Below are 72,089 nucleotides of genomic sequence, written 5' to 3' on the forward strand. Positions count from 1 at the left end.
CTAAACGCATGAGACTTGTAGTTTTCAAAAATATTTTCATATTTGATGAGACGCTGAATAAAAGAAGTTTAATCGCCGGCAAACGAAAACCCGCGATTTCCCGTAAATCCCGGGCTTGGCCCGTATAGTCAAAAGTATACAAAGAAAGTACCCAGGGAGTAAACTCATTTCCCGAACGAAATTTTAAATTACTTTTTCACCACTAAAACGCATGAGACTTGTAGTTTTTAAAAATGTTTTCATTTTTAATGAGACGCTGAATAAAAGCAGTTTAATCGCCGGCAAACGAAAACCCGCGATTTCCCGTAAATCCCGGCTTGGCCCGTATAGTCAAAAGTATACAAAGAAAGTACTCAGGGAGTAAACTCATTTCCCAAACGATTTTTTAAATTATTATTTCACCACTAAAACGCATGAGACTTGTAGTTTTCAAAAATGTTTTCATTTTTGATGAAACGCTGAATAAAAGAAGTTTAATCGCCGGCAGACGAAAACCCGCAATTTCCCGTAAATCCCGTGCTTGTCCCGTATAGTCAAAAGTATACAAAGAAAGTACCCAGGGAGTAAACTAATTTCCCGAACGATTTTTTAAATTACTTTTTCACCACTAAAAGGCATAAGACTTGTAGTTTTTAAAAATGTTTTCATTTTTGATGAGACGCTGAATAAATGAAGTTTAATCGCCGGCAAACGAAAACCTGCCATTTCACCTAAATCCTGGACTAGGCCCGTATAGTCAAAAGTATACAAAGAAAGTACCCAGGGAGTAAACTCATTTCTTAAACGATTTTTTAAATTATTATTTCACCACTAAAACGCATGAGACTTGTAGTTTTCAAGAATGTTTTCATTTTTAATGAGACGCTGAATAAAAGCAGTTTAATCACCGGCAAACGAAAATCCGCGATTTCCCGTAAATCCCGGGCTTGGCACGTATAGTCGAATGTATACAAAGAAAGTACCCTGTGAGTAAACTCATTTCCAGAACGATTTTATAAATTATTTTTTCACCACTAAAACGCATAAGACTTGTAGTTTTTAAAAATGTTTTCATTTTTGATGAGACGCTGAATAAAAGAAGTTTAATCGCCGGCAAACGAAAACCCGCGATTTCGCGTAAATCCCGGCTTGGCCCGTATAGTCAAAAGTATACAAAGAAAGTACCCAGGGAGTAAACGCATTTCCCGAACGATTTTTTAAATTATTTTTTCACCACTAAAATTCATGAGACTTGTAGTTTTTAAAAATGTTTTCATTTTTGATGAGACGCTGTATAAAAGAAGTTTAATCGCCAGGAAAACGAAAACCCGCGATTTCCCGTAAATCCCGGGCTTGGCCCGTATAGTCGAATGTATACAAAGAAAGTACCCTGTGAGTAAACTCATTTCCAGAACGATTTTTTAAATTATTTTTTCACCGCTAAACGCATGAGACTTGTAGTTTTCAAAAATATTTTCATATTTGATGAGACGCTGAATAAAAGAAGTTTAATCGCCGGCAAACGAAAACCCGCGATTTCCCGTAAATCCCGGGCTTGGCCCGTATAGTCAAAAGTATACAAAGAAAGTACCCAGGGAGTAAACTCATTTCCCGAACGAAATTTTAAATTACTTTTTCACCACTAAAACGCATGAGACTTGTAGTTTTTAAAAATGTTTTCATTTTTAATGAGACGCTGAATAAAAGCAGTTTAATCGCCGGCAAACGAAAACCCGCGATTTCCCGTAAATCCCGGCTTGGCCCGTATAGTCAAAAGTATACAAAGAAAGTACCCAGGGAGTAAACTCATTTCCCAAACGATTTTTTAAATTATTATTTCACCACTAAAACGCATGAGACTTGTAGTTTTCAAAAATGTTTTCATTTTTGATGAAACGCTGAATAAAAGAAGTTTAATCGCCGGCAAACGAAAACCCGCAATTTCCCGTAAATCCCGTGCTTGGCCCGTATAGTCAAAAGTATACAAAGAAAGTACCCAGGGAGTAAACTAATTTCCCGAACGATTTTTTAAATTACTTTTTCACCACTAAAAGGCATGAGACTTGTAGTTTTTAAAAATGTTTTCATTTTTGATGAGACGCTGAATAAATGAAGTTTAATCGCCGGCAAACGAAAACCTGCCATTTCACCTAAATCCTGGACTCGGCCCGTATAGTCAAAAGTATACAAAGAAAGTACCCAGGGAGTAAACTCATTTCTTAAACGATTTTTTAAATTATTATTTCACCACTAAAACGCATGAGACTTGTAGTTTTCAAGAATGTTTTCATTTTTAATGAGACGCTGAATAAAAGCAGTTTAATCACTGGCAAACGAAAATCCGCGATTTCCCGTAAATCCCGGGCTTGGCACGTATAGTCGAATGTATACAAAGAAAGTACCCTGTGAGTAAACTCATTTCCAGAACGATTTTTTAAATTATTTTTTCACCACTAAAACGCATAAGACTTGTAGTTTTTAAAAATGTTTTCATTTTTGATGAGACGCTGAATAAAAGAAGTTTAATCGCCGGCAAACGAAAACCCGCGATTTCGCGTAAATCCCGGCTTGGCCCGTATAGTCAAAAGTATACAAAGAAAGTACCCAGGGAGTAAACTCATTTCCCGAACGATTTTTTAAATTATTTTTTCACCACTAAAACGCATGAGACTTGTAGTTTTTAAAAATGTTTTCATTTTTGATGAGACGCTGAATAAAAGAAGTTTAATCGCCGGCAAAAGAAAACCCGCGATTTCCCGTAAATCCCGGGCTTGGCGCGTATAGTCGAATGTATACAAAGAAAGTACCCTGTGAGTAAACTCATTTCCAGAACGATTTTTTAAATTATTTTTTCACCACTAAAACGCATGAGACTTGTAGTTTTCAAGAATGTTTTCATTTTTAATGACACGCTGAATAAAAGCAGTTTAATCGCCGGCAAACGAAAACCCGCGATTTCCCGTAAATCCCGGGCTTGGCACGTATAGTCGAATGTATACAAAGAAAGTACCCTGTGAGTAAACTCATTTCCAGAACGATTTTTTAAATTATTTTTTCACCACTAAAACGCATAAGACTTGTAGTTTTTAAAAATGTTTTCATTTTTGATGAGACGCTGAATAAAAGAAGTTTAATCGCCGGCAAACGAAAACCCGCGATTTCCCGTAAATCCCGGCTTGGCCCGTATAGTCAAAAGTATACAAAGAAAGTACCCAGGGAGTAAACTCATTTCCCGAACGATTTTTTAAATTACTTTTTCACCACTAAAACGCATGAGACTTGTAGTTTTTAAAAATGTTTTCATTTTTGATGGGACGCTGAATAAATGAAGTTTAATCGCCGGCAAACGAAAACCTGCGATTTCCCGTAAATCCTGGACTCGGCCCGTATAGTCAAAAGTATACAAAGAAAGTACCCTGTGAGTAAACTCATTTCCAGAACGATTTTTTAAATTATTTTTTCACCACTAAAACGCATAAGACTTGTAGTTTTTAAAAATGTTTTCATTTTTGATGAGACGCTGAATAAAAGAAGTTTAATCGCCGGCAAACGAAAACCCGCGATTTCCCGTAAATCCCGGCTTGGCCCGTATAGTCAAAAGTATACAAAGAAAGTACCCAGGGAGTAAACTCATTTCCAGAACAATTTTTTAAATTATTTGTTCACCGCTGAAACGCATAAGACTTATAGTTTTCAAAAATGTTTTTATTTTTGATGAGACGCTTAATGAAAGAGGTTTAATCGCCGGAAAACGAAAACCGCGATTTCCCGTAAATCCCGGGCTTGGCCCGTATAGTCGAATGTATACAAAGAAAGTACCCTGTGAGTAAACTCATTTCCAGAACGATTTTTTAAATTATTTTTTCACCACTAAAACGCATGAGACTTGTAGATTTCAAAAATGTTTTTATTTTTGATGAGACGCTGAATAAAAGAAGTTTAATCGCCGGCAGACGAAAACCCGCAATTTCCCGTAAATCCCGTGCTTGTCCCGTATAGTCAAAAGTATACAAAGAAAGTACCCAGGGAGTAAACTAATTTCCCGAACGATTTTTTAAATTACTTTTTCACCACTAAAAGGCATAAGACTTGTAGTTTTTAAAAATGTTTTCATTTTTGATGAGACGCTGAATAAATGAAGTTTAATCGCCGGCAAACGAAAACCTGCCATTTCACCTAAATCCTGGACTCGGCCCGTATAGTCAAAAGTATACAAAGAAAGTACCCAGGGAGTAAACTCATTTCTTAAACGATTTTTTAAATTATTATTTCACCACTAAAACGCATGAGACTTGTAGTTTTCAAGAATGTTTTCATTTTTAATGAGACGCTGAATAAAAGCAGTTTAATCACCGGCAAACGAAAATCCGCGATTTCCTGTAAATCCCGGGCTTGGCACGTATAGTCGAATGTATACAAAGAAAGTACCCTGTGAGTAAACTCATTTCCAGAACGATTTTATAAATTATTTTTTCACCACTAAAACGCATAAGACTTGTAGTTTTTAAAAATGTTTTCATTTTTGATGAGACGCTGAATAAAAGAAGTTTAATCGCCGGCAAACGAAAACCCGCGATTTCGCGTAAATCCCGGCTTGGCCCGTATAGTCAAAAGTATACAAAGAAAGTACCCAGGGAGTAAACGCATTTCCCGAACGATTTTTTAAATTATTTTTTCACCACTAAAATTCATGAGACTTGTAGTTTTTAAAAATGTTTTCATTTTTGATGAGACGCTGAATAAAAGAAGTTTAATCGCCAGGAAAACGAAAACCCGCGATTTCCCGTAAATCCCGGGCTTGGCCCGTATAGTCGAATGTATACAAAGAAAGTACCCTGTGAGTAAACTCATTTCCAGAACGATTTTTTAAATTATTTTTTCACCGCTAAACGCATGAGACTTGTAGTTTTCAAAAATATTTTCATATTTGATGAGACGCTGAATAAAAGAAGTTTAATCGCCGGCAAACGAAAACCCGCGATTTCCCGTAAATCCCGGGCTTGGCCCGTATAGTCAAAAGTATACAAAGAAAGTACCCAGGGAGTAAACTCATTTCCCGAACGAAATTTTAAATTACTTTTTCACCACTAAAACGCATGAGACTTGTAGTTTTTAAAAATGTTTTCATTTTTAATGAGACGCTGAATAAAAGCAGTTTAATCGCCGGCAAACGAAAACCCGCGATTTCCCGTAAATCCCGGCTTGGCCCGTATAGTCAAAAGTATACAAAGAAAGTACCCAGGGAGTAAACTCATTTCCCAAACGATTTTTTAAATTATTATTTCACCACTAAAACGCATGAGACTTGTAGTTTTCAAAAATGTTTTCATTTTTGATGAAACGCTGAATAAAAGAAGTTTAATCGCCGGCAAACGAAAACCCGCAATTTCCCGTAAATCCCGTGCTTGGCCCGTATAGTCAAAAGTATACAAAGAAAGTACCCAGGGAGTAAACTAATTTCCCGAACGATTTTTTAAATTACTTTTTCACCACTAAAAGGCATGAGACTTGTAGTTTTTAAAAATGTTTTCATTTTTGATGAGACGCTGAATAAATGAAGTTTAATCGCCGGCAAACGAAAACCTGCCATTTCACCTAAATCCTGGACTCGGCCCGTATAGTCAAAAGTATACAAAGAAAGTACCCAGGGAGTAAACTCATTTCTTAAACGATTTTTTAAATTATTATTTCACCACTAAAACGCATGAGACTTGTAGTTTTCAAGAATGTTTTCATTTTTAATGAGACGCTGAATAAAAGCAGTTTAATCACCGGCAAACGAAAATCCGCGATTTCCCGTAAATCCCGGGCTTGGCACGTATAGTCGAATGTATACAAAGAAAGTACCCTGTGAGTAAACTCATTTCCAGAACGATTTTTTAAATTATTTTTTCACCACTAAAACGCATAAGACTTGTAGTTTTTAAAAATGTTTTCATTTTTGATGAGACGCTGAATAAAAGAAGTTTAATCGCCGGCAAACGAAAACCCGCGATTTCCCGTAAATCCCGGCTTGGCCCGTATAGTCAAAAGTATACAAAGAAAGTACCCAGGGAGTAAACTCATTTCCCGAACGATTTTTTAAATTACTTTTTCACCACTAAAACGCATGAGACTTGTAGTTTTTAAAAATGTTTTCATTTTTGATGGGACGCTGAATAAATGAAGTTTAATCGCCGGCAAACGAAAACCTGCGATTTCCCGTAAATCCTGGACTCGGCCCGTATAGTCAAAAGTATACAAAGAAAGTACCCTGTGAGTAAACTCATTTCCAGAACGATTTTTTAAATTATTTTTTCACCACTAAAACGCATAAGACTTGTAGTTTTTAAAAATGTTTTCATTTTTGATGAGACGCTGAATAAAAGAAGTTTAATCGCCGGCAAACGAAAACCCGCGATTTCCCGTAAACCCCGGCTTGGCCCGTATAGTCGAATGTATACAAAGAAAGTACCCTGTGAGTAAACTCATTTCCAGAACGATTGTTTAAATTATTTTTTCACCACTAAACGCATGAGACTTGTAGTTTTCAAAAATATTTTCATATTTGATAAGACGCTGAATAAAAGAAGTTTAATCGCCGGCAAACGAAAACCCGCGATTTCCCGTAAATCCCGGGCTTGGCCCGTATAGTCAAAAGTATACAAAGAAAGTACCCAGGGAGTAAACTCATTTCCCGAACGATTTTTTAAATTACTTTTTCACCACTAAAACGCATGAGACTTGTAGTTTTTAAAAATGTTTTCATTTTTGATGGGACGCTGAATAAATGAAGTTTAATCGCCGGCAAACGAAAACCTGCGATTTCCCGTAAATCCTGGACTCGGCCCGTATAGTCAAAAGTATACAAAGAAAGTACCCAGGGAGTAAACTCATTTCCAGAACAATTTTTTAAATTATTTGTTCACCGCTGAAACGCATAAGACTTATAGTTTTCAAAAATGTTTTTATTTTTGATGAGACGCTTAATGAAAGAGGTTTAATCGCCGGAAAACGAAAACCGCGATTTCCCGTAAATCCCGGGCTTGGCCCGTATAGTCGAATGTATACAAAGAAAGTACCCTGTGAGTAAACTCATTTCCAGAACGATTTTTTAAATTATTTTTTCACCACTAAAACGCATGAGACTTGTAGATTTCAAAAATGTTTTTATTTTTGATGAGACGCTGAATAAAAGAAGTTTAATCGCCGGCAAACGAAAACCCGCGATTTCCCGTAAATCCCGGGCTTGGCACGTATAGTCGAATGTATACAAAGAAAGTACCCTGTGAGTAAACTCATTTCCAGAAAGATTTTTTAAATTATTTTTTCACCACTAAAACGCATAAGACTTGTAATTTTTAAAAATGTTTTCATTTTTGATGAGACGCTGAATAAAAGAAGTTTAATCGCCGGCAGACGAAAACCCGCAATTTCCCGTAAATCCCGTGCTTGTCCCGTATAGTCAAAAGTATACAAAGAAAGTACCCAGGGAGTAAACTAATTTCCCGAACGATTTTTTAAATTACTTTTTCACCACTAAAAGGCATAAGACTTGTAGTTTTTAAAAATGTTTTCATTTTTGATGAGACGCTGAATAAATGAAGTTTAATCGCCGGCAAACGAAAACCTGCCATTTCACCTAAATCCTGGACTCGGCCCGTATAGTCAAAAGTATACAAAGAAAGTACCCAGGGAGTAAACTCATTTCTTAAACGATTTTTTAAATTATTATTTCACCACTAAAACGCATGAGACTTGTAGTTTTCAAGAATGTTTTCATTTTTAATGAGACGCTGAATAAAAGCAGTTTAATCACCGGCAAACGAAAATCCGCGCTTTCCCGTAAATCCCGGGCTTGGCACGTATAGTCGAATGTATACAAAGAAAGTACCCTGTGAGTAAACTCATTTCCAGAACGATTTTATAAATTATTTTTTCACCACTAAAACGCATAAGACTTGTAGTTTTTAAAAATGTTTTCATTTTTGATGAGACGCTGAATAAAAGAAGTTTAATCGCCGGCAAACGAAAACCCGCGATTTCGCGTAAATCCCGGCTTGGCCCGTATAGTCAAAAGTATACAAAGAAAGTACCCAGGGAGTAAACGCATTTCCCGAACGATTTTTTAAATTATTTTTTCACCACTAAAATTCATGAGACTTGTAGTTTTTAAAAATGTTTTCATTTTTGATGAGACGCTGAATAAAAGAAGTTTAATCGCCAGGAAAACGAAAACCCGCGATTTCCCGTAAATCCCGGGCTTGGCCCGTATAGTCGAATGTATACAAAGAAAGTACCCTGTGAGTAAACTCATTTCCAGAACGATTTTTTAAATTATTTTTTCACCGCTAAACGCATGAGACTTGTAGTTTTCAAAAATATTTTCATATTTGATGAGACGCTGAATAAAAGAAGTTTAATCGCCGGCAAACGAAAACCCGCGATTTCCCGTAAATCCCGGGCTTGGCCCGTATAGTCAAAAGTATACAAAGAAAGTACCCAGGGAGTAAACTCATTTCCCGAACGAAATTTTAAATTACTTTTTCACCACTAAAACGCATGAGACTTGTAGTTTTTAAAAATGTTTTCATTTTTAATGAGACGCTGAATAAAAGCAGTTTAATCGCCGGCAAACGAAAACCCGCGATTTCCCGTAAATCCCGGCTTGGCCCGTATAGTCAAAAGTATACAAAGAAAGTACCCAGGGAGTAAACTCATTTCCCAAACGATTTTTTAAATTATTATTTCACCACTAAAACGCATGAGACTTGTAGTTTTCAAAAATGTTTTCATTTTTGATGAAACGCTGAATAAAAGAAGTTTAATCGCCGGCAAACGAAAACCCGCAATTTCCCGTAAATCCCGTGCTTGGCCCGTATAGTCTAAAGTATACAAAGAAAGCACCCAGGGAGTAAACTAATTTCCCGAACGATTTTTTAAATTACTTTTTCACCACTAAAAGGCATGAGACTTGTAGTTTTTAAAAATGTTTTCATTTTTGATGAGACGCTGAATAAATGAAGTTTAATCGCCGGCAAACGAAAACCTGCCATTTCACCTAAATCCTGGACTCGGCCCGTATAGTCAAAAGTATACAAAGAAAGTACCCAGGGAGTAAACTCATTTCTTAAACGATTTTTTAAATTATTATTTCACCACTAAAACGCATGAGACTTGTAGTTTTCAAGAATGTTTTCATTTTTAATGAGACGCTGAATAAAAGCAGTTTAATCACCGGCAAACGAAAATCCGCGATTTCCCGTAAATCCCGGGCTTGGCACGTATAGTCGAATGTATACAAAGAAAGTACCCTGTGAGTAAACTCATTTCCAGAACGATTTTTTAAATTATTTTTTCACCACTAAAACGCATAAGACTTGTAGTTTTTAAAAATGTTTTCATTTTTGATTAGACGCTGAATAAAAGAAGTTTAATCGCCGGCAAACGAAAACCCGCGATTTCGCGTAAATCCCGGCTTGGCCCGTATAGTTAAAAGTATACAAAGAAAGTACCCAGGGAGTAAACTCATTTCCCGAACGATTTTTTAAATTATTTTTTCACCACTAAAACGCATGAGACTTGTAGTTTTTAAAAATGTTTTCATTTTTGATGAGACGCTGAATAAAAGAAGTTTAATCGCCGGCAAACGAAAACCCGCGATTTCCCGTAAATCCCGGGCTTGGCGCGTATAGTCGAATGTATACAAAGAAAGTACCCTGTGAGTAAACTCATTTCCAGAACGATTTTTTAAATTATTTTTTCACCACTAAAACGCATGAGACTTGTAGTTTTCAAGAATGTTTTCATTTTTAATGACACGCTGAATAAAAGCAGTTTAATCGCCGGCAAACGAAAACCCGCGATTTCCCGTAAATCCCGGGCTTGGCACGTATAGTCGAATGTATACAAAGAAAGTACCCTGTGAGTAAACTCATTTCCAGAACGATTTTTTAAATTATTTTTTCACCACTAAAACGCATAAGACTTGTAGTTTTTAAAAATGTTTTCATTTTTGATGAGACGCTGACTAAAAGAAGTTTAATCGCCGGCAAACGAAAACCCGCGATTTCCCGTAAATCCCGGCTTGGCCCGTATAGTCAAAAGTATACAAAGAAAGTACCCAGGGAGTAAACTCATTTCCCGAACGATTTTTTAAATTACTTTTTCACCACTAAAACGCATGAGACTTGTAGTTTTTAAAAATGTTTTCATTTTTGATGGGACGCTGAATAAATGAAGTTTAATCGCCGGCAAACGAAAACCTGCGATTTTCCGTAAATCCTGGACTCGGCCCGTATAGTCAAAAGTATACAAAGAAAGTACCCTGTGAGTAAACTCATTTCCAGAACGATTTTTTAAATTATTTTTTCACCACTAAAACGCATAAGACTTGTAGTTTTTAAAAATGTTTTCATTTTTGATGAGACGCTGAATAAAAGAAGTTTAATCGCCGGCAAACGAAAACCCGCGATTTCCCGTAAATCCCGGCTTGGCCCGTATAGTCAAAAGTATACAAAGAAAGTACCCAGGGAGTAAACTCATTTCCCGAACGATTTTTTAAATTACTTTTTCACCACTAAAACGCATGAGACTTGTAGTTTTTAAAAATGTTTTCATTTTTGATGGGACGCTGAATAAATGAAGTTTAATCGCCGGCAAACGAAAACCTGCGATTTCCCGTAAATCCTGAACTCGGCTCGTATAGTCAAAAGTATACAAAGAAAGTACCCAGGGAGTAAACTCATTTCCAGAACAATTTTTTAAATTATTTGTTCACCGCTGAAACGCATAAGACTTATAGTTTTCAAAAATGTTTTTATTTTTGATGAGACGCTTAATGAAAGAGGTTTAATCGCCGGAAAACGAAAACCGCGATTTCCCGTAAATCCCGGGCTTGGCCCGTATAGTCGAATGTATACAAAGAAAGTACCCTGTGAGTAAACTCATTTCCAGAACGATTTTTTAAATTATTTTTTCACCACTAAAACGCATGAGACTTGTAGATTTCAAAAATGTTTTTATTTTTGATGAGACGCTGAATAAAAGAAGTTTAATCGCCGGCAAACGAAAACCCGCGATTTCCCGTAAATCCCGGGCTTGGCACGTATAGTCGAATGTATACAAAGAAAGTACCCTGTGAGTAAACTCATTTCCAGAAAGATTTTTTAAATTATTTTTTCACCACTAAAACGCATAAGACTTGTAATTTTTAAAAATGTTTTCATTTTTGATGAGACGCTGAATAAAAGAAGTTTAATCGCCGGCAAACGAAAACCCGCGATTTCCCGTAAATACCCGGCTTGGCCTGCATAGTCAAAAGTATACAAAGAAAGTACCCAGGGAGTAAACTCATTTCCCAAACGATTTTTTAAATTATTTTTTCACCACTAAAACGCATGAGACTTGTAGTTTTCAAAAATGTTTTCATTTTTGATGAGACGCTGAATAAAAGGAGTTTAATCGCCGGCAAACGAAATCCTGCGATTTCCCTAAATCCCGGACTCGGCCCGTATAGTCAAAAGTATACAAAGAAAGTACCCAGGGAGTAAACTCATTTCCAGAACGATTTTTTAAATTATTTTTTCACCACTAAAACGCATAAGACTTGTAGTTTTTAAAAATGTTTTCATTTTTGATGAGACGCTGAATAAAAAAAGTTTAATCGCCGGCAAAGGAAAATCCGCGATTTCCGGTAAATCCCGGGCTTGGCCCGTATAGTCAAAAGTATACAAAGAAAGTACCCAGGGAGTAAACTCATTTCCCGAACGATTTTTTATATTATTTTTTTACCACTAAACGCATGAGACTTGTAGTTTTCAAAAATATTTTCATATTTGATGTGACGCTGAATAAAAGAAGTTTAATCGCCGGAAAACGAAAACCGCGATTTCCCGTAAATCCCGGGCTTGGCCCGTATAGTCGAATGTATACAAAGAAAGTACCCTGTGAGTAAACTCATTTCCAGAACGATTTTTTAAATTATTTTTTCACCACTAAAACGCATGAGACTTGTAGATTTCAAAAATGTTTTTATTTTTGATGAGACGCTGAATAAAAGAAGTTTAATCGCCGGCAAACGAAAACCCGCGATTTCCCGTAAATCCCGGGCTTGGCACGTATAGTCGAATGTATACAAAGAAAGTACCCTGTGAGTAAACTCATTTCCAGAAAGATTTTTTAAATTATTTTTTCACCACTAAAACGCATAAGACTTGTAATTTTTAAAAATGTTTTCATTTTTGATGAGACGCTGAATAAAAGAAGTTTAATCGCCGGCAAACGAAAACCCGCGATTTCCCGTAAATACCCGGCTTGGCCTGCATAGTCAAAAGTATACAAAGAAAGTACCCAGGGAGTAAACTCATTTCCCAAACGATTTTTTAAATTATTTTTTCACCACTAAAACGCATGAGACTTGTAGTTTTCAAAAATGTTTTCATTTTTGATGAGACGCTGAATAAAAGGAGTTTAATCGCCGGCAAACGAAATCCTGCGATTTCCCTAAATCCCGGACTCGGCCCGTATAGTCAAAAGTATACAAAGAAAGTACCCAGGGAGTAAACTCATTTCCAGAACGATTTTTTAAATTATTTTTTCACCACTAAAACGCATAAGACTTGTAGTTTTTAAAAATGTTTTCATTTTTGATGAGACGCTGAATAAAAAAAGTTTAATCGCCGGCAAAGGAAAATCCGCGATTTCCGGTAAATCCCGGGCTTGGCCCGTATAGTCAAAAGTATACAAAGAAAGTACCCAGGGAGTAAACTCATTTCCCGAACGATTTTTTATATTATTTTTTTACCACTAAACGCATGAGACTTGTAGTTTTCAAAAATATTTTCATATTTGATGTGACGCTGAATAAAAGAAGTTTAATCGTCGGCAAACGAAAATCCGCGATTTCCCGTAAATCCCGGACTCGGCCCGTATATTCGAATGTATACAAAGAAAGTATCCAGGGAGTAAACTCATTTCCCAAACGATTTTTTAAATTTTTTTTTCACCACTAAAACACATGAGACTTGTTGTTTTCAAAAATGTTTTCATTTTTGATGAGACGCTTAATGAAAGAGGTTTAATTGCCGGAAAACGAAAACCCGCGATTTCCCGTAAATCCCGGACTCGGCCCGTATATTCGAATGTATACAAAGAAAGTATCCAGGGAGTAAACTCATTTCCCAAACGATTTTTTAAATTTTTTTTTCACCACTAAAACACATGAGACTTGTTGTTTTCAAAAATGTTTTCATTTTTGATGAGACGGTTAATGAAAGAGGTTTAATCGCCGGAAAACGAAAACCCGCGATTTCCCGTAAATCCCGGGCTTGGCCCGTATAGTCGAATGTATACAAAGAAAGTACCCTGTGAGTAAACTCATTTCCAGAACGATTGTTAAAATTATTTTTTCACCACTAAACGCATGAGACTTGTAGTTTTCAAAAATGTTTTCATTTTTGATGAGACGCTGAATAAAAGGAGTTTAATCGCCGGCAAACGAAATCCTGCGATTTCCCGTAAATCCCGGACTCGGCCCGTATAGTCAAAAGTATACAAAGAAAGTACCCAGGGAGTAAACTCATTTCCCGAACGAAATTTGAAATTACTTTTTCACCACTAAAACGCATGAGACTTGTAGTTTTTAAAAATGTTTTCATTTTTCATGAGACGCTGAATAAAAGCAGTTTAATCGCCGGCAAACGAAAACCCGCGATTTCCCGTAAATTCCGGGCTTGGCACGTATAGTCGAATGTATACAAAGAAAGTACCCTGTGAGTAAACTCATTTCCAGAACGATTTTTTAAATTATTTTTTCACCACTAAAACGCATAAGACTTGTAGTTTTTAAAAATGTTTTCATTTTTGATGAGACGCTGAATAAAAAAAGTTTAATCGCCGGCAAACGAAAATCCGCGATTTCCCGTAAATCCCGGGCTTGGCCCGTATAGTCAAAAGTATACAAAGAAAGTACCCAGGGAGTAAACTCATTTCCCGAACGATTTTTTATATTATTTTTTTACCACTAAACGCATGAGACTTGTAGTTTTCAAAAATATTTTCATATTTGATGTGACGCTGAATAAAAGAAGTTTAATCGTCGGCAAACGAAAATCCGCGATTTCCCGTAAATCCCGGACTCGGCCCGTATATTCGAATGTATACAAAGAAAGTATCCAGGGAGTAAACTCATTTCCCAAACGATTTTTTAAATTTTTTTTTCACCACTAAAACACATGAGACTTGTTGTTTTCAAAAATGTTTTCATTTTTGATGAGACGCTTAATGAAAGAGGTTTAATTGCCGGAAAACGAAAACCCGCGATTTCCCGTAAATCCCGGACTCGGCCCGTATATTCGAATGTATACAAAGAAAGTATCCAGGGAGTAAACTCATTTCCCAAACGATTTTTTAAATTTTTTTTTTCACCACTAAAACACATGAGACTTGTTGTTTTCAAAAATGTTTTCATTTTTGATGAGACGCTTAATGAAAGAGGTTTAATCGCCGGAAAACGAAAACCCGCGATTTCCCGTAAATCCCGGGCTTGGCCCGTATAGTCGAATGTATACAAAGAAAGTACCCTGTGAGTAAACTCATTTCCAGAAAGATTTTTTAAATTATTTTTTCAGCACTAAAACGCATCAGACTTGTAATTTTTAAAAATGTTTTCATTTTTGATGAGACGCTGAATAAAAGAAGTTTAATCGCCGGCAAACGAAAACCCGCGATTTCCCGTAAATACCGGGCTTGGCCTGCATAGTCAAAAGTATACAAAGAAAGTACCCAGGGAGTAAACTCATTTCCCAAACGATTTTTTAAATTATTTTTTCACCACTAAAACGCATGAGACTTGTAGTTTTCAAAAATGTTTTCATTTTTGATGAGACGCTGAATAAAAGGAGTTTAATCGCCGGCAAACGAAATCCTGCGATTTTCCTAAATCCCGGACTCGGCCCGTATAGTCAAAAGTATACAAAGAAAGTACCCAGGGAGTAAACTCATTTCCAGAACGATTTTTTAAATTATTTTTTCACCACTAAAACGCATAAGACTTGTAGTTTTTAAAAATGTTTTCATTTTTGATGAGACGCTGAATAAAAAAAGTTTAATCGCCGGCAAAGGAAAATCTGCGATTTCCCGTAAATCCCGGACTCGGCCCGTATAGTCAAAAGTATACAAAGAAAGTACCCAGGGAGTAAACTCATTTCCCGAACGATTTTTTATATTATTTTTTTACCACTAAACGCATGAGACTTGTAGTTTTCAAAAATATTTTCATATTTGATGTGACGCTGAATAAAAGAAGTTTAATCGTCGGCAAACGAAAATCCGCGATTTCCCGTAAATCCCGGACTCGGCCCGTATATTCGAATGTATACAAAGAAAGTATCCAGAGAGTAAACTCATTTCCCAAACGATTTTTTAAATTTTTTTTTCACCACTAAAACACATGAGACTTGTTGTTTTCAAAAATGTTTTCATTTTTGATGAGACGCTTAATGAAAGAGGTTTAATTGCCGGAAAACGAAAACCCGCGATTTCCCGTAAATCCCGGACTCGGCCCGTATATTCGAATGTATACAAAGAAAGTATCCAGGGAGTAAACTCATTTCCCAAACGATTTTTTAAATTTTTTTTTCACCACTAAAACACATGAGACTTGTTGTTTTCAAAAATGTTTTCATTTTTGATGAGACGGTTAATGAAAGAGGTTTAATCGCCGGAAAACGAAAACCCGCGATTTCCCGTAAATCCCGGGCTTGGCCCGTATAGTCGAATGTATACAAAGAAAGTACCCTGTGAGTAAACTCATTTCCAGAACGATTGTTAAAATTATTTTTTCACCACTAAACGCATGAGACTTGTATTTTTCAAAAATATTTTCATATTTGATGAGACGCTGAATAAAAGAAGTTTAATCGCCGGCAAACGAAAACCCGCGATTTCCCGTAAATCCCGGGCTTGGCCCGTATAGTCAAAAGTATACAAAGAAAGTACCCAGGGAGTAAACTCATTTCCCGAACGAAATTTTAAATTACTTTTTCACCACTAAAACGCATGAGACTTGTAGTTTTTAAAAATGTTTTCATTTTTCATGAGACGCTGAATAAAAGCAGTTTAATCGCCGGCAAACGAAAACCCGCGATTTCCCGTAAATCCCGGGCTTGGCACGTATAGTCGAATGTATACAAAGAAAGTACCCTGTGAGTAAACTCATTTCCAGAACGATTTTTTAAATTATTTTTTCACCACTAAAACGCATAAGACTTGTAGTTTTTAAAAATGTTTTCATTTTTGATGAGACGCTGAATAAAAGGAGTTTAATCGCCGGCAAACGAAATCCTGCGATTTCCCGTAAATCCCGGACTCGGCCCGTATAGTCAAAAGTATACAAAGAAAGTACCCAGGGAGTAAACTCATTTCCAGAACGATTTTTTAAATTATTTTTTCACCACTAAAACGTATAAGACTTGTAGTTTTTAAAAATGTTTTCATTTTTGATGAGACGCTGAATAAAAAAAGTTTAATCGCCGGCAAACGAAAATCCGCGATTTCCCGTAAATCCGGGCTTGGCCCGTATAGTCAAAAGTATACAAAGAAAGTACCCAGGGAGTAAACTCATTTCCCGAACGATTTTTTATATTATTTTTTACCACTAAACGCATGAGACTTGTAGTTTTCAAAAATATTTTCATATTTGATGTGACGCTGAATAAAAGAAGTTTAATCGTCGGCAAACGAAAATCCGCGATTTCCCGTAAATCCCGGACTCGGCCCGTATATTCGAATGTATACAAAGAAAGTATCCAGGGAGTAAACTCATTTCCCAAACGATTTTTTAAATTTTTTTTTCACCACTAAAACACATGAGACTTGTTGTTTTCAAAAATGTTTTCATTTTTGATGAGACGCTTAATGAAAGAGGTTTAATTGCCGGAAAACGAAAACCCGCGATTTCCCGTAAATCCCGGACTCGGCCCGTATATTCGAATGTATACAAAGAAAGTATCCAGGGAGTAAACTCATTTCCCAAACGATTTTTTAAATTTTTTTTTCACCACTAAAACACATGAGACTTGTTGTTTTCAAAAATGTTTTCATATTTGATGTGACGCTGAATAAAAGAAGTTTAATCGTCGGCAAACGAAAATCCGCGATTTCCCGTAAATCCCGGACTCGGCCCGTATATTCGAATGTATACAAAGAAAGTATCCAGGGAGTAAACTCATTTCCCAAACGATTTTTTAAATTTTTTTTTCACCACTAAAACACATGAGACTTGTTGTTTTCAAAAATGTTTTCATTTTTGATGAGACGCTTAATGAAAGAGGTTTAATTGCCGGAAAACGAAAACCCGCGATTTCCCGTAAATCCCGGACTCGGCCCGTATATTCGAATGTATACAAAGAAAGTATCCAGGGAGTAAACTCATTTCCCGAACGAAATTTTAAATTACTTTTTCACCACTAAAACGCATGAGACTTGTAGTTTTTAAAAATGTTTTCATTTTTGATGAGACGCTGAATAAAAGGAGTTTAATCGCCGGCAAACGAAATCCTGCGATTTCCCGTAAATCCCGGACTCGGCCCGTATAGTCAAAAGTATACAAAGAAAGTACCCAGGGAGTAAACTCATTTCCAGAACGATTTTTTAAATTATTTTTTCACCACTAAAACGTATAAGACTTGTAGTTTTTAAAAATGTTTTCATTTTTGATGAGACGCTGAATAAAAAAAGTTTAATCGCCGGCAAACGAAAATCCGCGATTTCCCGTAAATCCGGGCTTGGCCCGTATAGTCAAAAGTATACAAAGAAAGTACCCAGGGAGTAAACTCATTTCCCGAACGATTTTTTATATTATTTTTTACCACTAAACGCATGAGACTTGTAGTTTTCAAAAATATTTTCATATTTGATGTGACGCTGAATAAAAGAAGTTTAATCGTCGGCAAACGAAAATCCGCGATTTCCCGTAAATCCCGGACTCGGCCCGTATATTCGAATGTATACAAAGAAAGTATCCAGGGAGTAAACTCATTTCCCAAACGATTTTTTAAATTTTTTTTTCACCACTAAAACACATGAGACTTGTTGTTTTCAAAAATGTTTTCATTTTTGATGAGACGCTTAATGAAAGAGGTTTAATTGCCGGAAAACGAAAACCCGCGATTTCCCGTAAATCCCGGACTCGGCCCGTATATTCGAATGTATACAAAGAAAGTATCCAGGGAGTAAACTCATTTCCCAAACGATTTTTTAAATTTTTTTTTCCCCACTAAAACACATGAGACTTGTTGTTTTCAAAAATGTTTTTATTTTTGATGAGACGCTTAATGAAAGAGTTTTAATCGCCGGAAAACGAAAACCCGCGATTTCCCGTAAATCCCGGGCTTGGCCCGTATAGTCGAATGTATACAAAGAAAGTACCCTGTGAGTAAACTCATTTCCAGAACGATTGTTTAAATTATTTTTTCACCACTAAACGCATGAGACTTGTAGTTTTCAAAAATATTTTCATATTTGATGAGACGCTGAATAAAAGAAGTTTAATCGCCGGCAAAAGAAAACCCGCGATTTCCCGTAAATCCCGGGCCTGGCCCGTATAGTCAAAAGTATACAAAGAAAGTACCCAGGGAGTAAACTCATTTCCCGAACGAAATTTTAAATTACTTTTTCACCACTAAAACGCATGAGACTTGTAGTTTTTAAAAATGTTTTCATTTTTCATGAGACGCTGAATAAAAGCAGTTTAATCGCCGGCAAACGAAAACCCGCGATTTCCCGTAAATCCCGGGCTTGGCACGTATAGTCGAATGTATACAAAGAAAGTACCCTGTGAGTAAACTCATTTCCAGAACGATTTTTTAAATTATTTTTTCACCACTAAAACGCATAAGACTTGTAGTTTTTAAAAATGTTTTCATTTTTGATGAGACGCTGAATAAAAGGAGTTTAATCGCCGGCAAACGAAATCCTGCGATTTCCCTAAATCCCGGACTCGGCCCGTATAGTCAAAAGTATACAAAGAAAGTACCCAGGGAGTAAACTCATTTCCAGAACGATTTTTTAAATTATTTTTTCACCACTAAAACGCATAAGACTTGTAGTTTTTAAAAATGTTTTCATTTTTGATGAGACGCTGAATAAAAAAAGTTTAATCGCCGGCAAACGAAAATCCGCGATTTCCCGTAAATCCCGGGCTTGGCCCGTATAGTCAAAAGTATACAAAGAAAGTACCCAGGGAGTAAACTCATTTCCCGAACGATTTTTTATATTATTTTTTTACCACTAAACGCATGAGACTTGTAGTTTTTAAAAATATTTTCATATTTGATGTGACGCTGAACAAAAGAAGTTTAATCGTCGGCAAACGAAAATCCGCGATTTCCCGTAAATCCCGGACTCGGCCCGTATATTCGAATGTATACAAAGAAAGTATCCAGGGAGTAAACTCATTTCCCAAACGATTTTTTAAATTTTTTTTTCACCACTAAAACACATGAGACTTGTTGTTTTCAAAAATGTTTTCATTTTTGATGAGACGCTTAATGAAAGAGGTTTAATTGCCGGAAAACGAAAACCCGCGATTTCCCGTAAATCCCGGACTCGGCCCGTATATTCGAATGTATACAAAGAAAGTATCCAGGGAGTAAACTCATTTCCCAAACGATTTTTTAAATTTTTTTTTTCACCACTAAAACACATGAGACTTGTTGTTTTCAAAAATGTTTTCATTTTTGATGAGACGCTTAATGAAAGAGGTTTAATCGCCGGAAAACGAAAACCCGCGATTTCCCGTAAATCCCGGGCGTGGCCCGTATAGTCGAATGTATACAAAGAAAGTACCCTGTGAGTAAACTCATTTCCAGAAAGATTTTTTAAATTATTTTTTCAGCACTAAAACGCATAAGACTTGTAATTTTTAAAAATGTTTTCATTTTTGATGAGACGCTGAATAAAAGAAGTTTAATCGCCGGCAAACGAAAACCCGCGATTTCCCGTAAATACCGGGATTGGCCTGCATAGTCAAAAGTATACAAAGAAAGTACCCAGGGAGTAAACTCATTTCCCAAACGATTTTTTAAATTATTTTTTCACCACTAAAACGCATGAGACTTGTAGTTTTCAAAAATGTTTTCATTTTTGATGAGACGCTGAATAAAAGGAGTTTAATCGCCGGCAAACGAAATCCTGCGATTTCCCTAAATCCCGGACTCGGCCCGTATAGTCAAAAGTATACAAAGAAAGTACCCAGGGAGTAAACTCATTTCCCAAACGATTTTTTAAATTATTTTTTCACCACTAAAACGCATGAGACTTGTAGTTTTCAAAAATGTTTTCATTTTTGATGAGACGCTGAATAAAAGGAGTTTAATCGCCGGCAAACGAAATCCTGCGATTTCCCTAAATCCCGGACTCGGCCCGTATAGTCAAAAGTATACAAAGAAAGTACCCAGGGAGTAAACTCATTTCCAGAACGATTTTTTAAATTATTTTTTCACCACTAAAACGCATAAGACTTGTAGTTTTTAAAAATGTTTTCATTTTTGATGAGACGCTGAATAAAAAAAGTTTAATCGCCGGCAAAGGAAAATCCGCGATTTCCCGTAAATCCCGGGCTTGGCCCGTATAGTCAAAAGTATACAAAGAAAGTACCCAGGGAGTAAACTCATTTCCCGAACGATTTTTTATATTATTTTTTTACCACTAAACGCATGAGACTTGTAGTTTTCAAAAATATTTTCATATTTGATGTGACGCTGAATAAAAGAAGTTTAATCGTCGGCAAACGAAAATCCGCGATTTCCCGTAAATCCCGGACTCGGCCCGTATATTCGAATGTATACAAAGAAAGTATCCAGAGAGTAAACTCATTTCCCAAACGATTTTTTAAATTTTTTTTTCACCACTAAAACACATGAGACTTGTTGTTTTCAAAAATGTTTTCATTTTTGATGAGACGCTTAATGAAAGAGGTTTAATTGCCGGAAAAGGAAAACCCGCGATTTCCCGTAAATCCCGGACTCGGCCCGTATATTCGAATGTATACAAAGAAAGTATCCAGGGAGTAAACTCATTTCCCAAACGATTTTTTAAATTTCTTTTTCACCACTAAAACACATGAGACTTGTTGTTTTCAAAAATGTTTTCATTTTTGATGAGACGGTTAATGAAAGAGGTTTAATCGCCGGAAAACGAAAACCCGCGATTTCCCGTAAATCCCGGGCTTGGCCCGTATAGTCGAATGTATACAAAGAAAGTACCCTGTGAGTAAACTCATTTCCAGAACGATTGTTAAAATTATTTTTTCACCACTAAACGCATGAGACTTGTATTTTTCAAAAATATTTTCATATTTGATGAGACGCTGAATAAAAGAAGTTTAATCGCCGGCAAACGAAAACCCGCGATTTCCCGTAAATCCCGGGCTTGGCCCGTATAGTCAAAAGTATACAAAGAAAGTACCCAGGGAGTAAACTCATTTCCCGAACGAAATTTTAAATTACTTTTTCACCACTAAAACGCATGAGACTTGTAGTTTTTAAAAATGTTTTCATTTTTCATGAGACGCTGAATAAAAGCAGTTTAATCGCCGGCAAACGAAAACCCGCGATTTCCCGTAAATCCCGGGCTTGGCACGTATAGTCGAATGTATACAAAGAAAGTACCCTGTGAGTAAACTCATTTCCAGAACGATTTTTTAAATTATTTTTTCACCACTAAAACGCATAAGACTTGTAGTTTTTAAAAATGTTTTCATTTTTGATGAGACGCTGAATAAAAGGAGTTTAATCGCCGGCAAACGAAATCCTGCGATTTCCCGAAAATCCCGGACTCGGCCCGTATAGTCAAAAGTATACAAAGAAAGTACCCAGGGAGTAAACTCATTTCCAGAACGATTTTTTAAATTATTTTTTCACCACTAAAACGTATAAGACTTGTAGTTTTTAAAAATGTTTTCATTTTTGATGAGACGCTGAATAAAAAAAGTTTAATCGCCGGCAAACGAAAATCCGCGATTTCCCGTAAATCCGGGCTTGGCCCGTATAGTCAAAAGTATACAAAGAAAGTACCCAGGGAGTAAACTCATTTCCCGAACGATTTTTTATATTATTTTTTACCACTAAACGCATGAGACTTGTAGTTTTCAAAAATATTTTCATATTTGATGTGACGCTGAATAAAAGAAGTTTAATCGTCGGCAAACGAAAATCCGCGATTTCCCGTAAATCCCGGACTCGGCCCGTATATTCGAATGTATACAAAGAAAGTATCCAGGGAGTAAACTCATTTCCCAAACGATTTTTTAATTTTTTTTTTCACCACTAAAACACATGAGACTTGTTGTTTTCAAAAATGTTTTCATTTTTGATGAGACGCTTAATGAAAGAGGTTTAATTGCCGGAAAACGAAAACCCGCGATTTCCCGTAAATCCCGGACTCGGCCCGTATATTCGAATGTATACAAAGAAAGTATCCAGGGAGTAAACTCATTTCCCAAACGATTTTTTAAATTTTTTTTTCACCACTAAAACACATGAGACTTGTTGTTTTCAAAAATGTTTTCATATTTGATGTGACGCTGAATAAAAGAAGTTTAATCGTCGGCAAACGAAAATCCGCGATTTCCCGTAAATCCCGGACTCGGCCCGTATATTCGAATGTATACAAAGAAAGTATCCAGGGAGTAAACTCATTTCCCAAACGATTTTTTAAATTTTTTTTTCACCACTAAAACACATGAGACTTGTTGTTTTCAAAAATGTTTTCATTTTTGATGAGACGGTTAATGAAAGAGGTTTAATCGCCGGAAAACGAAAACCCGCGATTTCCCGTAAATCCCGGGCTTGGCCCGTATAGTCGAATGTATACAAAGAAAGTACCCTGTGAGTAAACTCATTTCCAGAACGATTGTTAAAATTATTTTTTCACCACTAAACGCATGAGACTTGTATTTTTCAAAAATATTTTCATATTTGATGAGACGCTGAATAAAAGAAGTTTAATCGCCGGCAAACGAAAACCCGCGATTTCCCGTAAATCCCGGGCTTGGCCCGTATAGTCAAAAGTATACAAAGAAAGTACCCAGGGAGTAAACTCATTTCCCGAACGAAATTTTAAATTACTTTTTCACCACTAAAACGCATGAGACTTGTAGTTTTTAAAAATGTTTTCATTTTTCATGAGACGCTGAATAAAAGCAGTTTAATCGCCGGCAAACGAAAACCCGCGATTTCCCGTAAATCCCGGGCTTGGCACGTATAGTCGAATGTATACAAAGAAAGTACCCTGTGAGTAAACTCATTTCCAGAACGATTTTTTAAATTATTTTTTCACCACTAAAACGCATAAGACTTGTAGTTTTTAAAAATGTTTTCATTTTTGATGAGACGCTGAATAAAAGGAGTTTAATCGCCGGCAAACGAAATCCTGCGATTTCCCGAAAATCCCGGACTCGGCCCGTATAGTCAAAAGTATACAAAGAAAGTACCCAGGGAGTAAACTCATTTCCAGAACGATTTTTTAAATTATTTTTTCACCACTAAAACGTATAAGACTTGTAGTTTTTAAAAATGTTTTCATTTTTGATGAGACGCTGAATAAAAAAAGTTTAATCGCCGGCAAACGAAAATCCGCGATTTCCCGTAAATCCGGGCTTGGCCCGTATAGTCAAAAGTATACAAAGAAAGTACCCAGGGAGTTAACTCATTTCCCGAACGATTTTTTATATTATTTTTTACCACTAAACGCATGAGACTTGTAGTTTTCAAAAATATTTTCATATTTGATGTGACGCTGAATAAAAGAAGTTTAATCGTCGGCAAACGAAAATCCGCGATTTCCCGTAAATCCCGGACTCGGCCCGTATATTCGAATGTATACAAAGAAAGTATCCAGGGAGTAAACTCATTTCCCAAACGATTTTTTAAATTTTTTTTTCACCACTAAAACACATGAGACTTGTTGTTTTCAAAAATGTTTTCATTTTTGATGAGACGCTTAATGAAAGAGGTTTAATTGCCGGAAAACGAAAACCCGCGATTTCCCGTAAATCCCGGACTCGGCCCGTATATTCGAATGTATACAAAGAAAGTATCCAGGGAGTAAACTCATTTCCCAAACGATTTTTTAAATTTTTTTTTCACCACTAAAACACATGAGACTTGTTGTTTTCAAAAATGTTTTCATATTTGATGTGACGCTGAATAAAAGAAGTTTAATCGTCGGCAAACGAAAATCCGCGATTTCCCGTAAATCCCGGACTCGGCCCGTATATTCGAATGTATACAAAGAAAGTATCCAGGGAGTAAACTCATTTCCCAAACGATTTTTTAAATTTTTTTTTCACCACTAAAACACATGAGACTTGTTGTTTTCAAAAATGTTTTCATTTTTGATGAGACGCTTAATGAAAGAGGTTTAATTGCCGGAAAACGAAAACCCGCGATTTCCCGTAAATCCCGGACTCGGCCCGTATATTCGAATGTATACAAAGAAAGTATCCAGGGAGTAAACTCATTTCCCAAACGATTTTTTAAATTTTTTTTTCACCACTAAAACACATGAGACTTGTTGTTTTCAAAAATGTTTTCATTTTTGATGAGACGCTTAATGAAAGAGGTTTAATCGCCGGAAAACGAAAACCCGCGATTTCCCGTAAATCCCGGGCTTGGCCCGTATAGTCGAATGTATACAAAGAAAGTACCCTGTGAGTAAACTCATTTCCAGAACGATTGTTTAAATTATTTTTTCACCACTAAACGCATGAGACTTGTAGTTTTCAAAAATATTTTCATATTTGATGAGACGCTGAATAAAAGAAGTTTAATCGCCGGCAAAAGAAAACCCGCGATTTCCCGTAAATCCCGGGCCTGGCCCGTATAGTCAAAAGTATACAAAGAAAGTACCTAGGGAGTAAACTCATTTCCCGAACGAAATTTTAAATTACTTTTTCACCACTAAAACGCATGAGACTTGTAGTTTTTAAAAATGTTTTCATTTTTCATGAGACGCTGAATAAAAGCAGTTTAATCGCCGGCAAACGAAAACCCGCGATTTCCCGTAAATCCCGGGCTTGGCACGTATAGTCGAATGTATACAAAGAAAGTACCCTGTGAGTAAACTCATTTCCAGAACGATTTTTTAAATTATTTTTTCACCACTAAAACGCATAAGACTTGTAGTTTTTAAAAATGTTTTCATTTTTGATGAGACGCTGAATAAAAGGAGTTTAATCGCCGGCAAACGAAATCCTGCGATTTCCCTAAATCCCGGACTCGGCCCGTATAGTCAAAAGTATACAAAGAAAGTACCCAGGGAGTAAACTCATTTCCAGAACGATTTTTTAAATTATTTTTTCACCACTAAAACGCATAAGACTTGTAGTTTTTAAAAATGTTTTCATTTTTGATGAGACGCTGAATAAAAAAAGTTTAATCGCCGGCAAACGAAAATCCGCGATTTCCCGTAAATCCCGGGCTTGGCCCGTATAGTCAAAAGTATACAAAGAAAGTACCCAGGGAGTAAACTCATTTCCCGAACGATTTTTTATATTATTTTTTTACCACTAAACGCATGAGACTTGTAGTTTTTAAAAATATTTTCATATTTGATGTGACGCTGAACAAAAGAAGTTTAATCGTCGGCAAACTAAAATCCGCGATTTCCCGTAAATCCCGGACTCGGCCCGTATATTCGAATGTATACAAAGAAAGTATCCAGGGAGTAAACTCATTTCCCAAACGATTTTTTAAATTTTTTTCTCACCACTAAAACACATGAGACTTGTTGTTTTCAAAAATGTTTTCATTTTTGATGAGACACTTAATGAAAGAGGTTTAATTGCCGGAAAACGAAAACCCGCGATTTCCCGTAAATCCCGGACTCGGCCCGTATATTCGAATGTATACAAAGAAAGTATCCAGGGAGTAAATTCATTTCCCAAACGATTTTTTAAATTTTTTTTTCACCACTAAAACACATGAGACTTGTTGTTTTCAAAAATGTTTTCATTTTTGATGAGACGCTTAATGAAAGAGGTTTAATCGCCGGAAAACGAAAACCCGCGATTTCCCGTAAATCCCGGGCTTGGTCCGTATAGTCGAATGTATACAAAGAAAGTACCCTGTGAGTAAACTCATTTCCAGAACGATTGTTTAAATTATTTTTTCACCACTAAACGCATGAGACTTGTAGTTTTCAAAAATATTTTCATATTTGATGAGACGCTGAATAAAAGAAGTTTAATCGCCGGCAAACGAAAACCCGCGATTTCCCGTAAATCCCGGGCTTGGCCCGAATAGTCAAAAGTATACAAAGAAAGTACCCAGGGAGTAAACTCATTTCCCGAACGAAATTTTAAATTACTTTTTCACCACTAAAACGCATGAGACTTGTAGTTTTTAAAAATGTTTTCATTTTTCATGAGACGCTGAATAAAAGCAGTTTAATCGCCGGCAAACGAAAACCCGCGATTTCCCGTAAATCCCGGGCTTGGCACGTATAGTCGAATGTATACAAAGAAAGTACCCTGTGAGTAAACTCATTTCCAGAACGATTTTTTAAATTATTTTTTCACCACTAAAACGCATAAGACTTGTAGTTTTTAAAAATGTCTTCATTTTTGATGAGACGCTGAATAAAAGAAGTTTAATCGCTGGCAAACGAAAACCCGCGATTTCCCGTCAATCCCGGCTTGGCCCGTATAGTCAAAAGTATACAAAGAAAGTACCCGGGGAGTAAACTCATTTCCCAAACGATTTTTTAAATTATTATTTCACCACTAAAACGCATGAGACTTGTAGTTTTCAAAAATGTTTTCATTTTTGATGAAACGCTGAATAAAAGAAGTTTAATCGCCGGCAAACGAAAACCCGCGATTTCCCGTAAATCCCGGGCTTAGCCCGTATAGTCAAAAGTATACAAAGAAAGTACCCAGGCAGTAAACCCATTTCCCGAACGATTTTTTAAATTACTTTTTCACCACTAAAAGGCATGAGACTTGTAGTTTTTAAAAATGTTTTCATTTTTGATGAGACGCTGAATAAATGAAGTTTATTCGCCGGCAAACGAAAACCTGCGATTTCCCGTAAATCCTGGACTCGGCCCGTAAAGGCAAAAGTATACAAAGAAAGTACCCAGGGAGTAAACTCATTTCTTAAACGATTTTTTAAATTATTATTTCACCACTAAAACGCATGAGACATGTAGTTTTCAAGAATGTTTTCATTTTTAATGAGACACTGAATAAAAGCAGTTTAATCGCCGGCAAACGAAAACCCGCGATTTTCCGTAAATCCCGGGCTTGGCACGTATAGTCGAATGTATACAAAGAAAGTACCCTGTGAGTAAACTCATTTCCAGAACGATTTTTTAAATTATTTTTTCACCACTAAAACGCATAAGACTTGTAGTTTTTAAAAATGTTTTCATTTTTGATGAGACGCTGAATAAAAGAAGTTTAATCGCCGGCAAACGAAAACCCGCGATTTCCCGTAAATCCCGGCTTGGCCCGTATAGTCAAAAGTATACAAAGAAAGTACCCAGGGAGTAAACTCATTTCCCGAACGATTTTTTAAATAATTTTTTCACCAATAAAACGCATGAGACTTGTAGTTTTCAAGAATGTTTTCATTTTTAATGAGACACTGAATAAAAGCAGTTTAATCGCCGGCAAACGAAAACCCTCGATTTTCCGTAAATCCCGGGCTTGGCACGTATAGTCGAATGTATACAAAGAAAGTACCCTGTGAGTAAACTCATTTCCAGAACGATTTTTTAAATTATTTTTTCACCACTAAAACGCATAAGACTTGTAGTTTTTAAAAATGTTTTCATTTTTGATGAGACGCTGAATAAAAGAAGTTTAATCACCGGCAAACCAAAACCCGCGATTTCCCGTAAATCCCGGCTTGGCCCGTATAGTCAAAAGTATACAAAGAAAGTACCCAGGGAGTAAACTCATTTCCCGAACGATTATTTAAAATATTTTTTCACCACTAAAACGCATGAGACTTGTAGTTTTTAAAAATGTTTTCATTTTTGATGAGACGCTGAATAAAAGAAGTTTAATCGCCGGCAAACGAAAACCCGCGATTTCCCGTAAATCCCGGGCTTGGCCCGTATAGTCAAAAGTATACAAAGAAAGTACCCAGGGAGTAAACTCATTTCCCGTACGATTTTTTAAATTACTTTTTTCACCACTAAAACGCATGAGACTTGTAGTTTTTGAAAATCTTTTCATTTTTGATGAGACGCTGAATAAATGAAGTTTAATCGCCGGCAAACGAAAACCTGCGATTTCCCGTAAATCCTGGACTCGGCCCGTATAGTCAAAAGTATACAAAGAAAGTACCCAGGGAGTAAACTCGTTTCCCAAACGACTTTTTAAATTATTGTTTCACCACTAAAACGCATGAGACTTGTAGTTTTCAAGAATGTTTTCATTTTTAATGAGACGCTGAATAAAAGCAGTTTAATCGCCGGCAAACGAAAACCCGCGATTTCCCGTAAATTCCGGGCTTGGCACGTATAGTCGAATGTATACAAAGAAAGTACCCTGTCAGTAAACTCATTTCCAGAACGATTTTTTAAATTATTTTTTCACCACTAAAACGCATAAGACTTGTAGTTTTTAAAAATGTTTTCATTTTTGATGAGACGCTGAATAAAAGAAGTTTAATCGCCGGCAAACGAAATCCCGCGTTTTCCCGTAAATCCCGGGCTTGGCACGTATAGTCGAATGTATACAAAGAAAGTACCCTGTGAGTAAACTCATTTCCAGAACGATTTTTTAAATTATTTTTTCACCACTAAACGCATGAGACTTGTAGTTTTCAAAAATATTTTCATATTTGATGAGACGCTGAATAAAAGAAGTTTAATCGCCGGCAAACGAAAACCCGCGATTTCCCGTAAATCCCGGGCTTGGCCCGTATAGTCAAAAGTATACAAAGAAAGTCCCCGGGGAGTAAACTCATTTCCCGAACGAAATTTTAAATTACTTTTTCACCACTAAAACGCATGAGACTTGTAGTTTTTTAAAATGTTTTCATTTTTCATGAGACGCTGAATAAAAGCAGTTTAATCGCCGGCAAACGAAAACCCGCAATTTCCCGTAAATCCCGGGCTTGGCACGTATAGTCGAATGTATACAAAGAAAGTACACTGTGAGTAAACTCATTTCCAGAACGATTTTTTAAATTATTTTTTCACCACTAAAACGCATGAGACTTGTAGTTTTCAAGAATGTTTTCATTTTTAATGAGACGCTGAATAAAAGCAGTTTAATCGCCGGCAAACGAAAACCCGCGATTTCCCGTAAATCCCGGGCTTGGCACGTATAGTCGAATGTATACAAAGAAAGTACCCTGTGAGTAAACTCATTTCCAGAACGATTTTTTAAATTATTTTTTCACCACTAAAACGCATAAGACTTGTAGTTTTTAAAAATGTTTTCATTTTTGATGAGACGCTGAATAAAAGAAGTTTAATCGCCGGCAAACGAAAACCCGCGATTTCCCGTAAATCCCGGCTTGGCCCGTATAGTCAAAAGTATACAAAGAAAGTACCCAGGGAGTAAACTCATTTCCCGAACGATTTTTTAAATTACTTTTTCACCACTAAAACGCATGAGACTTGTAGTTTTTAAAAATGCTTTCATTATTGATGAGACGCTGAATAAAAGAAGTTTAATCGCCGGCAAACAAAAATCCGCGATTTCCCGTAAATCCCGGGCTTGGCCCGTATAGTCAAAAGTATACAAAAAAAGTACCCAGGGAGTAAACTCATTTCCCGAACGATTTTTTAAATTACTTTTTCACCACTAAAACGCATGAGACTTGTAGTTTTTAAAAATGTTTTTATTTTTGATGAGACGCTGAATAAATGAAGTTTAATCGCCGGCAAACGAAAACCCGCGATTTCCCGTAAATCCCGGGCTTGGCACGTATAGTCGAATGTATACAAAGAAAGTACCCTGTGAGTAAACTCATTTCCAGAACGATTTTTTAAATTATTTTTTCACCACTAAAACGCATAAGACTTGTAGTTTTTAAAAATGTTTTCATTTTTGATGAGACGCTGAATAAAAGAAGTTTAATCGCCGGCAAACGAAAACCCGCGATTTCGCGTAAATCCCGGCTTGGCCCGTATAGTCAAAAGTATACAAAGAAAGTACCCAGGGAGTAAACTCATTTCCCGAACGATTTTTTAAATTATTTTTTCACCACTAAAACGCATGAGACTTGTAGTTTTTAAAAATGTTTTCATTTTTAATGAGACGCTGAATAAAAGAAGTTTAATCGCCGGCAAACGAAAACCCGCGATTTCCCGTAAATCCCGGGCTTGGCGCGTATAGTCGAATGTATACAAAGAAAGTACCCTGTGAGTAAACTCATTTCCAGAACGATTTTTTAAATTATTTTTTCACCGCTAAAACGCATAAGACTTGTAGTTTTTAAAAATCTTTTCATTTTTGATGAGACGCTGAATAAAAGAAGTTTAATCGCCGGCAAACGAAATCCCGCGTTTTCCCGTAAATCCGGGGCTTGGCCCGTATAGTCGAATGTATACAAAGAAGGTACCCAGGGAGTAAACTCATTTCCCAAACGATTTTTTAAATTTTTTTTTCTCCACTAAAACGCATGAGACTTGTAGTTTTCAAAAATGTTGTCATTTTTGATGAGACGCTTAATGAAAGAGGTTTAATCGCCGGAAAACGAAAACCCGCGATTTCCCGTAAATCCCGGGCTTGGCCCGTATAGTCGAATGTATACAAAGAAAGTACCCTGTGAGTAAACTCATTTCCCGAACGATTTTTTAAATTATTTTTTCACCACTAAACGCATGAGACTTGTAGTTTTCAAAAATATTTTCATATTTGATGAGACGCTGAATAAAAGAAGTTTAATCGCCGGCAAACGAAAACCCGCGATTGCCCCCGTAAATCCCGGGCTTGGCACGTATAGTCGAATGTATACAAAGAAAGTACCCTGTGAGTAAACTCATTTCCAGAACGATTTTTTAAATTATTTTTTCACCACTAAAACGCATAAGACTTGTAGTTTTTAAAAATGTTTTCATTTTTGATGAGACGCTGAATAAAAGAAGTTTAATCGCCGGCAAACGAAAACCCGCGATTTCCCGTAAATCCCGGCTTGGCCCGTATAGTCAAAAGTATACAAAGAAAGTACCCAGGGAGTAAACTCATTTCCCGAACGATTTTTTAAATTACTTTTTCACCACTAAAACGCATGAGACTTGTAGTTTTTAAAAATGTTTTCATTTTTGATGGGACGCTGAATAAATGAAGTTTAATCGCCGGCAAACGAAAACCTGCGATTTCCCGTAAATCCTGGACTCGGCCCGTATAGTCAAAAGTATACAAAGAAAGTACCCAGGGAGTAAACTCATTTCCCAAACGATTTTTTAAATTATTATTTCACCACTAAAACCCATGAGACTTGTAGTTTTCAAGAATGTTTTCATTTTTGATGAGACGCTGAATAAAAGCAGTTTAATCGCCGGCAAACGAAAACCTGCGATTTCCCGTAAATCCCGGACTCGGCCCGTATAGTCAAAAGTATACAAAGAAAGTATCCAGGGAGTAAACTCATTTCCAGAACGATTTTTTAAATTATTTTTTCACCACTAAAACGCATAAGACTTGTAGTTTTTAAAAATGTTTTCATTTTTGATGAGACGCTGAATAAAAGAAGTTTAATCGCCGGCAAACGAAAACCCGCGATTTCCCGTAAATCCCGGCTTGGCCCGTATAGTCAAAAGTATACAAAGAAAGTACCCAGGGAGTAAACTCATTTCCCGAACGATTTTTTAAATTACTTTTTCACCACTAAAACGCATGAGACTTGTAGTTTTTAAAAATGTTTTCATTTTTGATGGGACGCTGAATAAGTGAAGTTTAATCGCCGGCAAACGAAAACCTGCGATTTCCCGTAAATCCTGGACTCGGCCCGTATAGTCAAAAGTATACAAAGAAAGTACCCAGGGAGTAAACTCATTTCTCAAACGATTTTTTAAATTATTATTTCACCACTAAAACGCATGAGACTTGTAGTTTTCAAGAATGTTTTCATTTTTGATGAGACGCTGAATAAAAGCAGTTTAATCGCCGGCAAACGAAAACCTGCGATTTCCCGTAAATCCCGGACTCGGCCCGTATAGTCAAAAGTATACAAAGAAAGTATCCAGGGAGTAAACTCATTTCCAGAACAATTTTTTAAATTATTTGTTCACCGCTGAAACGCATAAGACTTATAGTTTTCAAAAATGTTTTTATTCTTTATGAGACGCTTAATGAAAGAGGTTTAATCGCCGGAAAACGAAAACCGCGATTTCCCGTAAATCCCGGGCTTGGCCCGTATAGTCGAATGTATACAAAGAAAGTACCCTGTGAGTAAACTCATTTCCATAACGATTTTTTAAATTATTTTTTCACCACTAAAACGCATGAGACTTGTAGTTTTCAAAAATATTTTCATATTTGATGTGACGCTGAATAAAAGAAGTTTAATCGTCGGCAAACGAAAATCCGCGATTTCCCGTAAATCCCGGACTCGGCCCGTATATTCGAATGTATACAAAGAAAGTATCCAGGGAGTAAACTCATTTCCCAAACGATTTTTTAAATTTTTTTTTCACCACTAAAACACATGAGATTTGTTGTTTTCAAAAATGTTTTCATTTTTGATGAGACGCTTAATGAAAGAGGTTTAATTGCCGGAAAACGAAAACCCGCGATTTCCCGTAAATCCCGGACTCGGCCCGTATATTCGAATGTATACAAAGAAAGTATCCAGGGAGTAAACTCATTTCCCAAACGATTTTTTAAATTTTTTTTTCACCACTAAAACACATGAGACTTGTTGTTTTCAAAAATGTTTTCATTGTTGATGAGACGCTTAATGAAAGAGGTTTAATCGCCGGAAAACGAAAACCCGCGATTTCCCGTAAACCCCGGCTTGGCCCGTATAGTCGAATGTATACAAAGAAAGTACCCTGTGAGTAAACTCATTTCCAGAACGATTGTTTAAATTATTTTTTCACCACTAAACGCATGAGACTTGTAGTTTTCAAAAATATTTTCATATTTGATAAGACGCTGAATAAAAGAAGTTTAATCGCCGGCAAACGAAAACCCGCGATTTCCCGTAAATCCCGGGCTTGGCCCGTATAGTCAAAAGTATACAAAGAAAGTACCCAGGGAGTAAACTCATTTCCCGAACGAAATTTTAAATTACTTTTTCACCACTAAAACGCATGAGACTTGTAGTTTTTAAAAATGTTTTCATTTTTCATGAGACGCTGAATAAAAGCAGTTTAATCGCCGGCAAACGAAAACCCGCGATTTCCCGTAAATCCCGGGCTTGGCACGTATAGTCGAATGTATACAAAGAAAGTACCCTGTGAGTAAACTCATTTCCAGAACGATTTTTTAAATTATTTTTTCACCACTAAAACGCATAAGACTTGTAGTTTTTAAAAATGTTTTCATTTTTGATGAGACGCTGAATAAAAAAAGTTTAATCGCCGGCAAACGAAAACCCGCGATTGCCCCCGTAAATCCCGGGCTTGCCACGTATAGTCGAATGTATACAAAGAAAGTACCCTGTGAGTAAACTCATTTCCAGAACGATTTTTTAAATTATTTTTTCACCACTAAAACGCATGGGACTTGTAGTTTTCAAGAATGTTTTCATTTTTAATGACACGCTGAATAAAAGCAGTTTAATCGCCGGCAAACGAAAACCCGCAATTTCCCGTAAATCCCGGGCTTGGCACGTATAGTCGAATGTATACAAAGAAAGTACACTGTGAGTAAACTCATTTCCAGAACGATTTTTTAAATTATTTTTTCACCACTAAAACGCATGAGACTTGTAGTTTTCAAGAATGTTTTCATTTTTAATGAGACGCTGAATAAAAGCAGTTTAATCGCCGGCAAACGAAAACCCGCGATTTCCCGTAAATCCCGGGCTTGGCACGTATAGTCGAATGTATACAAAGAAAGTACCCTGTGAGTAAACTCATTTCCAGAACGATTTTTTAAATTATTTTTTCACCACTAAAACGCATAAGACTTGTAGTTTTTAAAAATGTTTTCATTTTTGATGAGACGCTGAATAAAAGAAGTTTAATCGCCGGCAAACGAAAACCCGCGATTTCCCGTAAATCCCGGCTTGGCCCGTATAGTCAAAAGTATACAAAGAAAGTACCCAGGGAGTAAACTCATTTCCCGAACGATTTTTTAAATTACTTTTTCACCACTAAAACGCATGAGACTTGTAGTTTTTAAAAATGCTTTCATTATTGATGAGACGCTGAATAAAAGAAGTTTAATCGCCGGCAAACAAAAATCCGCGATTTCCCGTAAATCCCGGGCTTGGCCCGTATAGTCAAAAGTATACAAAAAAAGTACCCAGGGAGTAAACTCATTTCCCGAACGATTTTTTAAATTACTTTTTCACCACTAAAACGCATGAGACTTGTAGTTTTTAAAAATGTTTTTATTTTTGATGAGACGCTGAATAAATGAAGTTTAATCGCCGGCAAACGAAAACCCGCGATTTCCCGTAAATCCCGGGCTTGGCACGTATAGTCGAATGTATACAAAGAAAGTACCCTGTGAGTAAACTCATTTCCAGAACGATTTTTTAAATTATTTTTTCACCACTAAAACGCATAAGACTTGTAGTTTTTAAAAATGTTTTCATTTTTGATGAGACGCTGAATAAAAGAAGTTTAATCGCCGGCAAACGAAAACCCGCGATTTCGCGTAAATCCCGGCTTGGCCCGTATAGTCAAAAGTATACAAAGAAAGTACCCAGGGAGTAAACTCATTTCCCGAACGATTTTTTAAATTATTTTTTCACCACTAAAACGCATGAGACTTGTAGTTTTTAAAAATGTTTTCATTTTTAATGAGACGCTGAATAAAAGAAGTTTAATCGCCGGCAAACGAAAACCCGCGATTTCCCGTAAATCCCGGGCTTGGCGCGTATAGTCGAATGTATACAAAGAAAGTACCCTGTGAGTAAACTCATTTCCAGAACGATTTTTTAAATTATTTTTTCACCACTAAAACGCATAAGACTTGTAGTTTTTAAAAATCTTTTCATTTTTGATGAGACGCTGAATAAAAGAAGTTTAATCGCCGGCAAACGAAATCCCGCGTTTTCCCGTAAATCCGGGGCTTGGCCCGTATAGTCGAATGTATACAAAGAAGGTACCCAGGGAGTAAACTCATTTCCCAAACGATTTTTTAAATTTTTTTTTCTCCACTAAAACGCATGAGACTTGTAGTTTTCAAAAATGTTGTCATTTTTGATGAGACGCTTAATGAAAGAGGTTTAATCGCCGGAAAACGAAAACCCGCGATTTCCCGTAAATCCCGGGCTTGGCCCGTATAGTCGAATGTATACAAAGAAAGTACCCTGTGAGTAAACTCATTTCCCGAACGATTTTTTAAATTATTTTTTCACCACTAAACGCATGAGACTTGTAGTTTTCAAAAATATTTTCATATTTGATGAGACGCTGAATAAAAGAAGTTTAATCGCCGGCAAACGAAAACCCGCGATTGCCCCCGTAAATCCCGGGCTTGGCACGTATAGTCGAATGTATACAAAGAAAGTACCCTGTGAGTAAACTCATTTCCAGAACGATTTTTTAAATTATTTTTTCACCACTAAAACGCATAAGACTTGTAGTTTTTAAAAATGTTTTCATTTTTGATGAGACGCTGAATAAAAGAAGTTTAATCGCCGGCAAACGAAAACCCGCGATTTCCCGTAAATCCCGGCTTGGCCCGTATAGTCAAAAGTATACAAAGAAAGTACCCAGGGAGTAAACTCATTTCCCGAACGATTTTTTAAATTACTTTTTCACCACTAAAACGCATGAGACTTGTAGTTTTTAAAAATGTTTTCATTTTTGATGGGACGCTGAATAAATGAAGTTTAATCGCCGGCAAACGAAAACCTGCGATTTCCCGTAAATCCTGGACTCGGCCCGTATAGTCAAAAGTATACAAAGAAAGTACCCAGGGAGTAAACTCATTTCCCAAACGATTTTTTAAATTATTATTTCACCACTAAAACCCATGAGACTTGTAGTTTTCAAGAATGTTTTCATTTTTGATGAGACGCTGAATAAAAGCAGTTTAATCGCCGGCAAACGAAAACCTGCGATTTCCCGTAAATCCCGGACTCGGCCCGTATAGTCAAAAGTATACAAAGAAAGTATCCAGGGAGTAAACTCATTTCCAGAACGATTTTTTAAATTATTTTTTCACCACTAAAACGCATAAGACTTGTAGTTTTTAAAAATGTTTTCATTTTTGATGAGACGCTGAATAAAAGAAGTTTAATCGCCGGCAAACGAAAACCCGCGATTTCCCGTAAATCCCGGCTTGGCCCGTATAGTCAAAAGTATACAAAGAAAGTACCCAGGGAGTAAACTCATTTCCCGAACGATTTTTTAAATTACTTTTTCACCACTAAAACGCATGAGACTTGTAGTTTTTAAAAATGTTTTCATTTTTGATGGGACGCTGAATAAATGAAGTTTAATCGCCGGCAAACGAAAACCTGCGATTTCCCGTAAATCCTGGACTCGGCCCGTATAGTCAAAAGTATACAAAAAAAGTACCCAGGGAGTAAACTCATTTCTCAAACGATTTTTTAAATTATTATTTCACCACTAAAACGCATGAGACTTGTAGTTTTCAAGAATGTTTTCATTTTTGATGAGACGCTGAATAAAAGCAGTTTAATCGCCGGCAAACGAAAACCTGCGATTTCCCGTAAATCCCGGACTCGGCCCGTATAGTCAAAAGTATACAAAGAAAGTATCCAGGGAGTAAACTCATTTCCAGAACAATTTTTTAAATTATTTGTTCACCGCTGAAACGCATAAGACTTATAGTTTTCAAAAATGTTTTTATTTTTTATGAGACGCTTAATGAAAGAGGTTTAATCGCCGGAAAACGAAAACCGCGATTTCCCGTAAATCCCGGGCTTGGCCCGTATAGTCGAATGTATACAAAGAAAGTACCCTGTGAGTAAACTCATTTCCATAACGATTTTTTAAATTATTTTTTCACCACTAAAACGCATGAGACTTGTAGTTTTCAAAAATATTTTCATATTTGATGTGACGCTGAATAAAAGAAGTTTAATCGTCGGCAAACGAAAATCCGCGATTTCCCGTAAATCCCGGACTCGGCCCGTATATTCGAATGTATACAAAGAAAGTATCCAGGGAGTAAACTCATTTCCCAAACGATTTTTTAAATTTTTTTTTCACCACTAAAACACATGAGATTTGTTGTTTTCAAAAATGTTTTCATTTTTGATGAGACGCTTAATGAAAGAGGTTTAATTGCCGGAAAACGAAAACCCGCGATTTCCCGTAAATCCCGGACTCGGCCCGTATATTCGAATGTATACAAAGAAAGTATCCAGGGAGTAAACTCATTTCCCAAACGATTTTTTAAATTTTTTTTTCACCACTAAAACACATTAGACTTGTTGTTTTCAAAAATGTTTTCATTGTTGATGAGACGCTTAATGAAAGAGGTTTAATCGCCGGAAAACGAAAACCCGCGATTTCCCGTAAACCCCGGCTTGGCCCGTATAGTCGAATGTATACAAAGAAAGTACCCTGTGAGTAAACTCATTTCCAGAACGATTGTTTAAATTATTTTTTCACCACTAAACGCATGAGACTTGTAGTTTTCAAAAATATTTTCATATTTGATAAGACGCTGAATAAAAGAAGTTTAATCGCCGGCAAACGAAAACCCGCGATTTCCCGTAAATCCCGGGCTTGGCCCGTATAGTCAAAAGTATACAAAGAAAGTACCCAGGGAGTAAACTCATTTCCCGAACGAAATTTTAAATTACTTTTTCACCACTAAAACGCATGAGACTTGTAGTTTTTAAAAATGTTTTCATTTTTCATGAGACGCTGAATAAAAGCAGTTTAATCGCCGGCAAACGAAAACCCGCGATTTCCCGTAAATCCCGGGCTTGGCACGTATAGTCGAATGTATACAAAGAAAGTACCCTGTGAGTAAACTCATTTCCAGAACGATTTTTTAAATTATTTTTTCACCACTAAAACGCATAAGACTTGTAGTTTTTAAAAATGTTTTCATTTTTGATGAGACGCTGAATAAAAAAAGTTTAATCGCCGGCAAACGAAAACCCGCGATTGCCCCCGTAAATCCCGGGCTTGCCACGTATAGTCGAATGTATACAAAGAAAGTACCCTGTGAGTAAACTCATTTCCAGAACGATTTTTTAAATTATTTTTTCACCACTAAAACGCATGGGACTTGTAGTTTTCAAGAATGTTTTCATTTTTAATGACACGCTGAATAAAAGCAGTTTAATCGCCGACAAACGAAAACCCGCGATTTCCCGTAAATCCCGGGCTTGGCACGTATAGTCGAATGTATACAAAGAAAGTACCCTGTGAGTAAACTCATTTCCAGAACGATTTTTTAAATTATTTTTTCACCACTAAAACGCATAAGACTTGTAGTTTTTAAAAATGTTTTCATTTTTGATGAGACGCTGAATAAAAGAAGTTTAATCGCCGGCAAACGAAAACCTGCGATTTCCCGTAAATCCCGGCTTGGCCCGTATAGTCAAAAGTATACAAAGAAAGTACCCAGGGAGTAAACTCATTTCCCGAACGATTTTTTAAATTACTTTTTCACCACTAAAACGCATGAGACTTGTAGTTTTTAAAAATGTTTTCATTTTTGATGGGACGCTGAATAAATGAAGTTTAATCACCGGCAAACGAAAACCTGCGATTTCCCGTAAATCCTGGACTCGGCCCGTATAGTCAAAAGTATACAAAGAAAGTACCCAGGGAGTAAACTCATTTCCCAAACGATTTTTTAAATTATTATTTCACCACTAAAACCCATGAGACTTGTAGTTTTCAAGAATGTTTTCATTTTTGATGAGACGCTGAATAAAAGCAGTTTAATCGCCGGCAAACGAAAACCTGCGATTTCCCGTAAATCCCGGACTCGGCCCGTATAGTCAAAAGTATACAAAGAAAGTATCCAGGGAGTAAACTCATTTCCAGAACGATTTTTTAAATTATTTTTTCACCACTAAACGCATGAGACTTGTAGTTTTCAAAAATATTTTCATATTTGATAAGACGCTGAATAAAAGAAGTTTAATCGCCGGCAAACGAAAACCCGCGATTTCCCGTAAATCCCGGGCTTGGCCCGTATAGTCAAAAGTATACAAAGAAAGTACCCAGGGAGTAAACTCATTTCCCGAACGAAATTTTAAATTACTTTTTCACCACTAAAACGCATGAGACTTGTAGTTTTTAAAAATGTTTTCATTTTTCATGAGACGCTGAATAAAAGCAGTTTAATCGCCGGCAAACGAAAACCCGCGATTTCCCGTAAATCCCGGGCTTGGCACGTATAGTCGAATGTATACAAAGAAAGTACCCTGTGAGTAAACTCATTTCCAGAACGATTTTTTAAATTATTTTTTCACCACTAAACGCATAAGACTTGTAGTTTTTAAAAATGTTTTCATTTTTGATGAGACGCTGAATAAAAAAAGTTTAATCGCCGGCAAACGAAAACCCGCGATTGCCCCCGTAAATCCCGGGCTTGCCACGTATAGTCGAATGTATACAAAGAAAGTACCCTGTGAGTAAACTCATTTCCAGAACGATTTTTTAAATTATTTTTTCACCACTAAAACGCATGGGACTTGTAGTTTTCAAGAATGTTTTCATTTTTAATGACACGCTGAATAAAAGCAGTTTAATCGCCGACAAACGAAAACCCGCGATTTCCCGTAAATCCCGGGCTTGGCACGTATAGTCGAATGTATACAAAGAAAGTACCCTGTGAGTAAACTCATTTCCAGAACGATTTTTTAAATTATTTTTTCACCACTAAAACGCATAAGACTTGTAGTTTTTAAAAATGTTTTCATTTTTGATGAGACGCTGAATAAAAGAAGTTTAATCGCCGGCAAACGAAAACCTGCGATTTCCCGTAAATCCCGGCTTGGCCCGTATAGTCAAAAGTATACAAAGAAAGTACCCAGGGAGTAAACTCATTTCCCGAACGATTTTTTAAATTACTTTTTCACCACTAAAACGCATGAGACTTGTAGTTTTTAAAAATGTTTTCATTTTTGATGGGACGCTGAATAAATGAAGTTTAATCGCCGGCAAACGAAAACCTGCGATTTCCCGTAAATCCTGGACTCGGCCCGTATAGTCAAAAGTATACAAAGAAAGTACCCAGGGAGTAAACTCATTTCCCAAACGATTTTTTAAATTATTATTTCACCACTAAAACCCATGAGACTTGTAGTTTTCAAGAATGTTTTCATTTTTGATGAGACGCTGAATAAAAGCAGTTTAATCGCCGGCAAACGAAAACCTGCGATTTCCCGTAAATCCCGGACTCGGCCCGTATAGTCAAAAGTATACAAAGAAAGTATCCAGGGAGTAAACTCATTTCCAGAACGATTTTTTAAATTATTTTTTCACCATTAAAACGCATAAGACTTGTAGTTTTTAAAAATGTTTTCATTTTTGATGAGACGCTGAATAAAAGAAGTTTAATCGCCGGCAAACGAAAACCTGCGATTTCCCGTAAATCCCGGCTTGGCCCGTATAGTCAAAAGTATACAAAGAAAGTACCCAGGGAGTAAACTCATTTCCCGAACGATTTTTTAAATTACTTTTTCACCACTAAAACGCATGAGACTTGTAGTTTTTAAAAATGTTTTCATTTTTGATGGGACGCTGAATAAATGAAGTTTAATCGCCGGCAAACGAAAACCTGCGATTTCCCGTAAATCCTGGACTCGGCCCGTATAGTCAAAAGTATACAAAGAAAGTACCCAGGGAGTAAACTCATTTCCCAAACGATTTTTTAAATTATTATTTCACCACTAAAACGCATGAGACTTGTAGTTTTCAAGAATGTTTTCATTTTTGATGAGACGCTGAATAAAAGCAGTTTAATCGCCGGCAAACGAAAACCTGCGATTTCCCGTAAATCCCGGACTCGGCCCGTATAGTCAAAAGTATACAAAGAAAGTATCCAGGGAGTAAACTCATTTCCAGAACAATTTTTTAAATTATTTGTTCACCGCTGAAACGCATAAGACTTATAGTTTTCAAAAATGTTTTTATTTTTGATGAGACGCTTAATGAAAGAGTTTTAATCGCCGGAAAACGAAAACCGCGATTTCCCGTAAATCCCGGGCTTGGCCCGTATAGTCGAATGTATACAAAGAAAGTACCCTGTGAGTAAACTCATTTCCATAACGATTTTTTAAATTATTTTTTCACCACTAAAACGCATGAGACTTGTAGTTTTCAAAAATATTTTCATATTTGATGTGACGCTGAATAAAAGAAGTTTAATCGTCGGCAAACGAAAATCCGCGATTTCCCGTAAATCCCGGACTCGGCCCGTATATTCGAATGTATACAAAGAAAGTATCCAGGGAGTAAACTCATTTCCCAAACGATTTTTTAAATTTTTTTTTCACCACTAAAACACATGAGACTTGTTGTTTTCAAAAATGTTTTCATTTTTGATGAGACGCTTAATGAAAGAGGTTTAATTGCCGGAAAACGAAAACCCGCGATTTCCCGTAAATCCCGGACTCGGCCCGTATATTCGAATGTATACAAAGAAAGTATCCAGGGAGTAAACTCATTTCCCAAACGATTTTTTAAATTTTTTTTTCACCACTAAAACACATGAGACTTGTTGTTTTCAAAAATGTTTTCATTGTTGATGAGACGCTTAATGAAAGAGGTTTAATCGCCGGAAAACGAAAACCCGCGATTTCCCGTAAACCCCGGCTTGGCCCGTATAGTCGAATGTATACAAAGAAAGTACCCTGTGAGTAAACTCATTTCCAGAACGATTGTTTAAATTATTTTTTCACCACTAAACGCATGAGACTTGTAGTTTTCAAAAATATTTTCATATTTGAAAAGACGCTGAATAAAAGAAGTTTAATCGCCGGAAAACGAAAACCCGCGATTTCCCGTAAATCCCGGGCTTGGCCCGTATAGTCAAAAGTATACAAAGAAAGTACCCAGGGAGTAAACTCATTTCCTGAACGAAATTTTAAATTACTTTTTCACCACTAAAACGCATGAGACTTGTAGTTTTTAAAAATGTTTTCATTTTTCATGAGACGCTGAATAAAAGCAGTTTAATCGCCGGCAAACGAAAACCCGCGATTTCCCGTAAATCCCGGGCTTGGCACGTATAGTCGAATGTATACAAAGAAAGTACCCAGGGAGTAAACTCATTTCCCAAACGATTTTTTAAATTTTTTTTTCACCACTAAAACACATGAGACTTGTTGTTTTCAAAAATGTTTTCATTTTTGATGAGACGCTTAATGAAAGAGGTTTAATCGCCGGCAAACAAAAACCCGCGATTTCCCGTAAATCCCGGGCTTGGCCCGAATAGTCAAAAGTATACAAAGAAAGTACCCAGGGAGTAAACTCATTTCCCGAACGAAATTTTAAATTACTTTTTCACCACTAAAACGCATGAGACTTGTAGTTTTTAAAAATGTTTTCATTTTTCATGAGACGCTGAATAAAAGCAGTTTAGTCGCCGGCAAACGAAAACCCGCAATTTCCCGTAAATCCCGGGCTTGGCACGTATAGTCGAATGTATACAAAGAAAGTACCCTGTGAGTAAACTCATTTCCAGAACGATTTTTTAAATTATTTTTTCACCACTAAAACGCATAAGACTTGTAGTTTTTAAAAATGTTTTCATTTTTGATGAGACGCTGAATAAAAGAAGTTTAATCGCTGGCAAACGAAAACCCGCGATTTCCCGTAAATCCCGGCTTGGCCCGTATAGTCAAAAGTATACAAAGAAAGTACCCGGGGAGTAAACTCATTTCCCAAACGACTTTTTAAATTATTATTTCACCACTAAAACGCATGAGACTTGTAGTTTTCAAAAATGTTTTCATTTTTGATGAAACGCTGAATAAAAGAAGTTTAATCGCCGGCAAACGAAAACCTGCGATTTCCCGTAAATCCCGGACTCGGCCCGTAAAGTCAAAAGTATACAAAGAAAGTACCCAGGGAGTAAACTCATTTCTTAAACGATTTTTTAAATTATTATTTCACCACTAAAACGCATGAGACATGTAGTTTTTAAAAATGTTTTCATTTTTGATGAGACGCTGAATAAAAGAAGTTTAATCGCCGGCAAACGAAAACCCGCGATTTCCCGTAAATCCCGGCTTGGCCCGTACAGTCAAAAGTATACAAAGAAAGTACCCAGGGAGTAAACTCATTTCCCGAACGATTTTTTAAATAATTTTTTCACCACTAAAACGCATGAGACTTGTAGTTTTCAAAAATGTTTTCATTTTTAATGAGACACTGAATAAAAGCAGTTTAATCGCCGGCAAACGAAAACCCGCGATTTTCCGTAAATCCCGGGCTTGGCACGTATAGTCGAATGTATACAAAGAAAGTACCCTGTGAGTAAACTCATTTCCAGAACGATTTTTTAAATTATTTTTTCACCACTAAAACGCATAAGACTTGTAGTTTTTAAAAATGTTTTCATTTTTGATGAGGCGCTGAATAAAAGAAGTTTAATCGCCGGCAAACCAAAACCCGCGATTTCCCGTAAATCCCGGCTTGGCCCGTATAGTCAAAAGTATACAAAGAAAGTACCCAGGGAGTAAACTCATTTCCCGAACGATTATTTAAATTATTTTTTCACCACTAGAGCGCATGAGACTTGTAGTTTTTAAAAATGTTTTCATTTTTGATGAGACGCTGAATAAAAGAAGTTTAATCGCCGGCAAACGAAAATCCGCGATTTCCCGTAAATCCCGGGCTTGGCCCGTATAGTCAAAAGTATACAAAGAAAGTACCCAGGGAGTAAACTCATTTCCCGTACGATTTTTTAAATTACTATTTCACCACTAAAACGCATGAGACTTGTAGTTTTTAAAAATCTTTTCATTTTTGATGAGACGCTGAATAAATGAAGTTTAATCGCCGGCAAACGAAAACCTGCGATTTCCCGTAAATCCTGGACTCGGCCCGTATAGTCAAAAGTATACAAAGAAAGTACCCAGGGAGTAAACTCGTTTCCCAAACGACTTTTTAAATTATTGTTTCACCACTAAAACGCATGAGACTTGTAGTTTTCAAGAATGTTTTCATTTTTAATGAGACGCTGAATAAAAGCAGTTTAATCGCCGGCAAACGAAAACCCGCGATTTCCCGTAAATTCCGGGCTTGGCACGTATAGTCGAATGTATACAAAGAAAGTACCCTGTGAGTAAACTCATTTCCAGAACGATTTTTTAAATTATTTTTTCACCACTAAAACGCATAAGACTTGTAGTTTTTAAAAATGTTTTCATTTTTGATGAGACGCTGAATAAAAGAAGTTTAATCGCCGGCAAACGAAATCCCGCGTTTTCCCGTAAATCCCGGGCTTGGCACGTATAGTCGAATGTATACAAAGAAAGTACCCAGGGAGTAAACTCATTTCCCGAATGATTTTTTAAATTTTTTTTTCGCCACTAAAACGCATGAGACTTGTAGTTTTCAAAAATGTTTTCATTTTTGAAGAGACGCTTAATGAAAGAGGTTTAATCGCCGGAAAACGAAAACCCGCGATTTCCCGTAAATCCCGGGCTTGGCCCGTATAGACGAATGTATACAAAGAAAGTACCCTGTGAGTAAACTCATTTCCAGAACGATTTTTTAAATTATTTTTTCACCACTAAACGCATGAGACTTGTAGTTTTCAAAAATATTTTCATATTTGATGAGACGCTGAATAAAAGAAGTTTAATCGCCGGCAAACGAAAACCCGCGATTTCCCGTAAATCCCGGGCTTGGCCCGTATAGTCAAAAGTATACAAAGAAAGTCCCCGGGGAGTAAACTCATTTCCCGAACGAAATTTTAAATTACTTTTTCACCACTAAAACGCATGAGACTTGTAGTTTTTTAAAATGTTTTCATTTTTCATGAGACGCTGAATAAAAGCAGTTTAATCGCCGGCAAACGAAAACCCGCAATTTCCCGTAAATCCCGGGCTTGGCACGTATAGTCGAATGTATACAAAGAAAGTACCCTGTGAGTAAACTCATTTCCAGAACGATTTTTTAAATTATTTTTTCACCACTAAAACGCATAAGACTTGTAGTTTTTAAAAATGTTTTCATTTTTGATGAGACGCTGAATAAAAAAAGTTTAATCGCCGGCAAACGAAAACCCGCGATTTCCCGTAAATCCCGGCTTGGCCCGTATAGTCAAAAGTATACAAAGAAAGTACCCAGGGAGTAAACTCATTTCCCGAACGATTTTTTAAATTATTTTTTCACCACTAAAACGCATGAGACTTGTAGTTTTTAAAAATGCTTTCATTATTGATGAGACGCTGAATAAAAGAAGTTTAATCGCCGGCAAACAAAAATCCGCGATTTCCCGTAAATCCCGGGCTTGGCCCGTATAGTCAAAAGTATACAAAAAAAGTACCCAGGGAGTAAACTCATTTCCCGAACGATTTTTTAAATTACTTTTTCACCACTAAAACGCATGAGACTTGTAGTTTTAAAAATGTTTTCATTTTTGATGAGACGCTGAATAAATGAAGTTTAATCGCCGGCAAACGAAATCCCGCGTTTTCCCGTAAATCCCGGGCTTGGCACGTATAGTCGAATGTATACAAAGAAAGTACCCAGGGAGTAAACTCATTTCCCGAATGATTTTTTAAATTTTTTTTTCGCCACTAAAACGCATGAGACTTGTAGTTTTCAAAAATGTTTTCATTTTTGAAGAGACGCTTAATGAAAGAGGTTTAATCGCCGGAAAACGAAAACCCGCGATTTCCCGTAAATCCCGGGCTTGGCCCGTATAGACGAATGTATACAAAGAAAGTACCCTGTGAGTAAACTCATTTCCAGAACGATTTTTTAAATTATTTTTTCACCACTAAACGCATGAGACTTGTAGTTTTCAAAAATATTTTCATATTTGATGAGACGCTGAATAAAAGAAGTTTAATCGCCGGCAAACGAAAACCCGCGATTTCCCGTAAATCCCGGGCTTGGCCCGTATAGTCAAAAGTATACAAAGAAAGTCCCCGGGGAGTAAACTCATTTCCCGAACGAAATTTTAAATTACTTTTTCACCACTAAAACGCATGAGACTTGTAGTTTTTTAAAATGTTTTCATTTTTCATGAGACGCTGAATAAAAGCAGTTTAATCGCCGGCAAACGAAAACCCGCAATTTCCCGTAAATCCCGGGCTTGGCACGTATAGTCGAATGTATACAAAGAAAGTACCCTGTGAGTAAACTCATTTCCAGAACGATTTTTTAAATTATTTTTTCACCACTAAAACGCATAAGACTTGTAGTTTTTAAAAATGTTTTCATTTTTGATGAGACGCTGAATAAAAAAAGTTTAATCGCCGGCAAACGAAAACCCGCGATTTCCCGTAAATCCCGGCTTGGCCCGTATAGTCAAAAGTATACAAAGAAAGTACCCAGGGAGTAAACTCATTTCCCGAACGATTTTTTAAATTATTTTTTCACCACTAAAACGCATGAGACTTGTAGTTTTTAAAAATGCTTTCATTATTGATGAGACGCTGAATAAAAGAAGTTTAATCGCCGGCAAACAAAAATCCGCGATTTCCCGTAAATCCCGGGCTTGGCCCGTATAGTCAAAAGTATACAAAAAAAGTACCCAGGGAGTAAACTCATTTCCCGAACGATTTTTTAAATTACTTTTTCACCACTAAAACGCATGAGACTTGTAGTTTTAAAAATGTTTTCATTTTTGATGAGACGCTGAATAAATGAAGTTTAATCGCCGGCAAACGAAAACCCGCGATTTCCCGTAAATCCCGGGCTTGGCACGTATAGTCGAATGTATACAAAGAAAGTACCCTGTGAGTAAACTCATTTCCAGAACGATTTTTTAAATTATTTTTTCACCACTAAAACGCATAAGACTTGTAGTTTTTAAAAATGTTTTCATTTTTGATGAGACGCTGAATAAAAGAAGTTTAATCGCCGGCAAACGAAAATCCGCGATTTCCCGTAAATCCCGGGCTTGGCCCGTATAGTCAAAAGTATACAAAGAAAGTACCCAGGGAGTAAACTCATTTCCCGTACGATTTTTTAAATTACTTTTTCACCACTAAAACGCATGAGACTTGTAGTTTTTAAAAATCTTTTTATTTTTGATGAGACGCTGAATAAATGAAGTTTAATCGCCGGCAAACGAAAACCTGCGATTTCCCGTAAATCCTGGACTCGGCCCGTATAGTCAAAAGTATACAAAGAAAGTACCCAGGGAGTAAACTCGTTTCCCAAACGACTTTTTAAATTATTGTTTCACCACTAAAACGCATGAGACTTGTAGTTTTCAAGAATGTTTTCATTTTTAATGAGACGCTGAATAAAAGCAGTTTAATCGCCGGCAAACGAAAACCCGCGATTTCCCGTAAATTCCGGGCTTGGCACGTATAGTCGAATGTATACAAAGAAAGTACCCTGTGAGTAAACTCATTTCCAGAACGATTTTTTAAATTATTTTTTCACCACTAAAACGCATAAGACTTGTAGTTTTTAAAAATGTTTTCATTTTTGATGAGACGCTGAATAAAAGAAGTTTAATCGCCGGCAAACGAAATCCCGCGTTTTCCCGTAAATCCCGGGCTTGGCACGTATAGTCGAATGTATACAAAGAAAGTACCCAGGGAGTAAACTCATTTCCCGAATGATTTTTTAAATTTTTTTTTCGCCACTAAAACGCATGAGACTTGTAGTTTTCAAAAATGTTTTCATTTTTGAAGAGACGCTTAATGAAAGAGGTTTAATCGCCGGAAAACGAAAACCCGCGATTTCCCGTAAATCCCGGGCTTGGCCCGTATAGACGAATGTATACAAAGAAAGTACCCTGTGAGTAAACTCATTTCCAGAACGATTTTTTAAATTATTTTTTCACCACTAAACGCATGAGACTTGTAGTTTTCAAAAATATTTTCATATTTGATGAGACGCTGAATAAAAGAAGTTTAATCGCCGGCAAACGAAAACCCGCGATTTCCCGTAAATCCCGGGCTTGGCCCGTATAGTCAAAAGTATACAAAGAAAGTCCCCGGGGAGTAAACTCATTTCCCGAACGAAATTTTAAATTACTTTTTCACCACTAAAACGCATGAGACTTGTAGTTTTTTAAAATGTTTTCATTTTTCATGAGACGCTGAATAAAAGCAGTTTAATCGCCGGCAAACGAAAACCCGCAATTTCCCGTAAATCCCGGGCTTGGCACGTATAGTCGAATGTATACAAAGAAAGTACCCTGTGAGTAAACTCATTTCCAGAACGATTTTTTAAATTATTTTTTCACCACTAAAACGCATAAGACTTGTAGTTTTTAAAAATGTTTTCATTTTTGATGAGACGCTGAATAAAAGAAGTTTAATCGCCGGCAAACGAAAACCCGCGATTTCCCGTAAATCCCGGCTTGGCCCGTATAGTCAAAAGTATACAAAGAAAGTACCCAGGGAGTAAACTCATTTCCCGAACGATTTTTTAAATTATTTTTTCACCACTAAAACGCATGAGACTTGTAGTTTTTAAAAATGCTTTCATTATTGATGAGACGCTGAATAAATGAAGTTTAATCGCCGGCAAACGAAAACCCGCGATTTCCCGTAAATCCCGGGCTTGGCACGTATAGTCGAATGTATACAAAGAAAGTACCCTGTGAGTAAACTCATTTCCAGAACGATTTTTTAAATTATTTTTTCACCACTAAAACGCATAAGACTTGTAGTTTTTAAAAATGTTTTCATTTTTGATGAGACGCTGAATAAAAGAAGTTTAATCGCCGGCAAACGAAAACCCGCGATTTCGCGTAAATCCCGGCTTGGCCCGTATAGTCAAAAGTATACAAAGAAAGTACCCAGGGAGTAAACTCATTTCCCGAACGATTTTTTAAATTATTTTTTCACCACTAAAACGCATGAGACTTGTAGTTTTTAAAAATGTTTTCATTTTTGATGAGACGCTGAATAAAAGAAGTTTAATCGCCGGCAAACGAAAACCCGCGATTTCCCGTAAATCCCGGGCTTGGCGCGTATAGTCGAATGTATACAAAGAAAGTACCCTGTGAGTAAACTCATTTCCAGAACGATTTTTTAAATTATTTTTTCACCACTAAAACGCATGAGACTTGTAGTTTTTAAAAATGTTTTCATTTTTGATGAGACGCTTAATGAAAGAGGTTTAATCGCCGGAAAACGAAAACCCGCGATTTCCCGTAAATCCCGGGCTTGGCCCGTATAGTCGAATGTATACAAAGAAAGTACCCTGTGAGTAAACTCATTTCCCGAACGATTTTTTAAATTATTTTTTCACCACTAAACGCATGAGACTTGTAGATTTCAAAAATATTTTCATATTTGATGAGACGCTGAATAAAAGAAGTTTCATCGCCGGCAAACGAAAACCCGCGATTTCCCGTAAATCCCGGGCTTGGCCCGTATAGTCAAAGGTATACAAAGAAAGTACCAGGGGAGTAAACTCATTTGCCGAACGAAATTTTAAATTACTTTTTCACCACTAAAACGCATGAGACTTGTAGTTTTTAAAAATGTTTTCATTTTTCATGAGACGCTGAATAAAAGCAGTTTAATCGCCGGCAAACGAAAACCCGCGATTGCCCCCGTAAATCCCGGGCTTGCCACGTATAGTCGAATGTATACAAAGAAAGTACCCTGTGAGTAAACTCATTTCCAGAACGATTTTTTAAATTATTTTTTCACCACTAAAACGCATGAGACTTGTAGTTTTCAAGAATGTTTTCATTTTAAATGACACGCTGAATAAAAGCAGTTTAATCGCCGGCAAACGAAAACCCGCGATTTCCCGTAAATCCCGGGCTTGGCCCGTATAGTCGAATGTATACAAAGAAAGTACCCTGTGAGTAAACTCATTTCCCGAACGATTTTTTAAATTATTTTTTCACCACTAAACGCATGAGACTTGTAGTTTTCAAAAATATTTTCATATTTGATGAGACGCTGAATAAAAGAAGTTTCATCGCCGGCAAACGAAAACCCGCGATTTCCCGTAAATCCCGGGCTTGGCCCGTATAGTCAAAGGTATACAAAGAAAGTACCCGGGGAGTAAACTCATTTCCCGAACGAAATTTTAAATTACTTTTTCACCACTAAAACGCATGAGACTTGTAGTTTTTAAAAATGTTTTCATTTTTCATGAGACGCTGAATAAAAGCAGTTTAATCGCCGGCAAACGAAAACCCGCGATTGCCCCCGTAAATCCCGGGCTTGCCACGTATAGTCGAATGTATACAAAGAAAGTACCCTGTGAGTAAACTCATTTCCAGAACGATTTTTTAAATTATTTTTTCACCACTAAAACGCATGAGACTTGTAGTTTTCAAGAATGATTTCATTTTTAATGACACGCGGAATAAAAGCAGTTTAATCGCCGGCAAACGAAAACCCGCGATTTCCCGTAAATCCCGGGCTTGGCACGTATAGTCGAATGTATACAAAGAAAGTACCCTGTGAGTAAACTCATTTCCAGAACGATTTTTTAAATTATTTTTTCACCACTAAAACGCATAAGACTTGTAGTTTTTAAAAATGTTTTCATTTTTGATGAGACGCTGAATAAAAGAAGTTTAATCGCCGGCAAACGAAAACCCGCGATTTCCCGTAAATCCCGGCTTGGCCCGTATAGTCAAAAGTATACAAAGAAAGTACCCAGGGAGTAAACTCATTTCCCGAACGATTTTTTAAATTACTTTTTCACCACTAAAACGCATGAGACTTGTAGTTTTTAAAAATGTTTTCATTTTTGATGGGACGCTGAATAAATGAAGTTTAATCGCCGGCAAACGAAAACCTGCGATTTCCCGTAAATCCTGGACTCGGCCCGTATAGTCAAAAGTATACAAAGAAAGTACCCAGGGAGTAAACTCATTTCCCAAACGATTTTTTAAATTATTATTTCACCACTAAAACGCATGAGACTTGTAGTTTTCAAGAATGTTTTCATTTTTGATGAGACGCTGAATAAAAGCAGTTTAATCGCCGGCAAACGAAAACCTGCGATTTCCCGTAAATCCCGGACTCGGCCCGTATAGTCAAAAGTATACAAAGAAAGTATCCAGGGAGTAAACTCATTTCCAGAACAATTTTTTAAATTATTTGTTCACCGCTGAAACGCATAAGACTTATAGTTTTCAAAAATGTTTTTATTTTTGATGAGACGCTTAATGAAAGAGGTTTAATCGCCGGAAAACGAAAACCGCGATTTCCCGTAAATCCCGGGCTTGGCCCGTATAGTCGAATGTATACAAAAAAAGTACCCTGTGAGTAAACTCATTTCCATAACGATTTTTTAAATTATTTTTTCACCACTAAAACGCATGAGACTTGTAGATTTTAAAAATGTTTTCATTTTTGATGAGACGCTGAATAAAAGAAGTTTAATCGCCGGCAAACGAAAACCCGCGATTTCCCGTAAATCCCGGGCTTGGCACGTATAGTCGAATGTATACAAAGAAAGTACCCTGTGAGTAAACTCATTTCCAGAAAGATTTTTTAAATTATTTTTTCACCACTAAAACGCATAAGACTTGTAATTTTTAAAAATGTTTTCATTTTTGATGAGACGCTGAATAAAAGAAGTTTAATCGCCGGCAAACGAAAACCCGCGATTTCCCGTAAATCCCGGCTTGGCCCGTATAGTCAAAAGTATACAAAGAAAGTACCCAGGGAGTAAACTCATTTCCCGAACGATGTTTTAAATTATTTTTTCACCACTAAAACGCATGAGACTTGTAGTTTTTAAAAATGCTTTCATTATTGATGAGACGCTGAATAAAAGAAGTTTAATCGCCGGCAAACAAAAATCCGCGATTTCCCGTAAATCCCGGGCTTGGCCCGTATAGTCAAAAGTATACAAAAAAAGTACCCAGGGAGTAAACTCATTTCCCGAACGATTTTTTAAATTACTTTTTCACCACTAAAACGCATGAGACTTGTAGTTTTAAAAATGTTTTCATTTTTGATGAGACGCTGAATAAATGAAGTTTAATCGCCGGCAAACGAAAACCCGCGATTTCCCGTAAATCCCGGGCTTGGCACGTATAGTCGAATGTATACAAAGAAAGTACCCTGTGAGTAAACTCATTTCCAGAACGATTTTTTAAATTATTTTTTCACCACTAAAACGCATAAGACTTGTAGTTTTTAAAAATGTTTTCATTTTTGATGAGACGCTGAATAAAAGAAGTTTAATCGCCGGCAAACGAAAACCCGCGATTTCGCGTAAATCCCGGCTTGGCCCGTATAGTCAAAAGTATACAAAGAAAGTACCCAGGGAGTAAACTCATTTCCCGAACGATTTTTTAAATTATTTTTTCACCACTAAAACGCATGAGACTTGTAGTTTTTAAAAATGTTTTCATTTTTGATGAGACGCTGAATAAAAGAAGTTTAATCGCCGGCAAACGAAAACCCGCGATTTCCCGTAAATCCCGGGCTTGGCGCGTATAGTCGAATGTATACAAAGAAAGTACCCTGTGAGTAAACTCATTTCCAGAACGATTTTTTAAATTATTTTTTCACCACTAAAACGCATGAGACTTGTAGTTTTTAAAAATGTTTTCATTTTTGATGAGACGCTTAATGAAAGAGGTTTAATCGCCGGAAAACGAAAACCCGCGATTTCCCGTAAATCCCGGGCTTGGCCCGTATAGTCGAATGTATACAAATAAAGTACCCTGTGAGTAAACTCATTTCCCGAACGATTTTTTAAATTATTTTTTCACCACTAAACGCATGAGACTTGTAGTTTTCAAAAATATTTTCATATTTGATGAGACGCTGAATAAAAGAAGTTTCATCGCCGGCAAACGAAAACCCGCGATTTCCCGTAAATCCCGGGCTTGGCCCGTATAGTCAAAGGTATACAAAGAAAGTACCCGGGGAGTAAACTCATTTCCCGAACGAAATTTTAAATTACTTTTTCACCACTAAAAGGCATGAGACTTGTAGTTTTTAAAAATGTTTTCATTTTTCATGAGACGCTGAATAAAAGCAGTTTAATCGCCGGCAAACGAAAACCCGCGATTGCCCCCGTAAATCCCGGGCTTGCCACGTATAGTCGAATGTATACAAAGAAAGTACCCTGTGAGTAAACTCATTTCCAGAACGATTTTTTAAATTATTTTTTCACCACTAAAACGCATGAGACTTGTAGTTTTCAAGAATGTTTTCATTTTTAATGACACGCTGAATAAAAGCAGTTTAATCGCCGGCAAACGAAAACCCGCGATTTCCCGTAAATCCCGGGCTTGGCACGTATAGTCGAATGTATACAAAGAAAGTACCCTGTGAGTAAACTCATTTCCAGAACGATTTTTTAAATTATTTTTTCACCACTAAAACGCATAAGACTTGTAGTTTTTAAAAATGTTTTCATTTTTGATGAGACGCTGAATAAAAGAAGTTTAATCGCCGGCAAACGAAAACCCGCGATTTCCCGTAAATCCCGGCTTGGCCCGTATAGTCAAAAGTATACAAAGAAAGTACCCAGGGAGTAAACTCATTTCCCGAACGATTTTTTAAATTACTTTTTCACCACTAAAACGCATGAGACTTGTAGTTTTTAAAAATGTTTTCATTTTTGATGGGACGCTGAATAAATGAAGTTTAATCGCCGGCAAACGAAAACCTGCGATTTCCCGTAAATCCTGGACTCGGCCCGTATAGTCAAAAGTATACAAAGAAAGTACCCAGGGAGTAAACTCATTTCCCAAACGATTTTTTAAATTATTATTTCACCACTAAAACGCATGAGACTTGTAGTTTTCAAGAATGTTTTCATTTTTGATGAGACGCTGAATAAAAGCAGTTTAATCGCCGGCAAACGAAAACCTGCGATTTCCCGTAAATCCCGGACTCGGCCCGTATAGTCAAAAGTATACAAAGAAAGTATCCAGGGAGTAAACTCATTTCCAGAACAATTTTTTAAATTATTTGTTCACCGCTGAAACGCAAAAGACTTATAGTTTTCAAAAATGTTTTTATTTTTGATGAGACGCTTAATGAAAGAGGTTTAATCGCCGGAAAACGAAAACCGCGATTTCCCGTAAATCCCGGGCTTGGCCCGTATAGTCGAATGTATACAAAAAAAGTACCCTGTGAGTAAACTCATTTCCATAACGATTTTTTAAATTATTTTTTCACCACTAAAACGCATGAGACTTGTAGATTTTAAAAATGTTTTCATTTTTGATGAGACGCTGAATAAAAGAAGTTTAATCGCCGGCAAACGAAAACCCGCGATTTCCCGTAAATCCCGGGCTTGGCACGTATAGTCGAATGTATACAAAGAAAGTACCCTGTGAGTAAACTCATTTCCAGAAAGATTTTTTAAATTATTTTTTCACCACTAAAACGCATAAGACTTGTAATTTTTAAAAATGTTTTCATTTTTGATGAGACGCTGAATAAAAGAAGTTTAATCGCCGGCAAACGAAAACCCGCGATTTCCCGTAAATACCGGGCTTGGCCTGCATAGTCAAAAGTATACAAAGAAAGTATCCAGGGAGTAAACTCATTTCCCAAACAATTTTTTAAATTATTTTTTCACCACTAAAACGCATGAGACTTGTTGTTTTCAAAAATGTTTTCATTTTTTATGAGACGCTTAATGAAAGAGGTTTAATTGCCGGAAAACGAAAACCCGCGATTTCCCGTAAATCCCGGACTCGGCCCGTATATTCGAATGTATACAAAGAAAGTATCCAGGGAGTAAACTCATTTCCCAAACGATTTTTTAAATTTTTTTTTTACCACTAAAACACATGAGACTTGTTGTTTTCAAAAATGTTTTCATTGTTGATGAGACGCTTAATGAAAGAGGTTTAATCGCCGGAAAACGAAAACCCGCGATTTCCCTTAAACCCCGGCTTGGCCCGTATAGTCGAATGTATACAAAGAAAGTTCCCTGTGAATAAACTCATTTCCAGAACGATTGTTTAAATTATTTTTTCACCACTAAACGCATGAGACTTGTAGTTTTCAAAAATATTTTCCTATTTGATAAGACGCTGAATAAAAGAAGTTTAATCGCCGGCAAACGAAAACCCGCGATTTCCCGTAAATCCCGGGCTTGGCCCGTATAGTCAAAAGTATACAAAGAAAGTACCCAGGGAGTAAACTCATTTCCCGAACGAAATTTTAAATTACTTTTTCACCACTAAAACGCATGAGACTTGTAGTTTTTAAAAATGTTTTCATTTTTCATGAGACGCTGAATAAAAGCAGTTTAATCGCCGGCAAACGAAAACCCGCGATTTCCCGTAAATCCCGGGCTTGGCACGTATAGTCGAATGTATACAAAGAAAGTACCCTGTGAGTAAACTCATTTCCAGAACGATTTTTCAAATTATTTTTTCACCACTAAAACGCATAAGACTTGTAGTTTTTAAAAATGTTTTCATTTTTGATGAGACGCTGAATAAAAGAAGTTTAATCGCCGGCAAACGAAAACCCGCGATTTCCCGTAAATACCGGGCTTGGCCTGCATAGTCAAAAGTATACAAAGAAAGTATCCAGGGAGTAAACTCATTTCCCGAACGAATTTTTAAATTATTTTTTCACCACTAAAACGCATGAGACTTGTAGTTTTCGAAAATGTTTTCATTTTTGATGAGACGCTGAATAAAAGGAGTTTAATCGCCGGCAAACGAAATCCTGCGATTTCCCTAAATCCCGGACTCGGCCCGTATAGTCAAAAGTATACAAAGAAAGTACCCAGGGAGTAAACTCATTTCCAGAACGATTTTTTAAATTACTTTTTCACCACTAAAACGCATGAGACTTGTAGTTTTTAAAAATGTTTTCATTTTTGATGGGACGCTGAATAAATGAAGTTTAATCGCCGGCAAACGAAAACCTGCGATTTCCCGTAAATCCTGGACTCGGCCCGTATAGTCAAAAGTATACAAAGAAAGTACCCAGGGAGTAAACTCATTTCCAGAACAATTTTTTAAATTATTTGTTCACCGCTGAAACGCATAAGACTTATAGTTTTCAAAAATGTTTTTATTTTTGATGAGACGCTTAATGAAAGAGGTTTAATCGCCGGAAAACGAAAACCGCGATTTCCCGTAAATCCCGGGCTTGGCCCGTATAGTCGAATGTATACAAAAAAAGTACCCTGTGAGTAAACTCATTTCCATAACGATTTTTTAAATTATTTTTTCACCACTAAAACGCATGAGACTTGTAGATTTTAAAAATGTTTTCAGTTTTGATGAGACGCTGAATAAAAGAAGTTTAATCGCCGGCAAACGAAAACCCGCGATTTCCCGTAAATCCCGGGCTTGGCACGTATAGTCGAATGTATACAAAGAAAGTACCCTGTGAGTAAACTCATTTCCAGAAAGATTTTTTAAATTATTTTTTCACCACTAAAACGCATAAGACTTGTAATTTTTAAAAATGTTTTCATTTTTGATGAGACGCTGAATAAAAGAAGTTTAATCGCCGGCAAACGAAAACCCGCGATTTCCCGTAAATACCGGGCTTGGCCTGCATAGTCAAAAGTATACAAAGAAAGTATCCAGGGAGTAAACTCATTTCCCAAAGAATTTTTTAAATTATTTTTTCACCACTAAAACGCATGAGACTTGTTGTTTTCAAAAATGTTTTCATTTTTGATGAGACGCTTAATGAAAGAGGTTTAATTGCCGGAAAACGAAAACCCGCGATTTCCCGTAAATCCCGGACTCGGCCCGTATATTCGAATGTATACAAAGAAAGTATCCAGGGAGTAAACTCATTTCCCAAACGATTTTTTAAATTTTTTTTTTACCACTAAAACACATGAGACTTGTTGTTTTCAAAAATGTTTTCATTGTTGATGAGACGCTTAATGAAAGAGGTTTAATCGCCGGAAAACGAAAACCCGCGATTTCCCTTAAACCCCGGCTTGGCCCGTATAGTCGAATGTATACAAAGAAAGTACCCTGTGAATAAACTCATTTCCAGAACGATTGTTTAAATTATTTTTTCACCACTAAACGCATGAGACTTGTAGTTTTCAAAAATATTTTCCTATTTGATAAGACGCTGAATAAAAGAAGTTTAATCGCCGGCAAACGAAAACCCGCGATTTCCCGTAAATCCCGGGCTTGGCCGGGATAGTCAAAAGTATACAAAGAAAGTACCCAGGGAGTAAACTCATTTCCCGAACGAAATTTTAAATTACTTTTTCACCACTAAAACGCATGAGACTTGTAGTTTTTAAAAATGTTTTCATTTTTCATGAGACGCTGAATAAAAGCAGTTTAATCGCCGGCAAACGAAAACCCGCGATTTCCCGTAAATCCCGGGCTTGGCACGTATAGTCGAATGTATACAAAGAAAGTACCCTGTGAGTAAACTCATTTCCAGAACGATTTTTCAAATTATTTTTTCACCACTAAAACGCATAAGACTTGTAGTTTTTAAAAATGTTTTCATTTTTGATGAGACGCTGAATAAAAGAAGTTTAATCGCCGGCAAACGAAAACCCGCGATTTCCCGTAAATACCGGGCTTGGCCTGCATAGTCAAAAGTATACAAAGAAAGTATCCAGGGAGTAAACTCATTTCCCGAACGAATTTTTAAATTATTTTTTCACCACTAAAACGCATGAGACTTGTAGTTTTCGAAAATGTTTTCATTTTTGATGAGACGCTGAATAAAAGGAGTTTAATCGCCGGCAAACGAAATCCTGCGATTTCCCTAAATCCCGGACTCGGCCCGTATAGTCAAAAGTATACAAAGAAAGTACCCAGGGAGTAAACTCATTTCCAGAACGATTTTTTAAATTACTTTTTCACCACTAAAACGCATGAGACTTGTAGTTTTTAAAAATGTTTTCATTTTTGATGGGACGCTGAATAAATGAAGTTTAATCGCCGGCAAACGAAAACCTGCGATTTCCCGTAAATCCTGGACTCGGCCCGTATAGTCAAAAGTATACAAAGAAAGTACCCAGGGAGTAAACTCATTTCCCAAACGATTTTTTAAATTATTATTTCACCACTAAAACGCATGAGACTTGTAGTTTTCAAGAATGTTTTCATTTTTGATGAGACGCTGAATAAAAGCAGTTTAATCGCCGGCAAACGAAAACCTGCGATTTCCCGTAAATCCCGGACTCGGCCCGTATAGTCAAAAGTATACAAAGAAAGTATCCAGGGAGTAAACTCATTTCCAGAACAATTTTTTAAATTATTTGTTCACCGCTGAAACGCATAAGACTTATAGTTTTCAAAAATGTTTTTATTTTTGATGAGACGCTTAATGAAAGAGGTTTAATCGCCGGAAAACGAAAACCGCGATTTCCCGTAAATCCCGGGCTTGGCCCGTATAGTCGAATGTATACAAAGAAAGTACCCTGTGAGTAAACTCATTTCCATAACGATTTTTTAAATTATTTTTTCACCACTAAAACGCATGAGACTTGTAGATTTTAAAAATGTTTTCATTTTTGATGAGACGCTGAATAAAAGAAGTTTAATCGCCGGCAAACGAAAACCCGCGATTTCCCGTAAATCCCGGGCTTGGCACGTATAGTCGAATGTATACAAAGAAAGTACCCTGTGAGTAAACTCATTTCCAGAAAGATTTTTTAAATTATTTTTTCACCACTAAAACGCATAAGACTTGTAATTTTTAAAAATGTTTTCATTTTTGATGAGACGCTGAATAAAAGAAGTTTAATCGCCGGCAAACGAAAACCCGCGATTTCCCGTAAATACCGGGCTTGGCCTGCATAGTCAAAAGTATACAAAGAAAGTATCCAGGGAGTAAACTCATTTCCCAAACAATTTTTTAAATTATTTTTTCACCACTAAAACGCATGAGACTTGTAGTTTTCGAAAATGTTTTCATTTTTGATGAGACGCTGAATAAAAGGAGTTTAATCGCCGGCAAACGAAATCCTGCGATTTCCCTAAATCCCGGACTCGGCCCGTATAGTCAAAAGTATACAAAGAAAGTACCCAGGGAGTAAACTCATTTCCAGAACGATTTTTTAAATTATTTTTTCACCACTAAAACGCATAAGACTTGTAGTTTTTAAAAATGTTTTCATTTTTGATGAGACGCTGAATAAAAAAGTTTAATCGCCGGCAAAGGAAAATCCGCGATTTCCCGTAAATCCCGGGCTTGGCCCGTATAGTCAAAAGTATACAAAGAAAGTACCCAGGGAGTAAACTCATTTCCCGAACGATTTTTTATATTATTTTTTTACCACTAAACGCATGAGACTTGTAGTTTTCAAAAATATTTTCATATTTGATGTGACGCTGAATAAAAGAAGTTTAATCGTCGGCAAACGAAAATCCGCGATTTCCCGTAAATCCCGGACTCGGCCCGTATATTCGAATGTATACAAACAAAGTATCCAGGGAGTAAACTCATTTCCCAAACGATTTTTTAAATTTTTTTTTCACCACTAAAACACATGAGACTTGTTGTTTTCAAAAATGTTTTCATTTTTGATGAGACGCTTAATGAAAGAGGTTTAATTGCCGGAAAACGACAACCCGCGATTTCCCGTAAATCCCGGACTCGGCCCGTATATTCGAATGTATACAAAGAAAGTATCCAGGGAGTAAACTCATTTCCCAAACGATTTTTTAAATTTTTTTTTTACCACTAAAACACATGAGACTTGTTGTTTTCAAAAATGTTTTCATTGTTGATGAGACGCTTAATGAAAGAGGTTTAATCGCCGGAAAACGAAAACCCGCGATTTCCCTTAAACCCCGGCTTGGCCCGTATAGTCGAATGTATACAAAGAAAGTACCCTGTGAATAAACTCATTTCCAGAACGATTGTTTAAATTATTTTTTCACCACTAAACGCATGAGACTTGTAGTTTTCAAAAATATTTTCCTATTTGATAAGACGCTGAATAAAAGAAGTTTAATCGCCGGCAAACGAAAACCCGCGATTTCCCGTAAATCCCGGGCTTGGCCCGTATAGTCAAAAGTATACAAAGAAAGTACCCAGGGAGTAAACTCATTTCCCGAACGAAATTTTAAATTACTTTTTCACCACTAAAACGCATGAGACTTGTAGTTTTTAAAAATGTTTTCATTTTTCATGAGACGCTGAATAAAAGCAGTTTAATCGCCGGCAAACGAAAACCCGCGATTTCCCGTAAATCCCGGGCTTGGCACGTATAGTCGAATGTATACAAAGAAAGTACCCTGTGAGTAAACTCATTTCCAGAACGATTTTTCAAATTATTTTTTCACCACTAAAACGCATAAGACTTGTAGTTTTTAAAAATGTTTTCATTTTTGATGAGACGCTGAATAAAAGAAGTTTAATCGCCGGCAAACGAAAACCCGCGATTTCCCGTAAATACCGGGCTTGGCCTGCATAGTCAAAAGTATACAAAGAAAGTATCCAGGGAGTAAACTCATTTCCCAAACAATTTTTTAAATTATTTTTTCACCACTAAAACGCATGAGACTTGTAGTTTTCGAAAATGTTTTCATTTTTGATGAGACGCTGAATAAAAGGAGTTTAATCGCCGGCAAACGAAATCCTGCGATTTCCCTAAATCCCGGACTCGGCCCGTATAGTCAAAAGTATACAAAGAAAGTACCCAGGGAGTAAACTCATTTCCAGAACGATTTTTTAAATTATTTTTTCACCACTAAAACGCATAAGACTTGTAGTTTTTAAAAATGTTTTCATTTTTGATGAGACGCTGAATAAAAAAAGTTTAATCGCCGGCAAAGGAAAATCCGCGATTTCCCGTAAATCCCGGGCTTGGCCCGTATAGTCAAAAGTATACAAAGAAAGTACCCAGGGAGTAAACTCATTTCCCGAACGATTTTTTATATTATTTTTTTACCACTAAACGCATGAGACTTGTAGTTTTCAAAAATATTTTCATATTTGATGTGACGCTGAATAAAAGAAGTTTAATCGTCGGCAAACGAAAATCCGCGATTTCCCGTAAATCCCGGACTCGGCCCGTATATTCGAATGTATACAAACAAAGTATCCAGGGAGTAAACTCATTTCCCAAACGATTTTTTAAATTTTTTTTTCACCACTAAAACACATGAGACTTGTTGTTTTCAAAAATGTTTTCATTTTTGATGAGACGCTTAATGAAAGAGGTTTAATTGCCGGAAAACGAAAACCCGCGATTTCCCGTAAATCCCGGACTCGGCCCGTATATTCGAATGTATACAAAGAAAGTACCCAGGGAGTAAACTCATTTCCCGAACGAAATTTTAAATTACTTTTTCACCACTAAAACGCATGAGACTTGTAGTTTTTAAAAATGTTTTCATTTTTCATGAGACGCTGAATAAAAGCAGTTTAATCGCCGGCAAACGAAAACCCGCGATTTCCCGTAAATCCCGGGCTTGGCACGTATAGTCGAATGTATACAAAGAAAGTACCCTGTGAGTAAACTCATTTCCAGAACGATTTTTTAAATTATTTTTTCACCACTAAAACGCATAAGACTTGTAGTTTTTAAAAATGTTTTCATTTTTGATGAGACGCTGAATAAAAGGAGTTTAATCGCCGGCAAACGAAATCCTGCGATTTCCCTAAATCCCGGACTCGGGCCGTATAGTCAAAAGTATACAAAGAAAGTACCCAGGGAGTAAACTCATTTCCAGAACGATTTTTTAAATTATTTTTTCACCACTAAAACGCATAAGACTTGTAGTTTTTAAAAATGTTTTCATTTTTGATGAGACGCTGAATAAAAAAAGTTTAATCGCCGGCAAACGAAAATCCGCGATTTCCCGTAAATCCCGGGCTTGACCCGTATAGTCAAAAGTATACAAAGAAAGTACCCAGGGAGTAAACTCATTTCCCGAACGATTTTTTATATTATTTTTTTACCACTAAACGCATGAGACTTGTAGTTTTCAAAAATATTTTCATATTTGATGTGAAGCTGAATAAAAGAAGTTTAATCGTCGGCAAACGAAAATCCGCGATTTCCCGTAAATCCCGGACTCGGCCCGTATATTCGAATGTATACAAAGAAAGTATCCAGGGAGTAAACTCATTTCCCAAACGATTTTTTAAATTTTTTTTTCACCACTAAAACACATGAGACTTGTTGTTTTCAAAAATGTTTTCATTTTTGATGAGACGCTTAATAAAAGAGGTTTAATTGCCGGAAAACGAAAACCCGCGATTTCCCGTAAATCCCGGACTCGGCCCGTATATTCGAATGTATACAAAGAAAGTATCCAGGGAGTAAACTCATTTCCCAAACGATTTTTTAAATTTTTTTTTCACCACTAAAACACATGAGACTTGTTGTTTTCAAAAATGTTTTCATTTTTGATGAGACGCTTAATGAAAGAGGTTTAATCGCCGGAAAACGAAAACCCGCGATTTCCCGTAAATCCCGGGCTTGGCCCGTATAGTCGAATGTATACAAAGAAAGTACCCTGTGAGTAAACTCATTTCCAGAACGATTGTTTAAATTATTTTTTCACCACTAAACGCATGAGACTTGTAGTTTTCAAAAATATTTTCATATTTCATGAGACGCTGAATAAAAGAAGTTTAATCGCCGGCAAACGAAAACCCGCGATTTCCCGTAAATCCCGGGCTTGGCCCGAATAGTCAAAAGTATACAAAGAAAGTACCCAGGGAGAAAACTCATTTCCCGAACGAAATTTTAAATTACTTTTTCACCACTAAAACGCATGAGACTTGTAGTTTTTAAAAATGTTTTCATTTTTCATGAGACGCTGAATAAAAGAAGTTTAATCGCTGGCAAACGAAAACCTGCGATTTCCCGTAAATCCCGGCTTGGCCCGTATAGTCAAAAATATACAAAGAAAGTACCCGGGGAGTAAACTCATTTCCCAAACGATTTTTTAAATTATTATTTCACCACTAAAACGCATGAGACTTGTAGTTTTCAAAAATGTTTTCATTTTTGATGAAACGCTGAATAAAAGAAGTTTAAACGCCGGCAAACGAAAACCCGCGATTTCCCGTAAATCCCGGGCTTAGCCCGTATAGTCAAAAGTATACAAAGAAAGTACCCAGGGAGTAAACCCATTTCCCGAACGATTTTTTAAATTACTTTTTCACCACTAAAAGGCATGAGACTTGTAGATTTTAAAAATGTTTTCATTTTTGATGAGACGCTGAATAAATGAAGTTTAATCGCCGGCAAACGAAAACCTGCGATTTCCCGTAAATCCTGGACTCGGCCCGTAAAGTCAAAAGTATACAAAGAAAGTACCCAGGGAGTAAACTCATTTCCAGAACGATTGTTTAAATTATTTTTTCACCACTAAACGCATGAGACTTGTAGTTTTCAAAAATATTTTCATATTTGATGAGACGCTGAATAAAAGAAGTTTAATCGCCGGCAAACGAAAACCCGCGATTTCCCGTAAATCCCGGGCTTGGCCCGAATAGTCAAAAGTATACAAAGAAAGTACCCAGGGAGAAAACTCATTTCCCGAACGAAACTTTAAATTACTTTTTCACCACTAAAACGCATGAGACTTGTAGTTTTTAAAAATGTTTTCATTTTTCATGAGACGCTGAATAAAAGAAGTTTAATCGCTGGCAAACGAAAACCCGCGATTTCCCGTAAATCCCGGCTTGGCCCGTATAGTCAAAAATATACAAAGAAAGTACCCGGGGAGTAAACTCATTTCCCAAACGATTTTTTAAATTATTATTTCACCACTAAAACGCATGAGACTTGTAGTTTTCAAAAATGTTTTCATTTTTGATGAAACGCTGAATAAAAGAAGTTTAAACGCCGGCAAACGAAAACCCGCGATTTCCCGTAAATCCCGGGCTTAGCCCGTATAGTCAAAAGTATACAAAGAAAGTACCCAGGGAGTAAACCCATTTCCCGAACGATTTTTTAAATTACTTTTTCACCACTAAAAGGCATGAGACTTGTAGATTTTAAAAATGTTTTCATTTTTGATGAGACGCTGAATAAATGAAGTTTAATCGCCGGCAAACGAAAACCTGCGATTTCCCGTAAATCCTGGACTCGGCCCGTAAAGTCAAAAGTATACAAAGAAAGTACCCAGGGAGTAAACTCATTTCTTAAACGATTTTTTAAATTATTATTTCACCACTAAAACGCATGAGACATGTAGTTTTCAAGAATGTTTTCATTTTTAATGAGACACTGAATAAATGCAGTTTAATCGCCGGCAAACGAAAACCCGCGATTTTCCGTAAATCCCGGGCTTGGCACGTATAGTCGAATGTATACAAAGAAAGTACCCTGTGAGTAAACTCATTTCCAGAACGATTTTTGAAATTATTTTTTCACCACTAAAACGCATAAGACTTGTAGTTTTTAAAAATGTTTTCATTTTTGATGAGACGCTGAATAAAAGAAGTTTAATCGCCGGCAAACGAAAACCCGCGATTTCCCGTAAATCCCGGCTTGGCCCGTATAGTCAAAAGTATACAAAGAAAGTACCCAGGGAGTAAACTCATTTCCCGAACGATTTTTTAAATAATTTTTTCACCACTAAAGCGCATGAGACTTGTAGTTTTCAAGAATGTTTTCATTTTTAATGAGACACTGAATAAAAGCAGTTTAATCGCCGGCAAACGAAAACCCGCGATTTTCCGTAAATCCCGGGCTTGGCACGTATAGTCGAATGTATACAAAGAAAGTACCCTGTGAGTAAACTCATTTCCAGAACGATTTTTTAAATTATTTTTTCACCACTAAAACGCATAAGACTTGTAGTTTTTAAAAATGTTTTCATTTTTGATGAGACGCTGAATAAAAGAAGTTTAATCGCCGGCAAACCAAAACCCGCGATTTCCCGTAAATCCCGGCTTGCCCCGTATAGTCAAAAGTATACAAAGAAAGTACCCAGGGAGTAAACTCATTTCCCGAACGATTATTTAAATTATTTTTTCACCACTAAAGCGCATGAGACTTGTAGTTTTTAAAAATGTTTTCATTGTTGATGAGACGCTGAATAAAAGAAGTTTAATCGCCGGCAAACGAAAATCCGCGATTTCCCGTAAATCCCGGGCTTGGCCCGTATAGTCAAAAATATACAAAGAAAGTACCCAGGGAGTAAACTCATTTCCCGAACGATTTTTTAAATTACTTTTTCACCACTAAAACGCATGAGACTTGTGGTTTTTAAAAATCTTTTCATTTTTGATGAGACGCTGAATAAATGAAGTTTAATCGCCGGCAAACGAAAACCTGCGATTTCCCGTAAATCCTGGACTCGGCCCGTATAGTCAAAAGTATACAAAGAAAGTACCCAGGGAGTAAACTCGTTTCCCAAACGACTTTTTAAATTATTGTTTCACCACTAAAACGCATGAGACTTGTAGTTTTCAAGAATGTTTTCATTTTTAATGAGACGCTGAATAAAAGCAGTTTAATCGCCGGCAAACGAAAACCCGCAATTTCCCGTAAATTCCGGGCTTGGCACGTATAGTCGAATGTATACAAAGAAAGTACCCTGTGAGTAAACTCATTTCCAGAACGATTTTTTAAATTATTTTTTCACCACTAAAACGCATAAGACTTGTAGTTTTTAAAAATGTTTTCATTTTTGATGAGACGCTGAATAAAAGAAGTTTAATCGCCGGCAAACGAAATCCCGCGTTTTCCCGTAAATCCGGGGCTTGGCCCGTATAGTCGAATGTATACAAAGAAAGTACCCAGGGAGTAAACTCAATTCCCGAATGATTTTTTAAATTTTTTTTTCGCCACTAAAACGCATGAGACTTGTAGTTTTCAAAAATGTTTTCATTTTTGAAGAGACGCTTAATGAAAGAGGTTTAATCGCCGGAAAACGAAAACCCGCGATTTCCCGTAAATCCCGGGCTTGGCCCGTATAGACGAATGTATACAAAGAAAGTACCCTGTGAGTAAACTCATTTCCAGAACGATTTTTTAAATTATTTTTTCACCACTAAACGCATGAGAATTGTAGTTTTCAAAAATATTTTCATATTTGATGAGACGCTGAATAAAAGAAGTTTAATCGCCGGCAAACGAAAACCCGCGATTTCCCGTAAATCCCGGGCTTGGCCCGTATAGTCAAAAGTATACAAAGAAAGTACCCGGGGAGTAAACTCATTTCCCGAACGAAATTTTAAATTACTTTTTCACCACTAAAACGCATGAGACTTGTAGTTTTTTAAAATGTTTTCATTTTTCATGAGACGCTGAATAAAAGCAGTTTAATCGTCGGCAAACGAAAACCCGCAATTTCCCGTAAATCCCGGGCTTGGCACGTATAGTCGAATGTATACAAAGAAAGTACACTGTGAGTAAACTCATTTCCAGAACGATTTTTTAAATTATTTTTTCACCACTAAAACGCATGAGACTTGTAGTTTTCAAGAATGTTTTCATTTTTAATGAGACGCTGACTAAAAGCAGTTTAATCGCCGGCAAACGAAAACCCGCGATTTCCCGTAAATCCCGGGCTTGGCACGTATAGTCGAATGTATACAAACAAAGTACCCTGTGAGTAAACTCATTTCCAGAACGATTTTTTAAATTATTTTTTCACCACTAAAACGCATAAGACTTGTAGTTTTTAAAAATGTTTTCATTTTTGATGAGACGCTGAATAAAAGAAGTTTAATCGCCGGCAAACCAAAACCCGCGATTTCCCGTAAATCCCGGCTTGGCCCGTATAGTCAAAAGTATACAAAGAAAGTACCCAGGGAGTAAACTCATTTCCCGAACGATTATTTAAATTATTTTTTCACCACTAAAGCGCATGAGACTTGTAGTTTTTAAAAATGTTTTCATTGTTGATGAGACGCTGAATAAAAGAAGTTTAATCGCCGGCAAACGAAAATCCGCGATTTCCCGTAAATCCCGGGCTTGGCCCGTATAGTCAAAAATATACAAAGAAAGTACCCAGGGAGTAAACTCATTTCCCGAACGATTTTTTAAATTACTTTTTCACCACTAAAACGCATGAGACTTGTGGTTTTTAAAAATCTTTTCATTTTTGATGAGACGCTGAATAAATGAAGTTTAATCGCCGGCAAACGAAAACCTGCGATTTCCCGTAAATCCTGGACTCGGCCCGTATAGTCAAAAGTATACAAAGAAAGTACCCAGGGAGTAAACTCATTTCCCGAACGATTATTTAAATTATTTTTTCACCACTAAAGCGCATGAGACTTGTAGTTTTTAAAAATGTTTTCATTGTTGATGAGACGCTGAATAAAAGAAGTTTAATCGCCGGCAAACGAAAATCCGCGATTTCCCGTAAATCCCGGGCTTGGCCCGTATAGTCAAAAATATACAAAGAAAGTACCCAGGGAGTAAACTCATTTCCCGAACGATTTTTTAAATTACTTTTTCACCACTAAAACGCATGAGACTTGTGGTTTTTAAAAATCTTTTCATTTTTGATGAGACGCTGAATAAATGAAGTTTAATCGCCGGCAAACGAAAACCTGCGATTTCCCGTAAATCCTGGACTCGGCCCGTATAGTCAAAAGTATACAAAGAAAGTACCCAGGGAGTAAACTCGTTTCCCAAACGACTTTTTAAATTATTGTTTCACCACTAAAACGCATGAGACTTGTAGTTTTCAAGAATGTTTTCATTTTTAATGAGACGCTGAATAAAAGCAGTTTAATCGCCGGCAAACGAAAACCCGCAATTTCCCGTAAATTCCGGGCTTGGCACGTATAGTCGAATGTATACAAAGAAAGTACCCTGTGAGTAAACTCATTTCCAGAACGATTTTTTAAATTATTTTTTCACCACTAAAACGCATAAGACTTGTAGTTTTTAAAAATGTTTTCATTTTTGATGAGACGCTGAATAAAAGAAGTTTAATCGCCGGCAAACGAAATCCCGCGTTTTCCCGTAAATCCGGGGCTTGGCCCGTATAGTCGAATGTATACAAAGAAAGTACCCAGGGAGTAAACTCAATTCCCGAATGATTTTTTAAATTTTTTTTTCGCCACTAAAACGCATGAGACTTGTAGTTTTCAAAAATGTTTTCATTTTTGAAGAGACGCTTAATGAAAGAGGTTTAATCGCCGGAAAACGAAAACCCGCGATTTCCCGTAAATCCCGGGCTTGGCCCGTATAGACGAATGTATACAAAGAAAGTACCCTGTGAGTAAACTCATTTCCAGAACGATTTTTTAAATTATTTTTTCACCACTAAACGCATGAGAATTGTAGTTTTCAAAAATATTTTCATATTTGATGAGACGCTGAATAAAAGAAGTTTAATCGCCGGCAAACGAAAACCCGCGATTTCCCGTAAATCCCGGGCTTGGCCCGTATAGTCAAAAGTATACAAAGAAAGTACCCGGGGAGTAAACTCATTTCCCGAACGAAATTTTAAATTACTTTTTCACCACTAAAACGCATGAGACTTGTAGTTTTTTAAAATGTTTTCATTTTTCATGAGACGCTGAATAAAAGCAGTTTAATCGTCGGCAAACGAAAACCCGCAATTTCCCGTAAATCCCGGGCTTGGCACGTATAGTCGAATGTATACAAAGAAAGTACACTGTGAGTAAACTCATTTCCAGAACGATTTTTTAAATTATTTTTTCACCACTAAAACGCATGAGACTTGTAGTTTTCAAAAATGTTTTCATTTTTAATGAGACGCTGACTAAAAGCAGTTTAATCGCCGGCAAACGAAAACCCGCGATTTCCCGTAAATCCCGGGCTTGGCACGTATAGTCGAATGTATACAAACAAAGTACCCTGTGAGTAAACTCATTTCCAGAACGATTTTTTAAATTATTTTTTCACCACTAAAACGCATAAGACTTGTAGTTTTTAAAAATGTTTTCATTTTTGATGAGACGCTGAATAAAAGAAGTTTAATCGCCGGCAAACGAAAACCCGCGATTTCCTGTTAATCCCGGCTTGGCCCGTATAGTCAAAAGTATACAAAGAAAGTACCCAGGGAGTAAACTCATTTCCCGAACGATTTTTTAAATTATTTTTTCACCACTAAAACGCATGAGACTTGTAGTTTTTAAAATTGCTTTCATTATTGATGAGACGCTGAATAAAAGAAGTTTAATCGCCGGCAAACAAAAATCCGCGATTTCCCGTAAATCCCGGGCTTGGCCCGTATAGTCAAAAGTATACAAAAAAAGTACCCAGGGAGTAAACTCATTTCCCGAACGATTTTTTAAATTAATTTTTCACCACTAAAACGCATGAGACTTGTAGTTTTTAAAAATGTTTTTATTTTTGATGAGACGCTGAATAAATGAAGTTTAATCGCCGGCAAACGAAAACCTGCGATTTCCCGTAAATCCTGGACTCGGCCCGTATAGTCAAAAGTATACAAAGAAAGTACCCAGGGAGTAAACTCATTTCCCAAACGATTTTTTAAATTATTATTTCACCACTAAAACGCATGAGACTTGTAGTTTTCAAGAATGTTTTCATTTTTGATGAGACGCTGAATAAAAGCAGTTTAATCGCCGGCAAACGAAAACCTGCGATTTCCCGTAAATCCCGGACTCGGCCCGTATAGTCAAAAGTATGCAAAGGAAGTACCCAGGGAGTAAACTCATTTCCAGAACGATTTTTTAAATTATTTGTTCACCACTAAAACGCATAAGACTTGTAGTTTTTAAAAATGTTTTCATTTTTGATGAGACGCTGAATAAAAGAAGTTTAATCGCCGGCAAACGAAAACCCGCGATTTCCGGTAAATCCCGGGCTTGGTCCGTATAGTCAAAAGTATACAAAGAAAGTACCCAGGGAGTAAACTCATTTCCCGAACGATTTTTTAAATTAATTTTTCACCACTAAAACGCATGAGACTTGTAGTTTTTAAAAATGTTTTCATTTTTGATGAGACGCTGAATAAAAGAAGTTTAATCGCCGGCAAACGAAAATACGCGATTTCCCGTAAATCCCGGGCTTGGCCCGTATAGTCAAAAGTATACAAAGAGAGTACCCAGGGTGTAAACTCATTTCCCTAACGAATTTTTAAATTATTTTTTCACCACTAAAACGCATGAGACTTGTAGTTTTTAGAAATGTTTTTATTTTTGATGAGACGCTGAATAAAAGAAGTTTAATCGCCGGCAAACGAAAACCCGCAATTTCCCGTAAATCCCGGGCTTGGCCCGTATAGTCAAAAGTATACAAAGAAAGTACCCAGGGAGTAAACTCATTTCCCGAAGGATTTTTTAAATTATTTGTTCACCACTAAAACGCATAAGACTTGTAGTTTTTAAAAATGTTTTCATTTTTGATGAGACGCTGAATAAAAGCAGTTTAATCGCCGGCAAACGAAAACCTGCGATTTCCCGTAAATCCTGGACTCGGCCCGTATAATCAAAAGTATACAAAGAAAGTACCCAGGGAGTAAACTCATTTCCAGAACGATTTTTTAAATTATTTATTCACCACTAAAACGCATAAGACTTGTAGTTTTTAAAAATGTTTTCATTTTTGATGAGACGCTGAATAAAAGAAGTTTAATCGCCGGCAAACGAAAACCCGCGATTTCCGGTAAATCCCGGGCTTGGCCCGTATAGTCAAAAGTATACAAAGAAAGTACCCAGGGAGTAAACTCATTTCCCGAACGATTTTTTAAATTAATTTTTCACCACTAAAACGCATGAGACTTGTAGTTTTTAAAAATGTTTTCATTTTTGATGAGACGCTGAATAAAAGAAGTTTAATCGCCGGCAAACGAAAACCTGCGATTTCCCGTAAATCCTGGACTCGGCCCGTATAGTCAAAAGTATACAAAGAAAGTACCCAGGGAGTAAACTCATTTCCCAAACGATTTTTTAAATTATTATTTCACCACTAAAGCCCATGAGACTTGTAGTTTTTAAAAATGTTTTTATTTTTGATGAGACGCTGAATAAAAGAAGTTTAATCGCCGGCAAACGAAAACCCGCAATTTCCCGTAAATCCCGGGCTTGGCCCGTATAGTCAAAAGTATACAAAGAAAGTACCCAGGGAGTAAACTCATTTCCCGAACGACTTTTTAAATTATTTGTTCACCACTAAAACGCATAAGACTTGTAGTTTTTAAAAATGTTTTCATTTTTGATGAGACGCTGAATAAAAGAAATTTAATCGCCGGCAAACGAAAACCTGCGATTTCCCGTAAATCCCGGACTTGGCCCGTAAAATCAAAAGTATACAAAGAAAGTACCCAGGATGTAAACTCATTTCCCGAACGATTTTTTAAATTATTTTTTCACCACTAAAACGCATGAGACTTATAGTTTTCAAAAATGTTTTCATTTTTGATGAGACGCTGAATAAAAGAAGTTTAATCGCCGGCAAACGAAAACCTGCGATTTCCCGTAAATCCCGGACTCGGCCCGTATAGTCAAAAGTATACAAAGAGAGTACCCAGGGTGTAAACTCATTTCCCTAACGAATTTTTAAATTATTTTTTCACCACTAAAACGCATGAGACTTGTAGTTTTTAGAAATGTTTTCATTTTTGATGAGACGCTTAATGAAAGAGGTTTAATCGCCGGAAAACGAAAACCCGCGATTTCCCGTAAATCCCGTATCGTCGAATGTATACAAAGAAAGTACCCTGTGAGTAAACTCATTTACAGAACGATTTTTTAAATCATTTTTTCACCACTAAAACGCATAAGACTTGTAGTTTTTAAAAATGTTTTCATTTTTGATGAGACGCTGAATAAAAGAAGTTTAATCGCCGGCAAACGAAAACCCAGGATTTCCCGTAAATCCCGGCTTGGCCCGTATAGTCAAAAGTATACAAAGAAAGTACCCAGGGAGGAAACTCATTTCCCGAACGATTTTTTAAATTATTTTTTCACCACTAAAACGCATGAGACTTGTAGTTTTTAAAAATGTTTTCATTTTTGATGAGACGCTGAATAAAAGAAGTTTAATCGCCGGCAAACGAAAACCTGCGATTTCCCGTAAATCCTGGACTCGGCCCGTATAGTCAAAAGTATACAAAGAAA

The sequence above is a fragment of the Hydractinia symbiolongicarpus genome, chromosome 13 (assembly GCF_029227915.1).
Source record: "Hydractinia symbiolongicarpus strain clone_291-10 chromosome 13, HSymV2.1, whole genome shotgun sequence".
In the NCBI taxonomy this organism is placed as follows: Eukaryota; Metazoa; Cnidaria; class Hydrozoa; order Anthoathecata; family Hydractiniidae; genus Hydractinia; species Hydractinia symbiolongicarpus.